The sequence below is a fragment of the Carya illinoinensis genome, chromosome 15 (assembly GCF_018687715.1).
Source record: "Carya illinoinensis cultivar Pawnee chromosome 15, C.illinoinensisPawnee_v1, whole genome shotgun sequence".
Classification (NCBI taxonomy): Eukaryota; Viridiplantae; Streptophyta; class Magnoliopsida; order Fagales; family Juglandaceae; genus Carya; species Carya illinoinensis.
Window position 1 is genome coordinate 40,445,891 of NC_056766.1, and position 72,089 is coordinate 40,517,979.

At 33.1% G+C, this 72,089-nt stretch overlaps 3 protein-coding genes and 1 long non-coding RNA gene across 28 annotated transcripts; 1 reads left to right on the forward strand and 3 right to left on the reverse strand.

Annotated features, from left to right (window-relative positions):
- Window positions 1-11,982: 11,982 nt before the first annotated feature.
- On the reverse strand, window positions 11,983-17,627 carry LOC122296457 (TMV resistance protein N-like). Of its 3 annotated transcripts, XR_006238549.1 has the most exons (3): window positions 16,971-17,621; window positions 14,208-14,361; window positions 13,685-13,887 (listed from the first exon to the last, which is right to left on the reverse strand). XR_006238549.1 is itself a non-coding variant. In XM_043106199.1 (2 exons), the coding sequence occupies exons 1-2, from the start codon at window positions 17,489-17,491 to the stop codon at window positions 12,261-12,263; spliced, it is 525 nt and encodes a 174-aa protein (XP_042962133.1). In that variant the 5' UTR covers window positions 17,492-17,627; the 3' UTR covers window positions 11,983-12,260. The 3 variants fall into 3 exon arrangements, 2 of the variants coding, with proteins under 2 accessions (XP_042962133.1, XP_042962132.1); XM_043106199.1 differs by lacking the exons at window positions 13,685-13,887; window positions 14,208-14,361 and adding an exon at window positions 11,983-12,264 and having other exon boundaries at window positions 16,971-17,627; XM_043106198.1 differs by lacking the exon at window positions 13,685-13,887 and having other exon boundaries at window positions 13,915-14,361; window positions 16,971-17,620.
- Window positions 17,628-30,240: 12,613 nt separating this feature from the next.
- Window positions 30,241-33,049, reverse strand: LOC122296461. 3 transcript variants are annotated; one of them, XR_006238564.1, is made up of 4 exons: window positions 32,678-33,049; window positions 32,014-32,057; window positions 30,581-30,692; window positions 30,241-30,458 (listed from the first exon to the last, which is right to left on the reverse strand). It is a non-coding gene; the product is annotated as an uncharacterized LOC122296461 (long non-coding RNA). The 3 variants fall into 3 exon arrangements; XR_006238562.1 differs by having other exon boundaries at window positions 32,693-33,040; XR_006238563.1 differs by having other exon boundaries at window positions 32,014-33,040.
- Window positions 33,050-45,641: 12,592 nt separating this feature from the next.
- On the forward strand, window positions 45,642-46,935 carry LOC122296930. The gene is made up of 2 exons (XM_043106723.1): window positions 45,642-46,132; window positions 46,380-46,935. Exons 1-2 carry the CDS (start codon window positions 45,642-45,644, stop codon window positions 46,933-46,935), a joined length of 1,047 nt encoding a protein of 348 aa, XP_042962657.1.
- Window positions 46,936-51,048: 4,113 nt separating this feature from the next.
- LOC122296453 (disease resistance protein RPV1-like) lies at window positions 51,049-67,711 on the reverse strand. Of its 21 annotated transcripts, none has more exons than XR_006238533.1 (15): window positions 67,137-67,709; window positions 65,340-66,444; window positions 64,433-64,726; window positions 63,214-64,323; window positions 62,504-63,118; window positions 62,245-62,310; window positions 61,622-61,843; window positions 61,343-61,519; window positions 60,114-60,217; window positions 59,444-59,666; window positions 59,097-59,311; window positions 53,954-54,541; window positions 51,907-51,997; window positions 51,362-51,447; window positions 51,049-51,194 (listed from the first exon to the last, which is right to left on the reverse strand). XR_006238533.1 is itself a non-coding variant. In XM_043106181.1 (6 exons), exons 1-5 carry the CDS (start codon window positions 67,664-67,666, stop codon window positions 62,549-62,551), a joined length of 3,609 nt encoding a protein of 1,202 aa, XP_042962115.1. In that variant the 5' UTR covers window positions 67,667-67,711; the 3' UTR covers window positions 51,855-51,997; window positions 62,504-62,548. The 21 variants fall into 21 exon arrangements, 1 of the variants encoding a protein (XP_042962115.1); XR_006238540.1 differs by having other exon boundaries at window positions 51,903-51,997; XR_006238537.1 differs by adding an exon at window positions 53,396-53,573 and having other exon boundaries at window positions 51,086-51,447.
- Between the last annotated feature and the right edge of the window lie 4,378 nt (window positions 67,712-72,089).

The following is a 72,089-nucleotide window of genomic DNA, read 5'->3' on the forward strand; positions in this document are numbered from 1 at the left end:
AAATTTAAAATTAAAATTATTTCTAATTCAAAATTTAAAGTTTGAGGGATGGTATATATTAATTTTAATAACTTATTTGTAAAGGAATGAGACCGGAGAAGGCGTGCAGTATTTTGTCTTTGGTGTGGAAAATTCTTCCGCCATTCTTTTTTTATTTTTTTAAAATCTATTTGATGCTGTAAACGACATTATAAATCAAATCCAGAGAAATATTATTATTTATTCTGATTTTGGTCTTTTCTAATAGTATTTATTGCTAATTAAATTAATAATCACTTAAAAGAGTTGGACAATATCTCTGAGCTATCGTTGCATTATTATGTGCAATATTCGTCCCACAATACATCTCCAATAATATAATTTCCATCATTATTGATTAACTGTCTAGATTGATTAACTTTTCTCATTGTTGATGTATTTTTGGGAAGCCCATCCCCTGGCCTCTCTGTTGATTAACTTTTCTCTCCTCTAAGTTCTTTTCCAGTTATCATATTTTCATTTCAGCCCCTCTCTCTCATTCATGCACTTTTCCTCTGTGTTTGATGCCAAAGAAGCTCTGGGTTTCATGGGTGCATCTACCGATTATCCAGCTCATCAAAGGTCCCTCTTTGGATCTTTTTATTGCACTTTCAGAATAAAGTATCATAATACTTAACATTTCATGGCATTACTGTAAAAATAAAAAAATAAAAATCCTGCACCTTCGAGTGTAGCTACATTCTATAACTAGTGTTTTTTTCTTATTAGGATGAGAGGGTGGGTATAAAGTAGAAGGATTGTTTTGTGTATTGTCTTTCCTATTTTCATAATATATTATAAGAATATTTCCATAATTATAATTTTTTTAATCAATTTATATTTTGGTTTAATTTATAAATTTGGGTTAATATGAAATACAACATAGTTATATGATATTGTATATGAGGAGATATTACAAATATCAAAAGACGAGAATACCATTAGTAATTAGAAAATATTTGAAATGAATAAAAAATATTAAAAAGTATAATATTTAAATAATATAAAGAAAAATTAGATAAGTTGATATATGATATATTGTAAAAATTAATATGTCAAATAAAAAATAAATAAATTTTGATGATATATTTTAAAATACAAGATAAAGAAAATATTGAAAACAAAAATTCTATGTACAGTCACTTTCGCGCACTCTTTTGTGTACTCCAGTGATATGATTGGTTGGATATTAAAAAAAAATTAATCCAACCAATCATATCAGTGGAGTGCGCAAAGAATACGCAAAAGTGACTATACGTAGTATTGCTCTATTGAAAATACTCTAATAACATCCTGTGACAGCTTTACGAAAAGTTTATGCGTTGGCCACAAAGTTCTTCGGTAGCTTCCCTTTAGTTTTAAATTTAATAATTATATCATAATATATTAATTATTTTTATATATCTTTATTACTAAAATATTCTTTTTTGGACAGAGATTTTGGTGAAAGAATATGATGGGCAACTTCCTAATCATATATATTTTTTTCAACGTGTATGGCACGTAATGCCAAAATTTAAAATTAAAATTAAAATTGTTCCTAATTCAAAATTTAAAGTTTGAGGAAATAACTTATTGATAAAGGAACTTCCAGGAAAAGCTTCCATGTAAAGAATGAGAATACCTTAGAGTCGGTTGGGCTTATAAGAGCTTAAAAACAGCCCACCAATCCTGTGATGCCACGTATGAGGCAAACCCATTTAACTGTGTGACCGAGATGCATACAATAAAAAAATGAAAGAGACTTTTCAATCTCTGTTACCCTCTTCGCCGCCCCCCCCCCCCCCCCCCCCCTCCCCCCCTTTCTCCTTCTATCTTCTGTGTGACCTAACCCCCAAAACAAAATAAATCAGAGCCCGCGAGCAGCCCACCCCCTTCTGTGACGGCCGCCCCATTACGCGACGGTGGTGGTGAAACGACCGCCACTCTCGGCCCGCAAGCTCTCATCTTATTTCACGACGGAATAGTAAGTAAAAAAAATTATTTTTCTCATTTTCTTCTTCCATTTTCGTTTTCGCTGCTGTGAACGGAAGACCCGATTCCGAAGCTGCGACGGGGATGGGGATGGGGTTTCGTTTTCGCTTACGGGAAGGGGTGGGGTTTCAGATTACGGGAAGGGGTTGGGGTGGGGAGGGGGGTTTCGTTCGGATGGTGGGTAGCTTACGGGAAACCAAAAACTATCGGGTTAATTGTTTTTTCAATATGATTATGGTATTATGGTTGCTGAGGTGTTGTTTTTTTAAAACCAGTAGCGGAATGCAATCGGCCAGTAGCGATGGGCTGAAATTGGGAGAAATCGGTGAAGGAGGAACTGGTTGACGGTGGTGGTGAACTGGTCGGCGGTGGATGCTGGTGGTGGTGAACTGGTCGGTGATGGTTTTGGTAGTACGGGGAGTGGTCTGGAGTCTGGACGCAAAGTGGTCTGGAGGTGAAATGCTTGAGCGAGGCAAAATCCGTGTGAGATTGAAAAGGAACAGAGAAAGCATTGTAATCCCATGCGCACAAGTGTAGGAATCGTTTAGTGAAAATACTGAGGTGGCAGCTTCTAAGTGGAGGGCTGCTTTTTAAAGAAAAGCGGATGGACCGCTTAGCAGCGTTTCTGGTAAAGAATACTACAAAGTAAAATGTTATGCAATGAAGCTTAACGATAACTATAACTCTAGTAGTACTATATTATAAACTTGTATACGTGATGGGAAAATAAAAAATAAAAATCTGAACCCTTTGAAGTTTTAATCAATGAGATTTTTACCTCAATTTACAATTTAATTTCTATATTATATTTAAGAAAGTGTTAATAAAATTAAATTTATAAATTAATGTAATTTATATGAAATGTTAGATTTATTTTATAATAAAAATAATTTTATATATCTTTCTCGCTAAAATATTGGTTTTGGGACAAAAGCTATCAAGCCGCCCAAGACTTATCCTTCTAGTTGATTGCTCGGTTAACAAATTTTATTTTTTATTTTTTACTTAATAATTAAGGAAATAAATTTAAGTGTATTAGTGTATTTTTTATTTTTTAAAAATATTTAAATATATTAAAAAAATATGAAAAGAAAAAAAAAAGTTTAAAAATGTGTTAGCGGTGCTACTCTGCCACCGCTCTTTTTTGGATGTTAAAATCTTTGCGGCCTACGTGTTGATAAATCATAAGAGGGGTATTGTCTGCATCCCAGTTTGTCCTCAAAAGTAGGTAGTAAGAGGACAAAAGGACTTTCGATTGGGTTTAATGGCATATAAAACCTACTAAAGTATAGTTTGATACAACCTATACATCTTCGCCAAGTTCTCTCCAATTACTCTCATAGAGTTCTCTCTAAAGAATGTCTTTGAGATATCATATTCCCCCCTTTTTTTCCTTCCTCTCCTCCCTTTCAGTCAATCATAGTTGGTAAATGATTGAGATTAACATGTCGCACATGAATCACTTAGGGGCCTGATTTGATTTTACCAACATTTTAAACAGTTTCATCTCATTTCAACATTTAAACCCCATTTAAATATAAATATTTTTCAATTTAAAATTTCAAATTTTATATGCCTCAATGATATATAGTGTGTGACAGCTTCTGTACAGAAAGCATATATATGCTTTACCCATGGTGGTGGTCCTCTTCTCGACGTCAATCGTCCATTATTATTATTTTTTTTAATCTATATAATAGTGTAAAGGACATGAAATCAAAGAAATATTGTTCTCGTGATAAAGTTTACAAACTAATGCGTTTTTTTATATCATATTGTAATGTTTAAAACCTAAGAAAAGAGATCTTAAATCATGACCTAAGACCGTTCTATTTGAGGAATAGCATATATCAATTTTTAATAACTTAGTGGTAAAAGAATAATGAGGAGAAAATAAATATATAATGCGTGACAGCTTCTTTACAGAAAGCGTATATATGCTTTGGCCACAATCTTCCTTTTTACCCACGGTAGTGGCCGTCCTCTTCTCGACGTCAATCATCCATTATTTTTATTTTTTGATCTATATAATAGTGTAAAGGACATGATATCAAAGTAATGTACTAATATTGCTCTCCTGATAAAGTTAATGCCTTTCCTCCTCCTCCTCCTTTTTTTTCAGTTCTCTTTTTCTTAAAATTCAAACACATCACATTAAGTCAAATCAATATACAAAAAATTTAATTTTTTATAAACTTAACCCTTTAGAAAAAATAAAAATAATACCTTGTATAAGTCCTAGAAAGTAAGAATATCATGATATCTCACTAAGTCGTAGAAAGTCTAGATTGCTTAGCTTTCACTTGATGTATTTTTCGGTCTCATCCATATGGTCACATGACCCTTTCCTCTATCATCTTGGTTGTGGTGCGTTTGAAATGACCATTCATGTCTTGTTTAATGATAAATACTGGAAATTAATAAAACAATTCATAATTTACGTGGCTATAAACTGACGCCTACATCCACGATCTTGGATGCAAAACCTACTAAAGTATAGTTTGATACAACCTCTACATTCTCACTAAATTCTCTCCAATTACATTCTCATGGAGTTCTCTCTAAAGAATGTCTTTGAGATCTCTTATTCCTTTTTTTTTTCCTCCTCTCCTCCCTAAGAAATATGAAAAAAAAAAAAAAAAGTTTATTTTATGAAGTAACTTGAAAAGTTGTGTACAACAAATATAAATGGTTATCAATAGCAATAATTAATAACCCTACCACAAGTACTTTATCTCGAGAAGATATTTCTGATCAATACGTGTTGTGTTAAACTCATCCTCTAAAGAGTGGAGATTGGATTTCTCCCTAGCTAGAGTTTGAAAACAACAATTAAGGAGTAAAAAACTTGGGTCTTTTTGAGTCATCGTGACTTATTGTTTGTAAACGATTGTGATTAACATGCTACACGCAAATCCCTTAGACTTGTAACTTAAAGTACCTGAACTTCGAGTATTTTGTATACAAAATGTCATGCAAACCCAAAGTAGGATGGCATATAGACCTCACACCACAATATTGAGTTTTACACTTCGGAACAAAACAGGAATTATTAGTGTGTCCCAAGTGAAGATTAAAACTAGCTTGTAGATTTTAGTGTTTGGGGTGTGATGTGAAAGTTAATATAAAAAGAAAAAAAAAAACCAAGCATTTTGGTTAGTGAATGAAGAAAAGTTGGTAGGTTGATCACCCATGTTATGGGTGATTTAATCATAAATAGGAGGATTAAAAAACAAAATTTCTCATCTTGAGTAGCCGCAGTCTGCAGAAATACTTCTACTTTTACTATAGATGAATCCCACTTAAACCCCCCTCCTCAATGGATAGGTCTTCCATATATAGAGAAATCTGAGTATTTGTTTTCACCTGGTAAAGCCAGTTTTGTACCCGACCCGACCCGTAAGACCTCGTTTTAATAGCTAATCTGGACCAATGTTTTGAAAATCGTTCCGTTCCGGCCGGAATGGCCGGAATTTTTCGTGCCGGAACAGTGACCGGAATGGGATAGGTATCTATTCCGTTCCGGGTCAAATTCTGGCCGTTCCGGTCAATTCCGGCCGGAATTCCGGTATTCCGGTAGGAAAAAAAAAAAAAACTCTCTTGTAAATAAGTTGAAAAATAATGAATAAAATTGTACTTTTAGAATTCAAATACCCCTTTCCGTGTACTAGAGGTATTGTTACTTTTAATAATTTGTCTATTCTTTAATTTTTTTCCTTTATTTTTGTGTCTTAACTCAAGTTTGTGATTGTTTTCAATATATATTCATTTTATAAATCTTTAATTCTTCTATATATATACACATATACATATCACACACTTACATATATATGTATTTATTTTATTAATTATTAGTTTATATATACATATAAATATTTATATATAATATATAATTAATCCCGAAACGGTACACCGAAACGTACCGGTACCAAAATATTCCGTTCCAGTGACTCAACCGGAATGGTCTCCGAAACGGATTTCAAAACTTTGATCCGGACGGACTCGACCCGAACAAAACCAAACCGGGTCGAACCCGTATGACCCGACTTTAAAAACTAGGGCGTTTTCCATCTGTTAGAAACGAAAACTTATTCACTCCAAAGGATGTCCGGCGAGAAAACCGGTAATGAGGAGCCGCGTGGATGATGCTAGTGGTCACCTACTCCTGCGAGCACAACCACCCGTGGCCGGCTTCTAGAAACCACCACTCGACGAACAAACCCGTAAAGCTCAAAATCGTCGTAGCGCCAAGCCCGTATCTCATCGTTCGAACCCGTTCTAAACCCTTTCATGATCATCTGGTCCTCGACATCGACCAGCCAAATTCCAAGAATATCAAACAATCTTTCCAGATAGACTCAGATGATCCACTCTCCCAATGCCAAGCAAGACCCAAAATCCTCAGACGCCTAAACTTTTCCAAACCCAAGTCCCGGTTCGAGGAGATCAACTACCCCCTCCCACCACGAGCCATCCTTGAATCCGACGAACTCCAACCATTAAACACCCACGAAAACTCATCGTCGATGGACGACGACGATGAATGGTATGGAAACGAGGAAGAAAATAGTGAAGATGAAGCACAAGGCAAGGACAGAAAGAAAAATAAAATAAAGTAAAAAAGAGGTGTAGGAACCTGGCCAAGGTGAAGAGATCTGAGACCCAAGGAACAAATACTGAGAATCAATCGAAAAGAAGGTGTAGGAATCGTGCCAGAAGCCATGTGGGTCATAGAGGACGAAGTCGTCGCAGGGGAAGATCTGGACGCAAGGTGGAGCAACAACAAAGGGCAGCAGCAACGGAAGGTCGACGGCTAATGATAACAACGAATGGCAACAGTGAACGTCAACGGCGATGGCTAACAGGGAGGAGAAATGGAGTCAGTGGATAGGGTTTGAGAAGAACTGGAGAGGTTCTAATGGGGTGTTTTTGGTGGATTGGTTTCGACGGATAATGTGGTCTTTATACCCGTATTAGAGTTTGACCCGGTGAAACCGATTTTATACAGGTTGATCATATCGGGTATTACGGACGGATTGGGCCCAATGCCTTTTATGCACAGCCCTAAGCTACGGGTGGTTGGTACAAATCAAGTATCGGGAGATCGGAGGGAAACCCCAAACATTTTGCCATTGGTTGTTTATTATCCTGGAATGGGTAGCTGCCCAAAGAGTGGATTCGCATTCGCCTGTCTAGTAACAGGATATGGTTATCTACAATGATGTAACCGCTATATTCGTAAATTACAGACTGATGTGACTTGATATAATATGTTAGATAGTAAAATTATTTTTATGATAAAGTAAATCTAACATGACATAAATATGAAATTATGTCAGTTTGAGAATTTATTTTTAAGAATTTCTTTATAATTATAACATTTTTAAAATAAATATAACTCCAGTATTACTATATTATAAACTTGCATATACAATGGAAAAATAAAAAATAAAAATCCAAACCCTTTAAAGTTATAATCCATGAAATATTTATCTCAATTCACAATCTAATTTATGTATCATATTTAGTTAATGAATTGTAATTCGTAATAGAAAGAGAAACATGGTATAGGAGTTGAGAAAACTGAAATGAAAGTGACAGTTCAAATAGGTTAGGGAATGGCATTGTCAATGGCAGAGGGGCTAGAAGGTGAAGTACTGGACAATCATGATGAGGACTATACAATAATAACGTGTGAAGTGGCTTTACAACTACACATGGAGATTTGATCCAATAAGTGCAATTTTTTTTTTTTATGTATTTTTAAAATATTTTTAAATATTTTAAAAAAATTACAACGTTTTTAAAAATTAAAATCAGTACCATAATCACTAAGTTAAAAAAAAAAATGCAAATACTTTTGTCGGGATCCCCAATTAGAATTCTCGTTTGTGACTTTAGCATTTCTGCAACATGTGACAACTTTACAAAAAGTTTATGTGTTGGCCACAAACTTCATCGGCAGGTTCCCTTTAGTTTTAAATATAATTATTATATTAATTATTTTTATATATCTTTATCACTAAAATATTCTTTTGGATGTTAGAATATGTTGGTCGAGGACTCAGAGCGAAGCCAAGGTGGGTGACAAGATTTGCAGTCGATGCTGTTGATTTTAAAAAAATAAAAATAAAAATAAAAATAAAAATAAAAATAAAAATAAAAAAAATAAAAAAAAAAAAAAAAAAAAAAAAAAAAAAAAAAAAAAGAGCGAGACTTCATGACTATTTAATATATATGCCTCTTTAAAGAAGGTTTTACAGTTGTTATCAACTTCCTTTCGCTCAATAGAAACCGGAGATAAAGAACCGAGAGTAAACTGGATTGTTGGTCCGATCAAATTCCATTAGTCAACACGGAAACCAGTTCTCGTGGTTGATGAGTCGAGAAAAATACCATAACTCCCTGTGAAAGAGCAATAAGAAATAAAAACACTTGTTGAACTTGTTTCTTTCTTTTTTCTTTAATTTATGTGGTTTTTATCAGCTGTAACGAGTCTCATGAAATTACTTTATAGAATGTTGTTGAGTCGTTGACGTTGCCGGTGTTTATTGAAGGGCATTAAAGCCCCCGGGAGTGGAATGTCCGTTACAAAGAGGACCTCAATTAATTATATTAGGATAAATTACACATGATCGATCGATCCTCCCTCTTTTATATATATATATATATACTAGGTGGGAGCAACGTGCAAAGTACGTTTGTCTAATTTTATGAAATGATTATTTGTAAAAAATAATATATATTTTATAAAAATTATTGATGTCACTTAATAATTTAAGGCATATTAGAGAAAATAAAAAAATTAGTTCAAAATATCATATAATCCAATATATATTTATAACATCTATAATTTTAGCAAAAATGTATACGAAAAATTTAATAAAAGTCTAACATAAACGGTAGTTCAAAATATGTATCGTTTGATATTTGTATTATTATTCATCAATTTATGTCATCCTGTAGACGATCAATAGAGACAACATTGAAATTCTTATTTTGTTGTTGGTTGAGTCGATCAGGAACAACATAAAGTTAAAATATAATCTTTTTATAAAATTTGTGGTATAATATTTTCTATATATAGCATATATATAAATCCTAAAATATATTTTGAAGTTGTTAGCCGAATTTACTCTTTCTTGATTAGCTCAAGGATCACGGCCTTTGTCACGTACCCATCATAGCAAGCCTCCGTGTGGAATATGACTTACCGAAGTTACGTCCTACTACCATGGGAAAAGAAAAAACACTTTGATTAAACACACTTGTATTATATATTATATGAGATTTTTAAATTTGAAATATTCAATAATCTGAGTTAATGAAATGTATAATACACATATATTATACTTAGGGATTTACGTCTTATGCACCTAATACACGTGTATATGTTAAGGAAAATGAGAAAAATATAATAACTAATCTTTAATTACTAATTATTATATAAAATATTAAGTATTATTATTATTGTGATTAATAAATCATATAACAACATTGAATGCTATCTCTCTCAATATTTATATCTTCATTTTATATGTCAAACCGTTAAAACAAACGGTATTAACTTTAACGGAAAAACAAGAAAAACCGTTAAAACAAGATTTTCCGTTTCATACACACTTTTTATATATAGAAGATATATATATATATATATATATATTTATATAACATGCAAGTTCACAGTTCCGATTAAAAGAGAAAATGGTTAGTCGTTAATTTTATATTTATTTTATTTCAAGTACTTTTTTATTTTATTTCTTTTCTCTTTTCCCTCACTTTCATTTTTCTCAAAAATAGAAAAATGGTTAAGGACCGTTTAGTTACACAGATGAAATGAGCTGTTTTAAATAGTAATGAATAAAATATTGTTATAATATAATTTTTTAATATTAATTTTGTATTAAGATTTGAAAAAGTTAAATTATTTATTATTTTATATGGATATTTGAAAAAGTTGTAATGATGAGTTGAGATGAGATGAGATTTTTGATATTGTGTAACCAATCTGGGCACAATCTTCATGTTATACAAAATTCCGATTTAAATAAAAAAAAGATATAGAATGTTGTATATATTATAGCAAGTAATTAGAATCCTAAATCTGCTTCATCAAATCTTATAGGGGAAATTTGAAACAATCCTATGGTTTTTGTTATTGGATCTTATTCCTATCTCTTACTTTTTTTTTTTAAGAAAAAATGGTTATTGCATCTCATAATTTCCATTTTTTTTTTTTTTTTGTTGAGTTAAGAGGCCCTAGAAATTCTTCATTTCAAAGCTTTGAGATCTATTTAGCCTTATATAGCAAATCTAAAATTTTTTTTTATAAAGAAAACTGTCATCATTCATTTATCAGAAAAACTTACATTTATGACCAGATTCATTCTGAGATATTCTCATATAAAACACGACATCATAAATCAAAATAATGTATTTGAAGCTCCATTAGTATATTATTTTCTTTTGTGATTGGTCTAATTTTCATTATTATTGATACTTTTTACAGAAAAATATTTAAGAGATATCACTCTCTGCCTAAATAGAGACTTAACCTCACCATTCATAGAAAGAGATGACTTAATCTCTAAAAACAAACATATGAGAGACGAACTCTCTTTTTATTTTTATTAACAAGAAGGAAATAAAAAAGAAAAGCAAAATATTATTTGAAAGCAAATCTAAATTATTGTTTGAAAGCAAAGTATAATCTTAAGAAATAATTCCACTTCCACTAACATAAGGTGCTTTACGTACAATAATAACGTGTGACAGCTTGACAAAAAGCTTATAGGTTGGCCACAAACTTCTTCGGCAGCTTCCTTTAGTTTTAAACTTAATAATTATATTATATTATATTATTTTTATATATCTTTCTCACTAAAATATATTTTTTTTTGGATTACAGAATCTGTCGGTCGAGAACTCAAAGCCAAGCCAAAATGGTGAAAAGATTTGTAGTAGATGCTGGTGATAAAAGGCGGTATCGTTTGCATTCTAGCTTGTCCTCAACAGTGTGAGATGGGCTTTTTTATTTTCTAATCCATCCACCAGTGGCAAGTAATGTAAATAATTACCTTGCGTAAGAATCGATTGGTGACCAGCTCCACGCACATAACATTTCTTCCCTCCCCATGATCCTAGAAAAATACAGCACTTCTAGCAACATGAAAAGGCTAGAAAGGGACAAGAAATCAGGTCCAATACATATCCTATTTGGTTAATATTTTCTAAGATACATGGAATGTCAATGGGTGCTAGCTTATTCATGAGTTACAATGAGATAATGTAATTAAAGTTCTAAACAAGCTGCTAATAGTGAAAGGATTTATTCCACAAACTTTTTTCATATCAGGTTTTGATTGATAAATATGCATGCAATACTTCAAAACATGCCCTGAGAACTCATGCCTTATGACCTCAAGCTATAATATGGCATAATCATGCTTCCTTAAAGGAAAATCAGCCTATCTTCATCGTTGGAAGTTCATTAGGAATACTAATCGGCCTTCTTCAAACTTTTATTTTTTTCATCCCTTTGTCGTTCAAGATCATCAACTCTTTAGTAGTGAGTCAAGGCTCTTAGGATCAATACAACCTGCTCAAAATGAGTAATGATCAGTGACCCTAAAAAGAGTGCTTTATCTCGAGAAAATATTTCTCAGTATATGTTCAGTTTAAACTTGTCTTGTAAAACTTTGAAGAGTGGAGATTGGATTTCCCCATAGGATTTGAAGACTAGTATTCTCAAGAGTAAAACACTTAGGTTTCAGTCATAGTTGGTAAATGATTGAGATTAACATGCGGCACATGAATCACTTTGGCCTAATTTGATTTCACAAACCTTTCAAACCGTCTCATCTCATCTTAACATCCAAATACCATTTAAACACAATTATTTTTTAATTTTTAATTTTTAAATTTTTAACTTTCTCATCTAATCATTACAACTTTTCCAAATTTCTAAACAAAACACAAAAAGACAAGTGATTAATAAAACTCTACTGGCTGCAATTCCTACCTGATAGATCTTCAGGGGCATAACCCATTTAACCATCTAGGCTCTTACATGTCTGTGTTTATGGTATTGACTAAATCTGGATCATCCCTCTGGTTATTGACAATAAATTCAATATTTGGAATGGAACAGTATTGTGACACAATTTTTGCACAACATACATCAACAAGACATAGGCCATCAAGGAGGGGGTGCTAGGGGAACAGAAGCATGTCTGCAGTTGGCATCCATCACATGTAGCAATGCATCCTCATCTGAAGAAAGTGTAACAAACTTATTGTTATTATAATTGAAGAAATGTTCTGCAAAAGAAAAATAGTTCATACTTTCTTATTTTATTTAGATTTTGCACCTACTGAAATAAAATCCTAGCTCCGCCACTGCCTCTGTCATGTATGGTTAGCCATCAAGTTAGGCGCGATTAGATACAATAGAATCCAAGAGCTCCAGCAAGATAACCACAAAATGGCAAGCCAATATTGGTGATACTAATATAGAAGTCTTTTAGTATGCATTAGTACATGACCTCATTAGTAACCAGTAAGTCTTTTAAGGAATTGGAATGTTTTCATGACAGGGATTATTATTTCCTCAAGAGTTCTTTCTAATTTTGAGACAGGTACAAAAATATGATAATAATCCCATCTAGAGCTTTAGGACCTTTGATCTGTATCATTTTGAGCCACACATGTTAAGAAAAAAAGCTCCACACAGATAACCTTTCTTCCCTCCTCTCCCTCCCCACCTCCCCACCCCCCCCCCCCCCCCCCCCCCCCCCCCCCCCGCGGGCCCTAGAAAAATATAGCAGTGCTAGCAACATGAACGTATACAGTTGGTGCAGATATCAAGTCCAAGCCAAAACGTGGAACAAACTTATGGAGCATCCAATTCCTTTGTCATTAAATGGTGGCAAAGCAATTCCCTTGTGTGTGAGTAAGATGAAAACACATTAGCCAAACCTATACAATGTGTTTAATTCTCTTAAGTCTTGAGCAATTCAGTTTGGAGCTTGGAAAGTTTATAAAATGACATTATCCAAAGCTTTCAGCCTTTTAATGGTGGCATTCTAATGCCTAGTATAACAATTCATCGAACATCCTTTCCAATACGGGAAATGGTCATCATAGTCTCATAGAAAGCTGAAAAGGTGAAAAAGGGATAAGAAATCAGGTCCAATACATATCCTATCTGGTTAACTCGAAAAGAATCCTAGAAAATTGTAATTCCTTTTATATTATGTTGTACAATTCTAACCTTATTAAACTTACCCTTCCTATGGTCATTAAGTCTGTAAAACATAGTTTTCAAGGCACTTAAATCTCCCTTTATAGATCTGGTCTTGGTCTAAAAGCATATTCTTTGAGGCCTTTGAACCTGTTTCAATATTCCTGGTGTATATTTATATACTGAAATTCTAGTAAAGGGCTCAGGGAGATTACTTCACTGCAAATTCCACAAGCATCCCTTTCCTTCATACGATATTTGAAATGAACATGATGCTTAGTTAGTAAACCCTCATCCCTTGTTGTTATGATGATTCGACTACCAGAACCAAACCAATCGCATTTTCCACATAATTTTTTTAATTGGTCCAAACAATCAACATCATCAAGAACCAAAAGAATTCTTTTGTGGCAAAGTCTCTCCATTATTAAATTGATTCCTCGATCGACATTACTAACTTTCAAACTTGAATCTTTAAGAATGTCAGAAAGAATTGTCTGTTGCAACTTTACGAGACCACCTTGATCTTATTTTGAAGATTCTCTAACATTTGCAAGAAAACAACTTCCTTCAAATTGATTAGTAATGCGGTTATACATCTCTTTTGCAATAGTTATTTTTCCAATTCCACCAACACCGAAAATCCCTATCATGTGTTTTGATTTTAAATATTCTCTAAATTGAAGATAATTTGTTTTCTTCTTTCATTGAATGCAGTTAACATAAATAGGTCATGGACAATGACCCGTTACACAACGTGGGGCAAACCCATTACTTACGGAATTAAACAAATAACCCAAACAGTTACAAGCACTAATAAAAACAACAACCCACTAAGGACCCACCTAGCCCACAACTTTTGACTAAGTAAAATACTAAATTTAAACAACTTAAATGAAACGACACAGCAGCAATATTTCAAGACAGCCTTCGTGCTTTTAGGAAACCAAAATCCCCAATCTCATAACATCATGCGTATGTCATTCTCCTCAATACATAATAGCATGTTAATATCTTCTACTCAGACTTTATTCCCATCGGAAACTCGGCAACATGCAAGTCAAAACGATTTGGTAAGGTTTGTTGAGACCTCTTGAACAATGTTCTGGATAAACTCATATTCGTCCCTACCAAAGCAAAAAGATTTAAAGAAGATTCATGAATTTGACTTAATCAACTTAAAAGACATGAGAACATGATTTAGGCACAATTTTATTCTCATGTTATAAATGACGTTATTGGCAGGGCACAAGTTATGCACTAAATGCAGGAAAATGAACCCTACCTTGAAATAGATATATGATATATACAATTTTAGGTTGTGCTAGTTTTGCATATTTTATTTGAAAAAAAAGTGAAGCCCACTATTAAAAAAATAATTTTTCTTTTTATATAAATCTCAAACTTATCTAAATTTTTTCAAAATGAGTGCACATGTTCTGAACTAACAACAGTTATAAAACATATGAATTTTTTTTGAAAGTGCAACAATTCGCATGGCTGTATAAGTACCATACCAAAACTATCATCATAAGTGCTGAATCTACTGATCGAAGAAGGTGCATATCAGATGGTCTTTATCAAATTGAAGACTTAAAAAAAGGTAAAAGACATGGAACTTTAAAAATAGTGGAGAAGCAAAGCCATGTACGTTGTCAATATTCTTTGTTCACTGTTCTCTTTAAAAATAGTAATGTTTTTCAGTACGTGACATTTATGTGTTAAAAAAAATGCAACCCATGTTCAATTTATACCGTAAGTTTGGTAATGTATTAATTTGCAACCTGACGTAAGGATAAATTTTACTTTGTACATTCTAATTTAATTTGACAATATATATCGAGAATGTGCTGCTAATCATAATGTATGCAATTACTTAGGGTAGAAATTATATATTAATTTATGGTAAAAATTGAAAAAAGACCGTAGTTCGATTGGGAAAATTGAAAAATACTATTGTATAAAAAACATTGATATTAACACAAATTTTTATGAACTGAGGACATCTGCATTTTGGTTATACGTAATGTAAAGCCAGATCCAAAATCTCAAGCCCAAACCACAACTAAGGCCCCAAAACCTTAGGACAAGGCCAGCCGATCCCTCTCTCCTTCCCCAGTCATCCGTCTTTCTCGTTCTCGTTGCTCTCTTTTCCCTCATCCACTGTCGCGTTCCTCCCCCTCTCGTGACCTCTGTGCACCGCTCTGCCTAGTGGCTACCGACCACACCCAAAACACACACGTAGCCGAGTGTCATCCCTTCTCTGCCACCCCTAGCTGCCGCCCACCCCCATCAATCACGAACGAGAACTATGTTGCTCGTGAAGTGGTTTCTAGTTCTATTACTAGCGTGAGCCACCTCCCCCTCCAACCACCTCTCTCTTCTCTCCCTCGACTTCTCGTTGTCTCTCTATCTCCCTCATCTCTCGGTCTAAACTCTCCCCCTCCAACCACCTCTCTCTGCTGCCACTATCCTCCATGCCTCGACACCGCATCTCCAGTAATCCTCTCTCTTCATCTCTCTCGATCGTCGCTCTCTCTGCCTCTCTCTCTGTAACACGAAACCCGGGTTCGAAAACCCTAGCTGCCGCCACCTCGCTGTGCCATGTCCGCCAGATGCTGGCGACGGTGAGCCCTTACTCTGTGTTTCCACACTCACTCTCTCGCTCTCTCTCATTCTCTCTTTCTGTCTCCGCCTCTCTGTCTCTCTCTGTGAAATTTTCCACCCGCCGACCACCCCACTACCTCTCACCAGCGTACTTATCCTCCTTCTGCCGTCTCTCACTTTCCCTCATTCCGCCTCTGTCTCCGTCACTCTCCATCCCTCTCACTCTCTGTCTCCGTCACACTCTCTCAGGCGGACGACTACCCACCTCCGCCATCCCTCCTCACACTCTATCTCACCCTCGCGGTTTCTCCACTCTCTCTCTCTCCCTCTCTAGCTCCGCAACACACATAATCTGTTTCTTTCTATCTGAGACCCACCACACCCATTCAAGAGACCACTGCGCCCTCAGCTGACGGGACGGGAATGACCACAGGAAGCAGCAGAGCTCGGGACGCCAGTGATCATCCAGAGATTCTTCCCTTCGTGTGTAAGTGGCTCTTGGACCAACGATGAAAATAATTTGTGATGTAAATTGTGAATTGTGATAAGTGAAATTCGAATAATTCATCACTTATCATCTCCAATTACCACGCATCACTCTTCTTTTAATTTTTTTTTTCAAACAAGCATGTGGGGAATGGATTACTAGGAAAACAACTCAATTAATCAAGAATAAAATAAATAAATAATAAAATAAATAAATAAAATATGTGAAGTGTGTGTTGTGGATGCACATGAAATTTTGTCTTGTGGCTGTGGTCGAGTGCCCTGAGAAGTATTTGGATGAATTGTGTAAATTATATGTGGGCGAGTGCCTCGTGGAGTGTTGGAAGAATTCTGTCCAATTGTTCATTTTGCTTCGTAAGTGTTGTGTTTTCTATAAATCTTGTTATTGTCATGTCTTATTGAGGAGATTTTTTTTCTCGTTCACACTGTTGTTCAGTTAGGAGTATTGGAATTTCTGATTATGGTACGGATTTACAACTTGTGATGTGTGCCGGAAAGTTCCCTCACTTCTACTGAATTACAACTTCTCAATATATATATATATTATTGTCAAAGGATGTAATCAGATCAAAACTAAAAAAATATATGAATAGATAAGAGGGAAAAAGGTAGTTGAAATTACTCGTTGATCTTCAAATGAAAACCGCATAGCCTGGCAGTTTGATTTAAGGCAGTCTTCCACCTCTGAACTTTAGCATCATCGAACTTTTCTTCATGTTTAGCGAACGCTGCTTCAAAACTTTCTTTTTGGTGTCGTACTGTCGATGGCTCGACTTTGTAATACACTGCTAGAACCTTCTGTTGTTTTGATTCTTTACACTCTAGGATCTTCAACAGCTCATCCAAACACCACGTCGATGATGCATAATTTTCAGAAAATATTACGATCGAAATCTTTGACTCTTCAATGACCTTTAGAAGTTCCGGTGAAATTTCTTCACCTTTTTTCAGCTCCTTGTCATCTTTGTAAGTGTTGATTCCCTTTCGAATCAAAGCATGATAAAGATGAACAGTAAAATTATTGCGAGTATCCTCTCCGCGAAAGCTTAAGAATACATCGTGATTTGATTGCGAGGTTAAAAAAAGAGAATTGGAGGAGGAAGGAGAGGAAAGGACTTCCGGGAATGCGATGGAAGAAGTCATTATGAATGTAAAGTAAAATTAATTGGAGATGGATCAGGGAAGGTGATGGAGGTCCTTATAAGTCTCGTTGCATGAGGAAGAACTTCCTGGCAACTTCCGCGTTGCATCATAAAAAGTTGTCGTCTTTCTGCCAAGCTTCTCACCCGTCGGTGGGAAAAATTATTATTTGTTATAAATTTCAATGGGAACATATAACCTCTTTTTTATTGTTATATTTCTCTTGGTGTTTAAAGTTGAAATTTGATCAGTATTTTATTTTATTTAAAAGCTTTTAAGAAAAAAATTTATAAATTATATTTTTACAATTTGGCATCATGTTAACATAAAAAAGCGAGCCCTCACTTTGCTTTTTTAAAAAGGTTTTACGCTTATTTGATAAAATGAAAAGTGCTTTTAAATCGTAGAAAATTTTAAAAAATTGAATTTTTTTCTTATTTTTTCCTCTCCCTCCCTCTTTTTATTTTTATTTTATTATTATTTGAGAAAACTACAAACCAAAAAAATTTCCTTCTTTTTATAGATCAAAATTAAATTCATTTACTGCAAAAAATTAAAAAATATATATAGTTAAGATATAAATCCCATAATAATAAAGTTTACTAACTAAAATATATGATTTTTTGTTGTAAATGAAATTATATAGTATCTTTTACTTTAGTTTTAATTTAATAAAATTCTAATTTATCACATCAAATCATATTAATTTATAAGTAGAGATTTTTTTTATAAACGAAATTCAAATAAATAAAAATTTTAAAATTTTAAAATAAAAAGTCCAAGAAAGAATATCATGATATCTTAGACATTAGAGGTCTCTCCCACCACACCAAATTTCCCTTATCTTTGTGTTGCAGGTTGGTAGGGACCATTTGCAGGCCAGGGTACAAAATACGTCCGTATCAGCGTGCATTAATATATATATATATATATATGTGAAAATTGAAACTTATAATTGAAGAGTATTTGTGTCTTTATATCTACAAACAAATTGAAACTAAAAATTACTACTTATTTAAAGTTTTTATCTATTCTTAGATTTAGATTTGAATTTTTCTTTTAAGTATTTTTTTAACATTTTTAATCATTAAAAATAAATTAAAAAATATATATATAATTTTATTAATAATCACTTTCAGTAAAGTGGTCTTCTCCTTTGTATGTGGGATAAATGATCACAACAGATGTGCAATTATAGAAATGGAGAGATTGGAACGTGGTAAATCTTCCCTTCAGGGAATCAATAAAGAGGAATCCAAAGTCTACAGTTGACACTACTAGACATTGATAGTAATTATTGTTCAGAAACGGCGTATAATGTGGGTTTGAGTCCCCACATGAGCTCCCATGCCCTTGCTTTACATAAACAAGTTCTCATTGTTTCTGTTCAATATTCGGATATCAAAAATTTGTAATAATTTTTTTTCGTATTTTTTATATATCTTATTAATACGATTGATTGAATTATTTTTTTAACATAAAATAATTGTTGTAAAATATATAAAAAGTATACAAAAATAATTATATGGAGCATGATTTAGATATAAATGATATCACGAGTTTCATTATGATTGTATATATCATCACCGAGCATCATAACATTATGTAAAAACTTGTCGGCAACTTCTTGGCAATTACGTGCATGTCGAATAGGACACACCGATTCGCATGACTAGGTGGGTTTTACCAATTTTCCCGATGTCAGATCTTCATCTCAATTTGTTTATGGGGATCAATTAATTCAAAGAGATGAATGGAAGTGGCCACTTGCCCACTAGTGTTAGTCTATTTAGCTAATATGACAAAAAATAAAAAAAATTATTGTTTATAAAAATAAGTCTAGATAAAGATATTATTATTGCCAATGTCTACGGATATTTGAGGAGAAAAAGTTTAAAATTTATTATGATATTTTTATTTACAGCGTCTCTTGACCCTCATCTCTCACTATATAAAAATAAAAAAAAAGTTACAAATGTGCTAAAGTTTCCTTGGCGCTCTTTATCGAGAGGTTGAACTTGAAATTGGGAAGTTTGAAGTAGAGATAAAATTTTGAATTTAATATGAGAGTTTAAAATATTATTTTTAATATTATTATTATTTTAAAATTTAAAAAAATTATATTACGATTTAGAAAAATTAAATTATTTATTATATTTTATGTAAAAATTTAAAAAATAAATTCAACATATCATTTGTAAATTTAAATTGATACCCACTTTTCTAGAAAATGAAAGACTGACTGCTTGACTCTCTTGGAAGTTGCCAAGAAAGAGCTTCATTTTTGCTGTATACGAGACTCGATGCCAAATATTTGGTCACGAAATATATATATATATATATATATATATATATTTATATTTTATCAAGCGAAGTTTTCCGACAGAATAGGCTTTTTCTTCTTGAGAAAATGGATCCATAATATCTTGATGTTATTGATATCATCATTAATTTCAGCACTGTGGTTTTATTCGACATGCACGTAATTGCCGATAAAATGAGTGATGCATGAATAATAAGTAAAAAAAATTAATTAGTTTAAAAAAGAATAAAATGAAAATATAATAATAAAAATTAGGATAACGTATCGTTTTAGATAAAAAAAAAATATTTCTCTTAGATTCATGAAGTACTTGATGAAGAAATTTGTGGCCGCGTTCCTTCTATGACCAACGCACTTAACGCTTTTTGTAAAGAATTAGCTGTCATGTGAGAAGAGGCCCACCACCAGAAGTTGCTGAAGAAGTTTGTGGCCAATCCATAAGAGCATCTCCATCCCATTTCTCATCTTCATCTCTATAATTTATCTCAAAATCACATTTTTTTAAAATTTTTCCTAAATTTTATTCATCTTTTAAAAACCTCCTACATCTCATTCTCCATCTCTATCTCTATTTTATTAAATAATATTTTTCTATTTTTTTTTATTACTTTTTTCTTTCACTTCTATTTACAAATTTAACTACTCAATATTTTTTCTTATTTTTTGAACTATTACTCTAGTGAATATTTTAAACAAAAATTTAAATTATTTTTTTGTGAATATAATAATATTTTTAAAATTAATTTTTTTATTTTTTCGTAATTAATTAAATTATTTTTAATATTATTATTTAAAACTATAATAAATATGAGTATAAAAGAAAGTGTAGATGATTGAAAAATTTTTTATTTTATATATTAGAATAAAATATTAATAAAAATAATTTAGGGAATGAATAGTGAGTTCTCAAATATGGGGACTTACTGTTTATTCCCTAAACTTTTTTTGGATCCGGATGTAGGGGGTATTTTAACCAAAATTCTAAAATAAATCCCAAATTATAAAAAATATAGAACTTTAAAGAACCGGATGGGGATGCTCTAAGGTTTTCCTCTTTGTAAAGCTGTCACGCGTTATTACTGTACACTCCTTGCTACAATGACTTTACGTTCTGTCATTGTCTTTCATTTCAGCTTTCTCAACTCTTATGAATATTATATTTTTATATACAGTAATTAAAAACTTTACGGATTATAATTTAAAGGATTTGGGTTTTTATTTTTTTATTTTATTATATAAATTAATATAATTTTATATGACATATTAATTTACTTTATCATAAAAATAATTTACTATATAAAATATTATATAAAATTAAGTATATTTATAAATTTATTTTTATGAAATCTTTTTATCTCAAAGTCATTTATCTATTTATTTATTCACAAATATGCTTTAAACGCTTTCATCTAACTGTTTGACAACTATTTAATTGGCTGATTCAACTTTGTTAAGCTTCATTACATAATATTTTAGTTTATATTTGTGAGGATAGGAAAGGAAATGATAGGAGACATGGAAACAACGGGAGCAGGCAAGTGACATGATGGGTAAAGGGAAGTCAGAATGGAAGTGGGAAAAGAAAAGAACCTGATGCACGCAAAGGGACTCAGGCACGCAAGGGAGACTGGTCACCTCATGGCAGGCTGGCATGCGCAGTGAAGAGCAAATAAAAGCAGGACCGAGGAAAGGGGGCTCCGGGAGAACTCAAAGCCAAGTGAAAGAGGGTGAAAAGATTTGCATTGGATTCTGTTGATAAAAGAAAGTATCGTTTGAATACCATCAACAGTCTGTATAAGAGGATAAAAGGACTTGACTTGGGTTTGGTGGGCATGTGACATGTCGTTCGGAAAGTACGGTTTTCACAATTTTTATTTTTTATTTTCCATCCATTAGTCTACTCTACTTCTTCATCTAAATTTGTTTCTACCGAACAAATCAAATATCTACTAAATATATTAGTTATATATATATATAAACAGCCTGATTGACAACAATATTCTGTGTCGGTTGGGAGGGATCTTTGGTCTGGTTCTCAATCTGACCTGATTGTATTAGAACAAATCATTTCAATTTATTTTATTTTTATTTATTGTTATTTATAAATTTTAACTTACAAATTTATTATTATTTATAAATCATTTCAGATTATCTCTAAATTCAAACGGAAATATCTCTTATCATATATCATACACATAATGAATAATGGCAACTACTTCAGATATTGGTTCTAGTTGGGAATTCATCAGTCTTTTGTTAAGAAAAGAGATCCTAAATCATGACCTAATAATCCATGAGACTGATCACATTCAGCCAAATATAAGTTTATAAAAAGGTCAAATTTTTATTAGTTTGAGTGAAAGTATATATCAATTTTAATATCAATGACGAGAAACTACTTATTAATTGGCAACTTCCTTGTGGCATCATGGAAACAGAACGTAAAGAAGGACAAAGAATTCGGTGAAACTATAATCCTTTACAAAAAGTTTAGGTGTTGGTAAACGACTGAAGTTTTGAATACCGTTTTAGTAGTTATTTTGGTTAAGATACTGAAATCAAATATTTTGATATTCATATTATTTTAGTGTTCTGTTTGAAAATAGTCTATATAGATAAATTATTTGTGAATAAATATATAGATAAATTTTTTAACTATAAAAAAGATTTTATAAAAGTAAATTTACAAACATACGTGATTTGATATAATATATTACGTAGAAAAGTTACTTTAATGGTAAAGTAAATATAATGTATTATATAAAATTAAATTAATTTGAAAATTTCTTTTATGAATCTCTTTATAATTATAAGATTTCTAAAATAAATATAACTCTAGAATTATAAAATTGCTATGCGAGGGAAAAATAAAAAAATAAAAATTCAAACCCTTTTAAAGTTATAATCCATAAAATAAGGTCTAGATTATGGGTGCTACCCACACCATACGGTGCGGGGTAGCCCCCCGCCCCCGCCCCCCGCCCCCGCATGGGGCGGATGGGGAAAATCCCCTCCGTCCCCCGCCCCCGGTGTGCGGGGGCGGGGTACCCCGTCCCACATGACGGGGTACGGGGTGGGGGGGCAATCCGTCCGTCCCCCCGGTCCAAAACCCCCACATACTCTCCCATAAATGGTGGAAGTGGAATGCCAGAGATGGGCAAGCAAAGGCAGAAACATAACGTATCAAATCAGAGAGAACAGGGTAGGGTACAAGGCCGGGGCACTCAAAGAAGGTCTGAAGAGAAGCTACGTCAAACACTGCGAGTATGTAGCCATTTTCGACGCTGATTTCCGTCTTGAGCCCGACTATCTCCGGCGAGCCATCCCTTTCCTCGTCCACAACCCCCAGATTGCGTTGGTTCAAGGTCGCTGGAGATTTGGTAAGTTTTACCACTTTGACTGAGATCATCATTATACTTTCGGGGCTAGAAGGCGGGACCGTGAACGGGCAACACCATGATCGGCGGCGAGCCTGGGAGTGCAGGCGGGTTGACTGGTCCATTTCGGGGCCAGAGTCGTAGAGAGGTAGCGTGTGTGTGAGAGTGAGTGAAGTGTTACAAATGTCGAAGCCAGTGTCGATGATTTTTCTTGGAAATCGTGAGAAATTTTGGAGCACCTCGAATCAGGTTTCTGGTTGAGGACCTGAGGTAATGGGGAGACAGAACGGGGCGGGGGAAAAACGGACCGGGGGGGTCCGTCCCCGTCCCCCGCCTCCGCTGGGGTTACACCATACGGGCCGGGGGGCCCCGCCCCGGCCCTGACGGTGCGGATGCCCGGCCCCGCCCTATGGGGGGGCGGGGCGAACGGGGCGGGGCAGCGGGTAACGGGGCCCCGCTGCCCACCCCTAGTCTAGATTGGTTAACTAAAATTAAAAATTTTATTTCATTTTATCATTATAATTTTTAAAAATTTATATATAAAATATAATAAATAATTTAATTTTTTTAAATTTTAATATAAATTTAATATTAAAAAATTATATTATAATAATATTATATTTATTATTATTTAAAATATTTCATTTTATTTATTACATAGGACCTTAGTTACTGTATTAGAAATATAGTGTACATAAGAGTTGAGAAAGTTAAAATGAAAGAACGTGACAATGTCAGATAAAGATGAAGTAGACTTGACGAGGAGTGCCCAATAATAACGTATAACAGCTTTATAGGAGATAGAAACATAATGTACATAGGAGTTGAGAAAGTTAAAATGAAAGAACGTGACAATGTCATGTCGGAGAGAGTCAGATAAAGATGAAGTAGATTTGACGAGGAATGCCCAATAATAACGTATTACAGCTTTACAAAAAGTACATGCATTGCCTACAAATTTCTTCAGCAACTTTTCTTTTGTTGGTGGACCTCTTCCCTTACCAAAAGCGTATACATTGCGGCATTGGCCACAAACTTCCTCAGCAAGTACTTCCTTGTGGTCGGCCACTTGTGGTCAATCATTCCTTCTTACTACTTTTTAACCCTTTAATATTGTAAATTAATTAGAACGTACATTTTGAATCTTGCTTTTGCTTTTTGACTTATTGACTATATTTTGCTAGAAATGATGTGACAATTTAATTTAGACCAAGGGTTGATTTTCATTGAGAATTAGGTTGCTTTTTAAATTATATTTTGAATTGTTAATTATTAATTCTATACGCAATTCTCACTAGTACTTAAAAAACATCATAGGTCAATTTGCGTTGCAGGTTGGTGAGAAAGGAAAGATCAGAATACTTAAGAAAAGATATTCACTAGTTTGATATTTCTCTTCATGTGTAAAGTTGGAAATTGAATCCTTTATTAAGAAAATAGATCACGTCTTAAATCATGACTTGATATATTTGACTATAAACACTACTTCAATTTTCCTGATAGTGAGATCTCATTGGGCCAAATACAAAGAATTTCGTTAAAGAAAATGATGAACAACTTCCTCAATTATTATACAAAGAATCTGTTACAGATAAGGCCTACTTTTATCTTTGGTGCGGAAAATTCTTCCGCCATTCTTTTCTTTTTTTGTTAAAAAAAAAAAAAAATCTATTTGATGTTGCAAACGGCAATATAAATGAAATCAAGGGAAATATTAGTATTTATTATTCTGATTTTTGTCTTTTTCTAGTTGTATTTATTGCTAATTAAATTAATAATCACTTAAAAGAGTTGGACAATATCTCCAAGCTGTGACTAGATTATTATGTGCAATATTCATCCCACAATACATCTCCAATAATATAATTTATCAAGGTCGTGACAACTGTCTAGATTGATTAACTTTCATCATTGTTGAAAAAATTAATTTCCCCCAAAGGCAACGATAATCAAGGAGTAAAAAGTTTAGGTCCTTGAGTCGTCATCATGAAGAAACGATTGTGATTAACACGCAATATACGAATCTCTTAGGGCTTATTTGGATAGTAAATTAAAATGAAATGAGTTGAGATATTTTATAGATAGTTGTAAAATATTTGAGTTGAAATAAAATAAGTTAGAAATATTTTACGGGATTTTGTAAAAAGAGAAAGATAAAAATTGAATAAAAATATTATAAAGTTAAAATATTATTAAAATAAAATTTTTTAATATCATTTTTTTGTGATTTAAAAAAGTTGAATTGTTTTTTTTTTTTTTTTTTTTTTTTTTTTGTCTTGAATACTACAAAGTTAAAATAGTAGTGATATTTACCACATTTCCAATACTACAAAGATGAGTATTGAAGCTGAATTTGAATATAGTTTTCTCCCCACCATATAGTCTCATACTAAAAGAGCAAGACCTCACCATATTAGATCTTCTCGAGCTCAATCATTAGTTATTACTTTTAACTATTTAATCCTGTAAATAAACTTATAGCTATATCACTACTAAAATAAATATAACTCTAGTAGTGCTGTATCATGACATAAATTGCATATGCGCATGGGAAAATATAAAATAAAAATCTAATTTATGTATTATATTTAGTTATTGTAATGTAATTCGTAATAGAGAGACATAAACATAGTGTCGGGTTGAGAAAGTTGAAAGGAAAGTGACAATCCTAATAGGTTATAAAATAGTAATGGTAGAGGAGCCTGAGGGCGAAATGAGGACCGCACAATAATAAAGTATGATAGCTTTACAAAAGGGAAACCTTTACCCATCCATGGTGGTGGGCCTCGTCTCACGTGACAGCTAATTCTTTACACAAACTTCTTCGGCAAGTACTTCCTTTTTACCCATTCATGGACAATGGTGGTGAATGTGGTGAATCATTCCTTATTGAATCTGAGAGAAATATTGTTATTCGTTTCACTTTTTTTTATCTTTTTTAATCATATATGTGTTAAATATTTTAATATCAATATTAATAATTGGATCTTTAATTTTTTATGATCTACAATAATAAAATAATAACAGTTAGAAAACGTACATCTCTCCATTATAGTTTGATAATGAATCTAACCTAATTATAAGAGAAGGATCACTCTAACAACTTCACTTCTAAGTGTCCCTCAATGGCTAGAGGCACAATAATATTGTATGTGAGAACCCTTTAACCCTTCAGTGTTATTTATAGATTTATGACCATCAAGAAATCTCAGACTTTATATCTGACTATAATTAGAGATATAGAATTTTAATCTTATCTCTTAATAGTTTTCTTATCCCACTATGACTCATCTATTAATTGATAAGTTTTGAACTATTCCAAACTCTGTTAAGATGGGTGTGTGGGACATAGAATTTAAATAAAACTCTTACATCTTCTTACTTGGCCAATACACCCATAAAATAATATTTTCCGTTTATTGGTTTATCACAGGAAATTAATCATACTGCGCAAATTCATTTCCTGAAAGTATCATAGCTCAAAACACATTACATGAGTTCTGTAATATCAATTTTAAATTAACTACCAATGCGAGCTATTGCAATAATTTATTATATAGTCAACAAATTCCCTTCTATGTATCACAACACCAGTAACCAATTTAACACAATCTTTAAGATTTGATATTCATCATTTTCACATATTATATATTATATTTTTTTTTTTATTTTTCTTATTTTATTCTTCTTAAACTAATTGATTTTTTTTTACTCATCATTTATACATCACTCATTTAGCAAGAGAAAAAAAAAATTATAGATAATATGTTATAAAAGAATGAAGAGAGAGAAATTTTTATGCTTCTAATTAAATGAATAATCACTCAAATGTCAACACGTACGACATGTATATTGATATAAAATGACAATATCAGAATTAAATTATTTTCTTATCGTTTTCGATGCTACCGCAAAATATCTATCATGTACATAAAGTAAAATAAATTTTTTATTTTAATTTTTTAATTGAATAAAAACTAAAATTAACATTTTTAGTTTAGGTAGAGATCTCGTAATAGTAAAGTTTAAAAATTAATTAATATGAATTTTTCTTATTATTCTTATTTTTTAAAATATATCATTAAAATTTATTTTCTTATTTTATATATTAATTTTTATAATAAACTATATATTAATTTATTTATTTATTTTTCGTGTCATTTAAATAATATTTTTTACTTTTTTTAAACATTTCTTTTTTACCAATAAATTTATAATATTCATATATATTTTTATATTTACAATATATTATTATATATAATATAATATAATTCAGTCCTATAAACACAAAATAATTATATTGTAAAATTTATAATATCCATGTTTGTATAATCACATATTACTCGATATGTGTACAGTGGATGAATCGGTTAGTTATTAATGCTTGCTAATTAAGAGGTTCTAATTATAACGAGACATGTGTAATTTGTTAGTAATAGAAAAAGAGTCGAATTTGTTAATTCCTTACAAGTAATCAATTACTGATTAGTGATTGGTACAAACAAGTGCATTCTAATGTCGAGTTTGTAAATATCCCCACAATTAAAGGGTCTTGCTCAAAATTAACACGAATGATAACATAAATTAATGTTCTTTTAAAATTACTTTTATTATAAAGTAGATTTAATATATCATATGAAGTCATGTCAATTTCTGAATTTATTTTTATAAGATTTGTTTGTGGTTTTAACACTTCTCAATTGTTTAATATTCTGCTTCCCAATAGTAAATCCATGATATTTACAGCTTCATCAAGCTTTGGGACAGACCTAACATTTAACTGTTTGAAAAAAACAAGAATTCCGACTTCCTTTTTTTCAAGAAATAAAGTCATGATGAGTTTCCTAGATACCAATCAAAAGGCCTTTCAAATTAGTTTATAAATTTTATTCATGGAGTCCCATATTTTCCAAAAAATAGAAAGTAGAAATTTTAACTAAGACCTATATTTGAGTGCTGTGAAAGTTGATGGTCATGGTTTTTCATTTGCTCTTGCTACAGCTTATTTGATTGCGTCAAAGCTCTTACATGCTTTCTGTACCATAGCTGAAAAGTTATTTTTTGCTTTTTAGTGTTGTCCAAAAATTTAGTTTTGTCAAAAAAAGATAGAAAGAAAGAAAGCGGGAGGGAGAGGAATCAATTTGATAAAAGAAAGATTTTGCCGCAAAAAGATTCTTTATTTCTTGATGATGTCTATCAGCTAGACCAAGTGGAAAATTATATGAAAGATGTGATTGGTTTGGTTTAGGAAGTTGAATCATCATAACAATAAGGGATAAACATCTATTAGCTATGCATGATATATATTTAACATATATCATGAAGGCATTGGATCACAATGAAGCTCTTCAACTCTTTAGCCAGAATGCATTCAAAAGTGACAAACCTAATGACAATTTTGTGGAACTCACAAAAGATGCACTAAGCTATGCAGAGGGTCTTCCACTCACTTTAATACTGGTCAGCTCGGATATATAATAGAGATATATCTTGTAGGGCTGTTCATCCGGGCCGGATTTCAGTTCCGGTTTTCGGTCCGGATAAAATCCGGGCCGATACTCGAATTTGAAAAACCGGATTAATCCGGTCCAGGTACCGGATTTTAAATCCGGAACCCGGGTTTAAAACCCGGTACCCGGTTTTATAAACTAAAAGAAAAAAACTTACTTCTTCTTCTTCTATTCTAGCGCCGCCCCCCCACCCCCCCGACCCCCCCGATTCAGATCTCTCTCTCTCTGCTCTGCGACTCAAAGTCTCAAACTCCAGTCTGCAGCTTTTGGCTTGGTTAAAGGTATGAAATTTACTACTTCAGTGTTGTGTGAAAGGAATTTATGGTGCAAGAACTTCTTCTCTTGATGGAGCTTCTTGTCCCACGCTTTTGATGGAGCTGTTTATGTGTCTGAGAATCTTCTTCTCTTTCTTTTTGCTGGCGTTGGTCTAGACTATTGTTTTAAGGCGAGGCTACTTAGTCCTTTTCCTAAGAAAATATCAGTTTCAAGTTCCGGAAATGCGACGCTCTTTGCAAATACCTGATCCATGTTTAACCCGAACCTTGAATCTGAAGTTCTCAAATCGCAAGGGCCAGTCTGTGATTTTGCCCATCACCCAACTGTTGGTGTGGTATACGCTACAGCTTGTTTAAAGGACGAGAATGATTCTTGGGTAGGAATCCACTCAATGATTCTTGAAAAAATTGCTTTTGCTGGTGTTGGTAGGAATCCACTTGGGTGCGAGAAATCTCGGGGACTCCAACGAGAGCTTGCATCTCCAGAGAGATACGCCGCGGCTTCATAATGCCTCGGGGCGCGCGCTTTTAGGGGCTTTGTTTGAAACGGTGGCGGAGTTCACCATGCGCGGGTGAGCTGAAACCTTGTGAGGATGGGCGAGGTTGACGGAGTAGGCCAACGAGTGTTTGACCGTCAGCGATGCAGTTTTGCCGGAGATAAAGGTCGAGAAGAGCCCAAGAAAGGTCGCCATATCGTTTACTCAGTGACCGGATAGAGTGTGACTCAGACACGGAGAGAGACAGAGACAGGATACTAGACAAGTCAGATTAAAAAAAAAAAAAGACACGGATTTAATCCGAAACCCGGAATCCGGGTTTTGAAAAACCCGGAATCCGGGTTTTGAAAAACCCTGATTCATCCGGGTTCCGGACCGTTTCTAATCCGGGATAACCCGGTCTGGGTTCCGGCCCGGATTTAAAATCCGAGTTCCGGTTTGGGTCTACCCGGATTTCCGGGTCGGAACCCGGATGAACAGCCCTAATATCTTATTGGGAAAGTGTATTGAAAAAATACAAAAGAATTTCGGGGGAAAATATTCAAGAAAAATTAAGAATAAGTTACGATAGATTAGAGCCAATTGAGAGAAATATTTTCTTTGATATTGCATGTTTTGAAATTAAGAATAAGTTACGATGGATTACGATGGATTAGAGCCAAATGAGAGAACTCAACACCTGCTATTCCATTGAAATTAACCACGAGTGCATCTTTTGAAATTAACCGCATGTTCATGAAATAAATGCCATCTGGTATGAAATAAATGACTAATGCAAATATAAGAACAGATTCCCATAACTTAAAATCATTCCAGTTATACAAATACATGAGTTTTCTAAATACATAACATGAATGAACATTATGAGATCCAATCAAAATTTTTGCAAAAAGAGTAACATCTTCAGTGAATCCTTTAACAATCCTATGGATGCAACTCTGCCATAAACACCATGCATCTCATCGTAGCCTATATTAACAACGCTATCCTGCCCATTCCAACAAAAAACCATTTTCAAAGTTAATGCTCATAATAAGTTTACCCAAATAGAATTAGCCAAATTGTAAAAGATAGATCTAATATGGCTAAGGCATCTCCATAAATACTCACCACTGCAGATAGAATAATGTAAAATTTGGAAAAGGGACGTGAGGAAAATCAGAACCAAAGGCATCTCCATATAAGTGGCTTGGACTGACAAGAACGCCATCATTACACCAATCTGCACATAACTAACATCCTTAATTGCTCTAGAAACAATTCCCATGATTAAATACTGCAAAGTACTCCAAAAAATGCAACACTCCAAAAGTTCAATCCCTTCAATTCCGAACAAGAGATAAGGAAGGAGGAAAATGCAACACTCAAAAAGTACAAAATGCAGACAGTACAACACTAAAAAAAGCAAAATTTGTCAAGACTGGCTCATAAGAGTAAAGGGAGGAAAATACACGAGATTTTAAAGAGGAATTATTAATTTAATTTATTTCTAATTGTCTACTATCCTCCTACCCGTAATGATGCTAGCAAGAAGAAAAGGAACGAAAAATCTTGAATCAACCAAATACAACTAATAATTATGTGATGGGACTTTCCTTTTAGGTAGGCAGTACAGTTATCATCTATACAATTATTTAGTTTTCTTATCTTTCTAATGTTTGAGAGCAGAGTAGATCGGGCAATCAAACTGGCCCAACCAACAACTAGAACTGTATGCATTTGATGGCCAGAAAGCAAATGGCCCCTTCTTGCCGATGAAGGCTTCAAGCAGCGATGATGTCGCTGCTCGTGATGTTCGTCCAAAGGTCAAATCAGATATGTAATTATTGGAACAATTGTTACAGACTCAAATTGTGGATATGCAAGCATGTTAGCTCATATGATGTTCTATATCTCCATAAATCTAGGAACTTTAGCTTGCAAAGCCAATGATGCTTAGCTGGTCTTTTCAAATGATCAAACAAGAGCAGTATTTTTACTATATATATATATAACTAAATTTGTATATTTTGTAGATGGTATTGGTTTTTAATCTCCAACCGTCTTGATATTTAGGTGCATAAAGGGTACGGGGAGGCAATGTAATCCAACGCCAATTTTGTAAGCATGCTCATCCATAAAAAGTTATTTAGAGATGACTAGATGCAACTCACATACAGACATACTTGCATATATATGGACGAAGTAAAACTTTATATTGCCTTGGTGACTTGAACTTTGAATACTCTACCAGGACAAAAAAGGATCAGATTACTATTACTAGAAACAAATACTACGTGCTGACCAAACAAAGATATAAGATCGGGAACAAACAAGTCAATGGTCATTCCAAAAAGGGCCCATTTTTGGTTTTTGAAAAAAAGAAGCCAAAACTTAACATTAATAGCAGAAACAACCCTAACTGAAGTACTCTACTTGCTTTTTGGGAACAAAAATGGTAGCAATTAGGACACTCAAAAAGGCAAGAAAAGTACTTCCAAATATCAAATCCAATCCAAATAAAACTGGTTATAGGCAATTAGGGCTCGAGACCTAGGACTTACCCCATGCAAGCAAGGAAGTGACTGATCTAAGCAGCGATCAAGCTCTTTATCATCACCATAATCACCAAAAATCAAAGCAAAACTCAGTAGTTAGACATGATTCCAAGAAAACCAACGGACGCAACCCTAGATTCTAAAATGGTAGTAAGAAAACAAAAATCGAATCTAAATCCAAAAGATTCGTGATTTTTCTTTCTACGGTATTTATTTATCGAGAATCAGAAAGCAAAATTCCCGCAAATATGAGACTGTCAGGGCATTGATTGGGTGATATAGTTTAATTTCTTGCATCCATAGGATTTAACTTGATGAAATCCTTGCCATGAAATGGTTGAAAACTGGATTCTCACTTGCCAATCATATCTTTGATGAAATATTACAAAGCATAGCGAAAAGGCAATTTTGACCGCATAATGCATAAAGAAGCTCTTTAACTACAGTCTACAGTAGGCAAAAATCCCATAAGCAAATCAAAGGAATCAACTTTGACAATGATTATTTTTCAAATCAATCGACATTTTATTATCTTTAAGTTTGAGATAATGGCTTTTCCTTTTTCCATAATTTGCAAAAGCTCTATGAACAACAACCAATCTACCTCCAAAGTCAAAAAGTTGCAACGAATGGGATGAATACACCAAGTATGGGCGATGCAGAAAATTACCTGATGGAAACTTACCTAATTCTTGCAAAGTTGTTTGTCTTGCAGAGGATAAGAGACGACGACGCAGGGTGCTGGGCCGAGGATGTTCAACGGCGACGTGGGACCCAGAGCAGAGGAGGCGTGACGGCGGGTGCTGGGCACAAATGGGCGATGCGGGGTGCTGGGCATTGGATGTGCAACGGCGACGGCCAGAGTAGAGGAGGGGCGACGGCGATGCCCAGACTTCTGAATCTTGACAGCTCTACAAGAAAACGTATGCTCAAAGAAACGCGGCCAAACTTCTTTGGTACCCAGCTTGGTGGGCCTCTTCTCGGAGGCAATCTAAGAGAAATATTGTTCTTCCGTTTTCTTTTTCAAAACTGCTACGTACAGTCGTCTTATTCAATCGCCGCGGAGTCGGCTGCTACGTCAGCTGCTATTTCAATTATAAAAAAAAAAAAAAAAAAAAAAAAAAAAACCAAAAACAAAAATAGACGTTCGCTTTGTGCGTGTAGTCCCGAAATATACAGATGCAAAGGTTCTATTCGTTGAGGTTCTCTTCGTCTTCGTGGGTGGAGCATCTCGTGCATAATCGATCGAGCGGTGGGTTCTCTTTATGGGTTGGAGGTTCTCGTCGTCTTCGATAAGCTTGTCTGCGTGCGTAACTGAGTTGCTCTTCGGTGTTTCTTTGTGGGTTCTCTTCAATTTGTTCATCGTGGGTTGGAGCTTCGTCGTTTTCGTGGAACTTGTCTACATGCGTAACCGACCTTCTCTTCGTGGGTTGGAGGTGTTCTCTTCATGGGTTCATCCACATATAGGCATATGGGCTTCATTTGAGCAGGGTTGAAAAATTTTGGAATGGATCTCTCTTGGTTGGCAAAGCCATAGTTTCAGGTTGCCTGAATGTAATTAAAAAATTTGAAATTTACCTTTGTATAACTTTTTGTTAACTAAATACCTAAGGGGAATACTGTGGTAGCCTTCCATGAAAGAAAAACTCTTCTTGCAGTCGGCTGGAGGAAGAATATATTTGTATAATCATACCTGGGTGAGTTCGAAGCTAGCTGGGGGAGTTTCCAAATAATATGAAATATTATGAAGTGTTGTTCTTGTGCTCTATAATTATACCTGAGTGAGTTTCCAAATAATCAAAGTTTTGGATATGTTTAGGTTGCTGTTAATATCGATTTGAGTTTTGTTAAAAAAATAATTGTATACCTACCTTTCTGTGTTTGCCTAAATGTAATTAAAAAATTTGAACAACTTGATTGTGCAGACTAAATAATTATCAAGTAGGAAGTAAAGATAGACTTTAAGATCAATTTTTGTTATTTTTGTTTTTGTTTTGCTTTTTAAATTCTAGAGCACAAGAGCAGCACTTTCTGACCAGCACAAGAACAACACTTTTCTTTGAAAAAAATTCTAGAGCACAAGAACAGCACAAATAAGAAATTCCTTTTCTTTGATCGTTGCATTTGTCTGTCTGTTTTCCCTTGAGATCAAAGTAATGCTTGTTCAGTCTATTCAGCAAATGAAATGAAGGAGAATATCAGAGGAGGAAGGAAACTCGGGAGAAGGAGGAGAGAAATGAAACTCAAGATGGAGGAGGAAGGGGAACGGCGAAGTGGAGGGGAGAAGGAGAAACGAACTGTAAGGGTAGCCTGTCTACGTGGAATCCAAAAACGCATGAAACGAACCGTTTCATTAACCACATAAGACACGGTTGCGCGGCGCTTCCTTCAGTCGACTGCAAGAAGAGTTTCTCTTTCTTTTTACCTTTTCTAATCATATATGTTTCTAATTAAATGAATAATAACTTAAATTTGCACTACATCAACTTGTACGACATGTACATATACTGATATATAACGACATGATCAGAATTAAATTATTTTATTATCGCTTTTCCATGCTACCGCAAAATATATACCATGTACATAAATTTTATTTTTTATTTTAATTTTTAAATTCAACAAAAAATAAAATTAACATGTTTAGTTTAGGTAGAGATCTCATAATAGTAAATTTTACAAATTAATTAATATAGTTTTTTTGTTGTATATTATAGTTTCTTCTACTTTATTTTCAGTTTAACAAATTTTAATGTATTACATCAAATCACATTATTTTATAAATTATGAAATTTCTCTTTTAAACTTAACAATTCAAAATATAAAAAAGAATATCATGGTATGTTATCGGGAAATTTTGAAATAGATTAGTAATAATTGTTTAGACAATTAAAACAATATTGATGAAATTAAATTATACATATACTTGTTTAGGAGTTTAGGAAGGTATGGAATAGAAAGGAATAAAGTAATTATATTATAGGTTATATATGAGAGGATGATTATAAATAGAATAGAGTAACTATTGTAGGCTTCGTTTGGATGTTGGAAGATTATGAGATCAACTCAATTCAGTCTAATTTTAAACTCAGTTTAATATCTAAACACTCAACTCTCAAATCATTAAACATAATTCAACTCAAAACTTCTTTACACATAAAATCTACAACCTTTTTCAACTTAATACCTCTTTACACAAGGGACCACAACCTTTTTCAACTTCTTATCAATATATTTAAACTCATCTTAACATTTAAATATATCTAAATTCATCTTAAGTGGTCCCATTTCTTTTACTTCTTTTTTTTAATCTTTTCTAATCATATATTGTTTTAATTAAATGAATAATCACTCATGAAATGGACTAATCAACTTGTATGGGATGTAATGGCAGAATTTAAATTTAAAATTAAAATTAAATTTAAAGTTTGAGGGATGGTATATATTAATTTTAATAACTTATTGGTAAAGGAACGAGATCGAGAAGCTCCTTGGCAACTTCATTTCTTCTTTTTACTTATTTGTTTATTAGAAATAATAGTTGCAATCGTTAATATGTAAGTGCTATATAATTATTTTTAAAAAGTTAATATATATTGGACCCACAAGAAAAAAAAGTTAATTTTTTTATAATAGATCTCACTCTTTTTTAAAATGACTGTATGATACTTGCACACTCCACGACTTCAGGTAGTATTACTTTTTATAAACTTTTTTTTAATAAACTGAATATTTCCATGTAAAGAATACTATAAACTAAAATATTATGCAATAAAGCTTCACCAAGTTGAATAAAGTTTCAACCAACCAAATAGTTGTCAAACAGTTAGATTAGTTTGCGTTTGAGTAGTTGGGTGATCTTATATATTCAGTAAATAGTACTAAAAAAAGTAATGATAAAATATTGAATAGTAGTAAAAAATATATGAAAAAATAACGATAGAATGTTGTTTTGTGGATTGTCTTTCCTGTTTTTATAATATATTTTGAGAATATTCTCATAACATAATCTTTTTTTAATCAATTTATATTTTGGTTTAATTTATAAATTTGGATTAATATAAAATAGGTCATAATTATATGATATTGTATATGAGTACAGTGAAGAGATGTTGCAAAATATCAAAAAATATGATGATATTGCTAGTTGTTAGAGGAAATATTTAAAATAACTAAAAATTATTAAAAAATATAATATTTAAATGATATAAAAATAAAAAATAAATTAATATATGCAGATATATTATAAATTAATACTAAACTATTGCTTTTTCTTTGTTGATGTTAGAATCTGTCCGGTCGAGAACTCAAAGCCAAGCCCAAGTGGGGAAAATATGTGCAGTCCGAGTCGATGATGTTGATTAAAAAAGGTTTTACAGTTGTCGTCAACTTCCTTTCTTCACAAGCTCAATCATTGGTTATTATTTTTAACTATTTAACGCTGTAAATTAGGACACTTTGAAATTTAAAAAAAATATTGTTCTTCTTTTTATTTTTTTATTTTATTTTTTTAATTTTTATTTTCTAATCATATATATTTTTTAATTAAATGAATAATCACTCGTGAAATAGACTACATCAACGTGTATGGCATGTAATGGCAAAATTTAAAATTAAATTAAAATTATTCCTAATTCAAAATTTAAAGTTTGAAGGATACTATATATTAATTTTAGTAACTTATTGATAAATGAACGAGGAGAAACTTCTCTTCGTGTGTAAAGTTAGAAATTGAGTCTTTGTTAAGAAAATAGATGACATCCTAAATCATGACCTAATAATTTTGTCTATAAACAGTACTTCAATTAGACAAAAAATTCGGTGAAAGAAAATAATGAGCAATTTCTTCAATTATTACACAAAGAATTTGTTATAATAATAAGGCTTGCAGCTACTACTTTTGCCTTTGTTGTAAACGACATTATAAATAGTTAAATGTGGACGGATGTATTTAACTTTTAATTAATCCATAGAAGATGCTCTTATGCTGATATGGCAGAGAAGGCTTCTGTTTCTTCCCTGCAATATTAGTCATATGAGAAAGCTATAAATATGAGAAAGGGTTGTATTGTAAAAGTCAAAAATAAAATAAAATGCATAGATTATGAGTTTCTTTTGACTTGCGTTCAAACAAAGCTGAAACATCTTATTTGTCTTAAAAATGTCCGTAGATTATGATGTCATATATTTTTATTTATAGATTAAAAAAAGAATCTATAATAAAAGTCCAGATTATATTTTAAATAAAAACAATTATAATTTTTAACACCTTTTATAATTACGATATTTTTAGAAGATTATGATAATAAATATAGAATTTATATGAAAATAAAATTTTATTTTTTTTAAAAAAATAACTTCACAATACTTACACATTTGATAATTGTATATAATATTATTCTATCTTTTATCTTTTATGCACTTCATTTGACAGTATTGGAGGAAGAGGAGTAGAATAATTTTCGAGTTTTGCTACGTACAAGCAAAGTCGTGTACTAAGCTGTATACTAATACTGATTCCTTCATATTTAAAATTTAAATTAGCACTGTTTTCAATAAAATTTATTTTTTGACCAATCATATTAGATTGGTGCACATATTATTACACAATTATACTTGCAACTAAATTTTTCCATAATTTTCACAAGTTTTAATAATTTTTTACTCAGTACTAAACATTTATAAAAGGAAAGTAAAATCAACTGTCGAAACATTTGGTGATTGTTTACTCAATACTTCATTTAGCACTTTTCTAAAGAACGTGGCCACATACATTTAGGGGTTATTTAAATAGTGAGATAAGATAAGATAATTTTAAATGAAAGGTAAAAGTTAAATAAAATATTATTAGAATATTAATTTTTAATACTATTATTGTTTTCAGATTGGAAAAAAGTTGAATTGTTTATTATATTTTGTATAAAAATTTAAAAAAATTATAATGATAAAATGAGAGGAATTGAGAGCGTTCTTAATCCAAATGGACCCTTAATAATGTAAATTATAATTTAAATAGGAATATCCCTTTTCTTTTTTTTTTTTTTTTAGTCAGGGTGTAGCTAAACTAGTTAGATATTTCTCTTTGCGTGTAAAGTTGGAAATTGAGTCTTTTGTTAAGAAAATAAATCACATCCTAAATCATAACCTAATAAATTTAAACAGTACTTCAATTTGTCCTTTTTTATTTATTTATTTATTTATATTTGCTGATGATGATCTTATTAAAAAGAATTCGGTGAAAAAAAATAATGTGCAACTTTCTCAATTATTATACAGGGAATTTGTTAAAATAATAAGGAGTGCAGCTACTTTTGCCTTTGGTGTGGAAAATTCTTCCGTCATTCTTTTTTTTATTTTTTATTTTAAATCTATTTAATGTTGTAGAGGACATTATAAATCTAATCAAGTGTAATATTATTATTTATTCTGATTTTTGTCTTTTCTAATCCTATTTATTACTAATTGGATAATATATCCGACCATCTGGATTATTATGTGCAATATTCGTTGCTACAATACATCTCAAATAATAGAATTTTCATGCAAGATCAAGATTGTACCAATTGTCTCGATTGATTAGGCTGGTTTAGATTTAGAGGGAGATGAGATAACTTTAAATGAAAGATAAAATTTAAATAAAATATTATTAAGATATTATTTTTTAATATTATTATTATTTTAAAATTAAAAAAATTAAATTATTTATTATATTTTATATAAAAATTAAAAAAATTATAATAATGAGATAAAATAAGATGAGATAAAATATTTTATAAATCTAAACCGGGCCTAACTTTCATCATTTCATCATTGTATATAATATTATATATAAATATTATATACAATGTAAAAAATTAAAATATATAAAACCGGTCCAGTCTGGTCCGATTTAAAAAAAAAATCGGAACGAAACCGATTTTAAAAAAAATAAAACCGGTACCAGACTGAACCAAACTCGAGATCAAACCAATTTCACCGGTTTAGTCCGGTCTGACCCGATTTGTCGGTTTTTTTTTTTTACACTCCTAATTCTATACCTCTCCCTTGCCCCCCTCAAAGTGACTGCTGGGCAGGGGTACACATAATGTAATTTAATTTTTATGTTAGTTACTAAGTTTAGGATGCAGCCAATGACAATATTACATGTGGGTAGCCCCACAGAAACGATAATCTTTTTTTTTTTTTTCCTTTCCTTTAATCTCTAAAAGTGGAAAGCTTTAAAAGTGACTTTATGCTGATAACGCAAAAATTATGTCTAAATACAGAATTCCGTGAAAGAAAATGACGAACGACTTCCTCAATTATTATACAAAGAATTTGTTATAATAATAAGCGTGCAGCTACTACTTTTGTCTTTATTGTAAACGACATTATAAATCAAATCAAGTAAAATATTATTCTTTATTCTGATTTTTTTCTTTTCCAATACCATTTATTGCTAATTAAATTAATAATTACTTAAAAGAGCTTGACAATATCTCCAAATGTCGTTGCACTGGATTATTATGTGCAATATTCATTCCAAAATACATCTTCAATAATATAATTTCCATCATTGTTGATTAACTGTCTAGATTGATTAACTTTCATCATTATTGATGTATTTTTAGGAAGCCCATCCCCTGTCCTCTCTGTTGCCACTTTTCCCTCTTCAAGTCTTCCCCTTATTAATTTTACATCTTGTATTTCAATTTTATGTATCATCATTCCTCTTTGTTTAATCAAGTATTGTCATTATCAAACCTTTTATTTCTTCCTTTCATTCTAGGATAGTGGACTTTAATTTTTATCTCCCTATATTGTGGACTTAACACTTTCACTAATTTTATCTCCAACAACCATCTTCAAGTAAAAATGGCGAAGACCAAGTCATGCATGTGTTTCTGAGCAAATGGTGGCGCGACGCGCAATCTTAAGAAACATGGAGCAACAAAGTTTTCTTATTTTTATTTTTTATTATTTTATGAAATGACTTGAAAAGCTTATAAGTTAGGAGTTGAGCAAGATGCAAGCCTCGCGTTTTGAATGAGAGAAAAGTGAGGAATCCTCTTTTTAACTCTGACTGTGTTCAACAAATATACATGCATGATTAATAGCAATAATCAATAACCCTAACTTTATCTTGAGAAAACATTTTTGATCAATATATGATAAGTTTAACTACTCATCTTTTAAAAAGTGGAGATTGGATTTTTCCCCCGAATTTGAAGGCGTCAATCAAAGAGTAAAAAACTTAGGTCGTTGAGTCATCATCATGACTTATCGTAAGCAAGCGATTGTGATTAACACGCGATACACTAATCTCTTAGGACTAATTTGAATAGTGAGTTGAAATGAGGCGAATTAAATTGATTATATTAGATTATGCATATGTAAATATTTTGATAGCTATAAATGATGCCAATACATCTTTGTAGATGTACTGTTTACTTTATAAATACTATTTTATTAATTTTTGTAATGGACACTAATTACAGATATGTAATTTTGCATTTGTATAATTTTTAAAATATATGATTTTATATTTATATATAAATAAACTAATGCTAACACTCTTACCAAAAAAAAATCATACGCATTAGTTAAAGAAGGTGGCCACAAACTTCCTCTGCAACTTTCTTTTTATTGAATAAAGAAAATAGAAAACTTCATTCCTACCCATTTCTCGAGGTCGTAAGCCAATCCATCATTATATTCATTATTTATCTATTGGAAGGCGTAATAGGCATTTATAGGTTGATTGTATAATGATATAAGATAAGATAATTTTAAATAAAAAATAAAAATAAAATAAAATATTATTAAAATCTTATTTTTAAATATTATTATTATTTTAAATTAAAAAATTAAATTAAAATTTAAAAAAATTGAATTGTTTATTATATTTTGTGTTAGAATTTAATAAAGTTGTAACAATGATATAATGAGATGGATTGAAAGTATTTCTCAATTCAAACCACCTCTTAATTTAAGAAAATATTATTTTTAATTTTGATCATTTCTAATCATATATATATATGTTCATAATTAAATCAATAATAACTTAAAATAGACTACATTAACATATATAACATGACATAACAAAATTAAAATTAAAAATTAAAATTATTCCTTGATTAAAATTAAATTATTTTCTTATTATTTTTTGTTACTATTGCAAAATACCATGTTAAACAAACTTTTTATTTAAAAAAAAAAAATTAGTTCACATATAGATCTCATTATAGTAAAGTTTACAAACTAACAAGATTTTTTTTTAACTCATTTTATTTTAATTTTACTTTACATAAATTATAACATATTATATCAAATCAGAACAATTTTTTGTTACTTTCCTACATAGAAAACTAATCCAAGTCAATGGTCAACATTATTAAAGAATTCCATTTGTGGAATAAAGATGTGAGAAAATACTTGGGTAACTTCCTAATATAGATGTGTGTGTATATATATATATCTGCAAGTTCACATCTCCTTTTGCCTTTTTAGAACTGCAAAATAAGCATTCAATGGAATTATGGGATTGAAAAAGAAAATGGATGGTTCAATTGCATGTTTATTCTATTTCGTGTACTTTCTTATTTTACTTCATTTCTCTTTTCTCTCACTTTCGTTTTTGTAAAATAAAAATAAAAATGGTTAATGCAGTCTTCCAGTGATACAAAATTTCGATTTAAATAAAAACAGATAAAGAACATTGTATATATTGTAGCAAGTAAGAATCCTAAATCTGCTTCTTCAAATCTTATTGGGGAAAGTTAAAACAATCCTATGGTTTTTGTTATTGGATCTTAAAAATGGTTCTTGCATCTTTCTATCTTTTTTCTTTTAGTGAGTTAAGAGCCTTCCAAATCCTTCATTTCAAAGCTTTGAAAACTATTTAGGCCCAATTTGGATTAGATGTTTTCATCTAATCTGGAGTTGTATTGTATAGTAGTTTTGACAATCCTAACACAATATTTTATCTCTTAAGTTTCGAAAACGTTCACTTAAATGAATAGTAAAAAATCAATATAAAACAATGAAAATTGTCATGAACAATGCACAATTCAGGCACTCTATAAATACCGTGGGACCTACACTTTTTCAAATATTAAAAAATAAAAATTATCTCATCTCATCTTACCATCTAAACAAACATTTTTTTTTACAAACTATTTCATCTTATCTTAACTCAAAAATTTCATTATTATTCAAAATATCTCATCTCATCTCATTTGAACTGCGTAACCAAATGAGACCTAGTCTCACGTAGAAAATCTAAATTATTGTTTGAAAGCATAATATCAGCTACAAATGGGATTAAAAAATAATTCCACTCACACTAACTTGAAGGCACTTTCTGTATTCATCAGCAAAGTACAATCATATACTAATATTGGGAGGGTTCTTTTTTAGCCCAAATCTAAATTTCCTAATTGCAAGCCCAATAAGTATTATGTATGATGACCCGAATTTTAAGCTTGTAACGTCTACTTTTGCTCCCTTCTCATTCTCAAAGACATTCTCATATCCACTTGATCTAACTGTATTTTAAAACGAGTCATTAATATCATAACTATCCTCAATTAATACCCATCAATAATACCATTCAAGAACAATCTCATACAAATTACCTTGTCTACATACATTATATATATGATTCACTTGATCACTCACTTCATGTTTTCCCTTCCGCATCAATATTCGTCTAAATCATGTACGTCCACTCGAGATTTATGGCCAGAGATCGATCCATAGACAAATTAAGCACCATTCACATTAAGTTTAACCACTATATATTAATCTATTCAAAATTTGGCAGATTTCATTTATTTTGACTTGCATTAAAAAAAATGTAGAACGTCTTTTTTGATTATTTCCTTGGATGTTATACTTGTAGGGTTGGGATATTGATTGATCCAATTAATGTTAATTATGTTTGTTTTCTTTTCTTAGATTCTAATTCTTCTTATATTGATCCCAAAAGAATGATGATCCAATTTTACGTAAAGCTAGCCTAGTTCAATGAATGCATACATCAGAGCAATTGGGACAAAGTTAAATAGCTAGAACCAAATTGCGCTCATCAACATGATACAAATCCCACCCAGTGCCCACCACCCATGCTGTGGGAGGTCGGTCGGTCTCATCTAGGGGTGTAGAACCGGATCCGGATCCGAACTTAGATTTTAAAAACTAGGCGGATAACTGCCCAGAAAAAATCCAGGCAATAACAGGATGTAAACCCGGATATCCAGGTTTATTACTTTAAAAAAAAAAAACTTTAAATGTTTTTATATTACTTTTTTTAATACCGAGATTTAAAAAAAAATATTTTAAACACTTTTTATTTTTAAAAAACATCTTTTTAACAATTTAAAAATGTTTTTTTATAGGCCTTTATGTTTTTTATTTTTTATACAAAATAAATACTAATAGATCAACACGCACAATGCATGCATACTATCATGAAATTCATGGCTTAGGCCATCTTGTAAATACACTTCCATTTGCTCTTTTTTGTTTTTTCAATGAGCCAATGTTTTTATTGATTTTGCGATTTGCAGACATCGGAGGAACTGCCGACTGATTTTGAGCCACCAAGAATGAAGGAGCCAAGGAAAAACTTAGTGAGTGGTGGAAGTGATGAGCAGCACCACTTCAAGATTGCATGCTTATTGGTATCCTTTTGCAAACTATGCCCATAAGACTCTTCAAGACTGCATGCTGTGTCTCTACATATTTAATCCTTCACAGTAAAACATAGCCAAATACTAATACAAAACTTGGTAAAAAGACAAAGACCATTGCATTTGACACTGCTTTGCAATTAACAACTAGTTACATTAATAAGAACAATCCAACCAAAGGCATCTTCCTGGTTATACCATAAAGAACAATATCCTGGTTACGTCATAATGAGCAAAAAATAGTTACAATTCACCAATTGTCTTGTCCACCATAAATGTTCCTAATCCTGATAAATCCATAGTGAGAGTGCCTTCTCTTCTCGAGTGAGTTAGAGTGAGGCTCCAGTGCCTTAGTTTCTTACACTAAGGCTTTTGGTCTCACTTTTGTGAGGTTTGTGTAAGGATCTTCAGTAGGAATAGATAGTGCGATGGAGGCAGAGGATTTGGTTAAGCGATGGGAAAGACTGCAACTAACAACAGAAGAAAGTGCTCCTTTCCAAGTGAAACCAGAAGGCTTAAAGAAGGAAGACAGGAAGGGAGAGCACTGCATTGTGGGCAGGGCAATGGCGGAGAGGATTGTTAACAGTGAGGCATTCAGAACCACCATGTCTCAGGTGTGGAGGTTAGAAGGTTGGGTGAGATTCATTGAGATAGGTGGCCAAAGCTTTCTCATATAGTTTCAAAAACTGGAAGACAAAGACAAGGTCCTCGGTGGCAGACCATGGTTCTTCGACGTAAGCTTGCTATCATTGCAGGAGGTAGATGACACAGTTTCCATCAACAGAATACAATTCCGATACGAGCCATTCTGGGTCCAATTACACAACCTTCCACTGGCCACCATGAATGAGGAAGTAGGAGCACAATTCGTAGCCTCTATAGGCCATGTCATCCGAGTCAAAATAGAACTAGATGGACGTGCATGGGGGAGGTGCTTAAGGGTGAGGGTGGTAGTGGACATTCACAAACCTCTGCTCAGGGGAAAGTGGATGCTATTTGAAGAGAAAGAACACTGGATCTCTTTTAAATACGAAAGACTCCAGAACTTCTGTTTTCATTGCGGAATCCTCTATCACAAAGGTAAAAACTACAACAAGTTACGCTATGAGACACAAGATGAAGACCAGGTGCCCCTACAGTTTGGTTCCTGGTTGCGAGCCCAACCAGCACACTCAAATATCTTCAACGTCCGTAAATATGGTGGTTCAAAAAGCGGTGGAAGTGGTGACGCTAACGGCGGAAAGAATGGTAGCAATAATCACCGGGAAGATCAGGGAGAAGATAGCGTCAGAGATGACAGAAAGCCCATGCCAAGAGGCCATGTTGGCCAAAAGGAGAAGTCAACTAAGCTGCAGGAAGAGATCTCAGTGGGAAAGGTGAAATGTGGACTCCAAGGAGGAAAATGTCATGTGTCAGTCGAGATGTCCCCAACCACTCAGAAGGTGACAGGTAACTGTTTAGAAGCTTTCACTAAAGTGCAAAACCAAAGTCTTACCCCTATGATTTACGAGGTTTCCTTATTGGAGAAGGACAAAGGAACCCAAACCCCTAAAAGCAACTCAAGTATGGAGGTTGAATTAGAAAAAGTAAACTTAGTTCAGGAAGTCTCTCTAATTGAACTAGATAAACCTCCAGAAACCCACATAAGGAAAATGGTGAGGGTATGGACAAAAGCAGGGTACTGAACACTAAGAAAGGAAAACCTACCACTACTTTGCATGAGGGACCTAGGACCAAGACATGGAAATGGCATGCTCGAGGAGTGGCACCCCATGGGGACCTCAATGGGGAGGTTACACTAGCTGACATAACTAATATCCCACATAAACCAAGTAACAAGAGGGGCAACAAAAGAGATGGTGAGGAAAATGGGGATGACATCTATAGAGGGAAAAGGCAAAGAGGTACCTATGGCAACGACTACCAATTGGCAGTGGCTGGCTTCCAGCCTTGCCAATACCAATGAGTAACCTTGTTTGGAACTACCGAGAGCTTGGGAACCCTTGGTTAGTTAGAATCCTTAGTAAACTAACTAAGGAAAAGTGCCCCTTCCTAGTTTTTCTAGTGGAGACTAAAGCTAGGAAACAAAAACTAGAGAATGTTAGGAGAGCTCTGAAGTTTGATGGATGCTTTGCAATCGATAGTATGGGATCTAGTGGTGGGATTGCCCTATTGTGGAAGGTGGATTGGAATGTTAGGATTATCAGCTATACTCGTTGTCATATCAGTGCATCAGTTAAGGAGGGGGTTAATGGACATAAATGGCAGTTCACAGGGTTTTATGGACACCCAAAAACAGCAAAAAGAAAGACCAGCTGGCAGTTACTAGAAATGTTAAAACCCCCATCACCCATGGCATGGATGTGTGCAGGAGACTTTAATGAAATCCTACACCAAGAGGAAAACAAGGGGCTGCCAGTAGACCCTACAAACAAATTGAGGACTTCAGGAAGGTAGTGGAGTTATGTGGCCTTCATGACCTCCATTCCCAGGCCAACAATTTACCTGGTCAAATAATAGAAAAGGTAGAGATTTTACCAAGGAAAGAATAGATAGAGCAATGGCCAATAAGGAATGGCACGAGCTCTTCAGTTATGCCACATGTACTGCTCTAGCAGCCATTCAGTTAGACCATTCTCCACTCTGTATCAACATACATAATTCAGTCAATGGGAACAGATAAAAAGCAAGGTGTTCTAGATACGAGGCTGCTTGGGACCTTAAAGAAGAATGCAAGAAAATAGTGGAATATTCATGGAAGGGAACTAGCATGGGAGTGGAAGGAGCCAAAACAATGAGACAGAGACTGATTGATTGCCAAAGGAGTCTTTCACAATGGAATCATAAAGAAAAAATGATTAAACATAAAGATATCAACCATTCAATGAGGAGGATCAGGCACCTTCAAGAGACAGGCATAGGGAACCATTTAACAGAAATGCAAAGCCTGCAAAAGGAGGTAGAACTCTCAATGGCTACAGAGGAGATTAAATGGCGCCAAAGAGCAAAGCAGCATTGGATGAAAGTGGGGGACAGAAATACAACCTGGTTTCACCTGCAAGCTAGTCATAGAAGGAAAACAAATACTATCAACAATTTAGAGGATCCACAAGGAAGGGTGCTGACAAAACAGGAAGACATTGGTGATGTTTTTACAGGTTACTTCTCATCTCTTTTCACTACCTCTTCCCCCTCTAATTTTGAAGATTGTCTAAATGCATTGGATTCTAAACTGACCATTGAGATGAAAACTTAGCTTCTTATCCCCTTCACTTGAGAAGAGATTCATGCAACAATGCTTCAAATGAACCCATTAGGCTCACCAGGACCTGATGGGTTTCTAGCTTCTTTCTACCAAAAACATTGGGAGGTAATAGGTGAGGAGGTATGCCAATATGCTCTCCATGTTCTCAACCAAGGTGGCTCCTTAACAGAGGTCAATGACACTTTAATATCTCTAATCCTCAAAGTCAAAAGCCCCAAAAAACTGTCTGAATTTAGACCCATCAGCTTGTGCAATGTGCTGTACAAAATAATCTAAAAAACCCTTGCAAATAGGCTTAAAACCATCCTCCCCAATCTCATTTCCATCAATCAAAGTGCCTTTGTCCTTGAAAGGCTAATAACAAACAATGTGTTGGTGGCTTATAAAGCCCTCCACTCCATGAGCACTAGAATGAAAGGTAAAAGAGGGTGCATGGCTCTTAAACTAGACATGAGCAAAACTTATGATATGATAGAATGGGGGTTTGTGGAAGCTGTCATATCCAAGATGGGGTTCCCTCTCCAATGGATCAACCTTATTCAAAGATGCCTCACCTCCATTTCTTATTCTATTCTTGTTAATGGGGAGCCACAACAGAAGTTCCTTCCCTCAAGGGGCCTTCGATAAGGTGACCCTTTATCCCCCTACATTTTCATCATGTGTGCTGAGGCCCTCACTTCCTTGCTTAATCGAGCTGAGCATAACAAGGTCATTACTCCTATCCAAATTGGTAGAGGCCCCATCATTGTAAATCACCTCTTCTTTACAGATGACAGCTTACTCTTTTGCCAAGCAAACCCAAAGGAACTCTTTAATTTGCTTGATATCCTAGTTGTCTATGAAAAGGCCTCGGGACAGGTCCTTAACAGAGACAAATCTTTAGTGTTTTTAAGCAAAAATACAAATAAGGATATTAAGCTCCAAATACAGCAGCTGGCAGGAGTCATGCACAAATCTGGTATTTTAATTATTCTTAATTCATTGGATAACTCAATTAGGAACTCAATTCCTACAATTCCCAATCGGAAGGTATAGATTTATAAAACAGACTTAAATAAAATGAAACCCTTTGAAAAAACATTCACCACTTTTAAAAAACGTGAATTACTATCCCTATTGATAAAATCCAATGACGACAATATACTCAGGAAGCGATATTGCAGCAAAAAACTAAATCAATATAGATAAATAATTGATCCAAACATAATCAAAAAACTAATCCATTCAATAGAAAAAGCATGACTGAATCCATAAACACAATAAATTCTATGATTATTCGGAGAAAAAAACATCAACGATGAATTGAGAATGATAAAACAAAAGAGTTTTAGCAATTGAAAATCAAATACATGAATTAAGAATAAATTAGAAATACCATCTAATGTGCAAGTTCATCCTTAACCCTACTTGAGAATTTAGTTACCCATAAATATAATGGACAACAAAAATCTCCAGAGAAAACTGAAGCGAACGGTGGCCATGGAAGTGATTTTCTCCTCTCTTCAGATCTGCCTCTTGTGCCTCTTCCTCCTCTCCATTTCGTGCTAATGATATGCTTATATAGGGTAAGAAAGAAACCCTAATGTCTTCTTGATTTCCGCATAAAAAAATCGCCTAAATTTTAGGACTTATCTTGGCAGCCACGTACAGCCTTTAGGAGTTCGAATTTGGAAATCCTTATTAGAGACAAAGTTATATCCCTTTAAGATAGATTTCCAATGCATCAAGAATCTCATCAATCCGATATATGAGTAAAAAGATACAATCAAAAGACTAAAGTATGTCCAGACTGTCTCCTAGCGAATTTCGGACTTGGACTTCTTGTGGTTTCATTTTGTGATTTTTTTCTTTTTCTTTTCTTCCAAATTGCTCTCAAACCCCATGAATGTCCTCCTTTGAATTTGACTGGGCTTGACTTGCTCTTTTATAAATTCTGAAATTAGACATAAAAAAACTGCTTAGGAGTATCCCAACGTAAATGGAAATTCAATTTAAGAATACATATTAATTCCTATGATTTCTATTCACATTTTAGTATTTTAGTCCAATAATAGGGTATATAGAGTGCACTTTCGCACACTCATCAAGTCAAATCAATAGGCTCTTTTGAGAGATATTTGGGGCTTCCTGCTTGTGTGGGTAGGAAAAGAATTGCTGCCTTCCATTCACTCATAGACAAGACCTGGGCCAGAATGGAGAATTGGAAGTCTAAGCATCTCTCTGGTGCTAGGAAAGAAGTACTTTTCAAGGCTGTTCTACAGGCCATTCCCACATACATTATGGGAATCTTCCAATTACCAGAATCAATCACGGGTAGATTGAATCAGCTACTTAGGAAGTTTTGGTGGGGCTATAATGAAGACACCTCCAAGATACAATGGATTAATTGGAAACAGCTCAGCAATAGCAAAGAACATGGAAGGTTGGGTTTTAGGGACTTCAGGAGCTTCAACATTGCATTACTGTCCAAACAGGGATGGAGAATTCAACAGAATCCAAGCTCTCTGGTGGCGAGGATATTCAAACAGAAGTACTTTGGTCAAGGGGGACTACTAGATGCAAAACTGGGCTCAAGACCCTCACTAGCTTGGGAGGTATTCATGCAAGTTTGGAGGTCCTTAAGGAAGGCATGATGTGGAGAATAGGATGGTCAAAGGTCAACATTTGGACTGATAAATGGATACCTTCTTTGCCCTACCATAAGATCCTATCCCCACGAGATGATGACTATAGGTGTGAACATGTTAGTGACCTCATTGACCATACCCTTAAAACATGGAAGGATTCTCTCCTGCATGAGTTGTTTTCTCCTCAAGAGAGGGAGGCAATTAAAGCAATACCCATCTGCCTAGTAGAAAGAGAAGATAGAATGATATGGGTGTACACAAACAATGGGCAATTCTCAGTTAAAAGTGGGTATCACCTTCACAGGACAATGGAAGTGGAATTTGAAGGGGAACCCTGATGCAGACCCCAAGATCAACAAGTTTAGAAGGCAGTATGGAAACTTAGTACAACTCCAGCAATTAAGATGTTCATCTGGAGGGCATGCAGTGAAGCTCTACCCACATTGGCTAATTTAAAAAGAAGGAAAGTGGTAGAGGATAGCTCATGCATTATTTGCAAGTACGCTCCTGAGACATCGGGTCATGCTTTATGGAGTTGTAAAGCAGCTCAGGATGTTTTGAATCAGAGTTGCAAGAAAGTCCAGAAGATGACATGCCAAAGCAACCTATTTTTTGACATATGGTCTCATTTAGTTAAGGCTCTAGACACCAAAGAACTTGTGGAAGTGGCTGCTGTATTTAGGGGAATTTGGAGCAGGAGACATCCTTCATGGTAAAGTCTTCAAGCACCCCACCAGAGTCTATCAACAGGCGTTTGCAGACCTCACCTTCTATAAAGATTGCAACCAAGTTATAAGAAAAGGCAGCATCAAGACTCAAACATAACCTAAAAAGTGGATAAAGCCAGATGAGAACCATTTTAAAGTAAATTGGGATGCAGTTGTTAAATCAGAGGAAGGAAAAATTGGTATAGGTGTCTTAATTCGAGACCATACAGGCCAAGTTGTTGGTGCCCTTCGAGCTCAAAGACCATTTCGAGAAAGACCTTTTGATGCAGAGGTGTATGGAGTGCTGATTGCAACTGTATTCATCAAGGAGTTAGGTATGAAACAAGTATGCCTGGAAGGAGACTCTAAACATGTGGTGGACTTGTTTCAAAACCAAGGTTTGGACTGGAGCATGGGAGGATGTCTCATCCGAGATGCAAGAACGATTCTGAACTCATGTACCAAATGGAACATTTCACATGTATTCCGAGATTCCAACAAAGCTACCCACCAATTGGCACAAGCTGCACTAGAGTGCATAGAGGATGTTTATGATATTGAACTTTGTCCATCATGTATCCTGTCTGTTGTAACTAAAGAAATGAAGTAATCGTGGTACTCTATGCTGGTCTGTAGTCATAGAGTCGTCTGTTACAAATATTTCTGTTTTAATGAGAAGTTGTCTCTTTATTCAAAAAAAAAAAAAAAAAAAAAAATCCTGAGAAATCAAGCCACAACTTGCTATACAGTTCAAAGAGTGAAAAACCAGAAACTCAAAAGCAAAATTTTCTCTTTCCGTCGCCATAATTGTCTGCCAAAAATCCGTATTTATAATTCATGAAAGTATGAAACCAATATCTTTACGATCACAAAACTTGAAAAAAACCAATATCTTGATCCCGAAAAACTGCAACCCCTACAACACCAAAAGAAATCTTTTTGGTTTATCCAGACTGCCGAAAAACAAATAAAGTAGCAAACAAAAAAGATACATTATAGTTATTAAAAGCAACAATTTTACTTTTCCCCAGCAATCCAAAGCCAAAATTAAAAGAAATGCTCGTCATGAAGGAAATTCCATACCCCACTAGATCTCAGAGAAGTGAACCGAAAGAAAAACCCCACAAACGATTAGAAGATCCAACAATCATGTCCTTCAATCTCTTCACCTGAAAGCCACGATAAATCTACATTTGTGTCATATGCACATGACTATTATATAAACTAAAATAAATTCTAAACTAGTTTAAAAAAAAAAAAAGAAGAAGTTCTAAAATAAAATAAAACATTAAGAACTAAAAAATCAATGAATCAAAGCAAGAAATAATTAACTTATTAATCTATACTCACAATAAAAAACTAAAATAAATTTTAAATATGTAAATTAATATAAACAATGAAAAAACTATTAACAGATAATTTTATTTTAACAAAATTGTGAATCGAGCTCTCAACTGATCGATTAAGATTATTTTAGATTATGAGAAAAATATGATTGAAAATTTAGCTAGGCATATTCATGAAAATGTATTCTAAAATATGAATGTAAATAAATATCAAATCCATATTTAAAATGAAACAAAGGAAAATTAAAAATTATACTGCTCTCAGAACGTAAAAATACCTACAATTCTGTTATCGTTGAAGTTTGTTATGGTTACAATTCTTTCCCTTCTTTGATTCCTTCCGCAACTTTGATTCATTTCCAAACTTCAATTCCTTCATTAAGATAAAGTTCAAATTTAAGTAAGAAAAATAAATATTTCAAAACTAATAAAAATATAAGAATTAACACTATAAAATTGCAACTAACATAGATGTTTTCTTGCTCCAAATTATCATGTCCTCCACCATACTTTCTACTACTCAACCAAATGAAGTTAGAGGTGAGGAGGCTTGAGTTAAGAGGAACTAAGAGGTAAAAGCATTAGAAATTAGAGTAAACAATGAGGGGTTCAAATATGAAAACTGCTGCTGCAGATAGGATGTTTCTGTTTTCTGTTTTGCTTCATTCTGAGCTCGAATATTTCATCCACTGGACTAGAATATATTGTATAGATGAGGGTCCTTGGAGTAAGAAGAGATTACATGTGAGAAGGAGAGGGAAAACAAAATGAGAAACTGTTACTGCTGCTGTCTCTTACAACTTTCTGCTGTTGTTGTGTGTGTTGCTGTTCCCCTCAGTTTCAGCTACTTAGAGCTGGTTTTGGTCTGAGATTTTAAGGTAATTTTGTAGTCCTAATGTCGCATATTGAGGCTGAGTTGAAGAGATGAAATAAAGGCAAACTAAGGTGCTGAAACTTAATAGGAATCAAATCAAGGGTTGAAGTTGCTGAATTTTTTCTGCACTGGAAGGACAGCCAAGAGCTTGTGTATTTTCTTGTTTTCAAACCTTCCCTCTTTCTAATACATTCCTAATTACACAAGCAAGGATTTAGAAGTGATCAAATGGAGATAAACAAGCTGGAGAGTCAACCAAACAGAAACTATTAGGAAGGAATCAATTGCATAAATTTAGAGGAGGAAACGCATTGCAGAAAAAGTTTGCAGCTATGTTACAGTTTTGGACAGAATTAAAAGAGGGATCTTATCTGCTGCTTTGGTGGCTTCTATGGTGGTTGAGCTACCTCTTGAGTTGGTCTAGAATGAGGCAAGTTCAATAGCTACAAGAGGCTTGAGTTGAGTAGTTGAGGAAGAGGTGATAATCTATGGTTGTTCACGTTGGTTTAAGCTTGAGAAGGTGGCTCACAAACAAACACTGATTTCTAATGGTTTGACGTATAAAATGGAGGGTTTAAACCTATTGAAAAGGGATTCAGGTAAAGGAAATGATAGAGCTAAATCTATAGTAGAAACTATAATAGAAACCGAATTGCCTAAACCAAAAACAGAGCAGAATTTTATTCTACCTCATCAAGTAGTAGGTTGAACTAATTTCTCTTGTTTCTACGTTCACAAATATTTTCTCAAACTCATAAGCCCCTTGACAAAGCATACTCGTGATTTCATAAGTTCAAACCATGATATTCCTCTACTTATACACTCAAAACACAACATTATCTAACCAAATGATTATAACAGTCCATACAAGAGTGAGGTAGAGAGTTAAACAGTTACCGAATATCGTGGCCAAGAGTTTAGCATTCGGTGTGGTTGAACATCTTCAATATGTGGCAGAGAGAGACCAATTAATGGCCATAAGTTGCTGACTTGTGGTTTGAACAAAATAGAGGAGGAATGGAAAAGCAAGTGGCATGAACAAAGGGCTATGTAGGTTGTCTTGGGGCTAAACTACCTTAAAGGAAAAACAAGAAAAAAAAAAAATTGCAGACTTTGTTCAACCAGATGGAGTATTGCTTTTTAATTATAAACAGTAAACTGAAGAATGACAAAGTTTTCCTCCAAACTGGCTTATAATTAGAAGGACTATTGGTATAATTGGACAATGTGATAGTGCTTCTTTGCATTGAAAATGATGTCAGTGAACACATTGAAAGTGATTACACAACAGAGACAGATATTATATGTATGTATGTATGTATGTATGTATGTATGTGTACATGCATGACAAAAATGCTATGTTTATAAAGAAACATATACAGAGGGCCTACCAATTCATGAACTAATATACATGCACATGTGAGCAAACATATTTTAGAAAGGAAATCAGTGTACCATGTAGATGAACGGCCAAGCTGGCCTTCTGCACATAGTCAAATGCCAAGAGCTTCTCTTCCTTCCTATATATAGTAGTAAGCCACCAGAGGAAGCAGATTCGGGTGTCTCAACCTCCCTAGCTTGCTCATATGCTCTTGAAATTCCTCTTTCCCCAAATTATTCATTTGTTTGAACCGCCTCACAACCATCACCTATCCATTATGCAAGGCAGCCTTGTAAGAAAACCCAAAGGATCCACTGCCCAATATCTCAGTTGAGGCTTTAAGCAATTCCTGCAGATCAAACCTCTCCCTATCTTCCCTGACAAAGGTCAGCTTCACATTCTCAACCTTCTTGGTATTTCCACTGCGGTTTGTTGAGTCTTGCCCTGATTCGTTTGATTCCTTTATGCCTGATTTCTTTTGCAAGTTTGATGGCTGTACTGGAGCCTTTGTCAATAAAGATGGTTGCCTCTTGTGGTTGATGAAGACCACTATACCTATGTCGACTGTTGCCATCGTTGCAAGTATATAACAATCACTAGGACACTTGGAATTGAGCCTTCGTCGCAATTAACCATACGCTTTCCACATAGCTCTAAATTTCCTGCCATTGATAGGACAAACCATCACTGCCTGAATGTTTTCAAACAGATTTACCTTTGAATACATGCACATGTGGGCTTTAGGCATTGTTTCATGTGGGTTTTCAGTTCTTTGGAGGCTTAAGTTGGCTAATCAATGGAAAGTGCCATAGATGCCAATGAAGCCTTGAGATGATCATATATATGTTCAGACATGAAAAATTTTGGGTACATAGATATAGATTTTACAATTAATCTTATAGGAAAATAGTACTCTCTATTTTAATTAACATAACAATATAGAATCCAATAGATCACTTATAGGCTTAATCAATATTTTAGTTCAAAACATAAGAATGCAGATTTGTAACTATTACTTTGTACCTTAGAGTTTGTTAGAAGCAACCATTTTCTGATAACTCTGTGAAGATAAATACAACAACTGAAGAAACACGTTTGGGTAAGTACATATACATGTACATGCACATGATACATTATATATATAGATATATATACACAGATGATCTCATAAAAAGTTGACTCGCCTGAGAAGGAGCTTGAATCCATTCCACTAAGGCTATTTGGAATTGGACCCTCCAATTCATTGCCCGATCCATTAAAATAATTCAATGACTTCTGTTGAAAATCTGGTATCTGACCATCAAAATGGTTATTCTCAAGCCTTAACTCCAAAAGCTTTGGAAAGAAAACCCTTGAGAATCACTTTAATTTTTGCTTTCCAACTAAGTGCATGAGAAGCGATCCCAGTTATGGTACAGAAAGTATGTAAGAGCTTTTGTAGCAAACAGATAAGCTGTAGCTAGCAAGAGCAAGATGAATAACCATGACCATCAACTTTTAAAGCACTCAAATATAGGTCTTGATTAAATTTTCTATTTCTTTTTTGGGAAAATATTGGACTTTATAAATAAAATTTATTCACTAATTTGGAAGGCCTTTTAACTGGTATTATTAAAAAAAAAAAAAAACTGGTATCTAGGCAACTCATCATGACTTTATTTCTTGAAACAAAAGGAAAAAAAGAAAGAAAGAAAAAGGAAGTCCGAATTCTTGTTAATTTAAACACTTAAATGTTAGGTCTGCCCCAAATTAGCTCGATGAAGCTGTACATATCATAGATTTACTATTTGGGAAGCAGCGTAGTATAGAATTGAGAAATGCTACATATGATAAGTTAGAATCTTAGATCTACTTTATAATAAAAGCAGATTACATCAAGTCACATCAGTTTGTAAGTTTACTTTTATGAGATCACTTTGTAGCTAAAACATTTCTCTAAAGATTTACAAGCATGACATTAGAATGCACTTGTTTGTACAAATCAACAATTAGCAATTAGTAATTTGACTCTCTCTCTCTCTGTTTTTTTTTTTTTGGCCATTCAGGCAAGAGCGGATTACAATATTATAAAGCTTAAATAAAAATCACCAATTACTAACTAATTACACATATCTTGTTATAATTATAACATATTTAGCAAGCATTAATAACTAAACAATTCATCCATTGTACACATTTTCTAACAGAACAAGAATAAGAAAAATAATTTTATAAAAAAAATTAATGAATATGTCAGATTTTCTAAAGGAAAAAGTGATTAATAAAACTCTATTGTCTGCATTTCCTACCTGACAGATCTTCAGGGGCAGAACCCATTTAACCATCTAGGCTCTTACATGTCTGTGTTTATGGTATTGACTAAGTGTAGATCATTTGTGTGGTTATTGACAAGAAAGTCAATCTTTTTGTAATGCAATAGTACTGTTTCATTACAAAAAGATTGAATTTCTGCACATCCTACATCAACAAGACAGGGAGGGGGTGCTGGGGGAACAGTGGCATGTCTACAGTTGGCATCCATTACATGTACCAATGCATCCTCATCTTAAGAAGTGTAAAGAACTTATTGTGATTATAATTGAAAAAATGTTCTACAAAAGAAAAGTAGCTCATACTTTTTTATTTTATTTAGATTTTGCACCAACTGAAATAAAATCCTAGCTCCGCCACTGCCTCTGCTAGCCATCAAGTTAGGCGCGATTAGACACAATAGAATCCAAGAGCTCCAGCAAGATAACCACAAAATGGCCAGCCAATTTTGGTGATACTAATATAGAAGTCTTTCATTATGCATTACTATTAGTACATGACCTGATTAGTAACCAGTAAGCAGGGACAGATTTGCTGGAGTTTAAGGAGTTGGAATGCGTTCATTCTTATTTTGAGACGGAAACAAAAATATGATAATAATCGCATCTAGAGCTTTAGGACCTTTGATTTGTATCATTTCTCAAACCAAAAACTTTCAGCAATTACCCTGTATTTTGACAATGCAGCCCAAGAAGATAAACAGATAAACAATTACAGTACGATGAAAAAAAAAATCAACAAAATTTTAGATTCCCTTAATTTGCACAGAAATTAAGTTCATCTCAATTCGTGCGTTTGCCACACATGTTAAGAAAAATACATCGGTGAATGCAACATCTAAATTTTGTGTAGCAATCAAGTCCAAGCCAAAACGTGGAACAAACTTATGGGGTATCCAATTCCTCTGTCATTAAATGGTGGCAAAGCAATTCCCTTGTGTGTGAATAAGATGGAAATACACTTGCCAAACCTATACAATCTGTTTAATTCTCTTAAGTCCTGAGCATTTCAGTTTGGAGCTTGGAAAGTTTATAAAATGACATTATCCAAAGCTTTCAGCCTTTTAATGGTGACATTCTAATGCCTAGTATAACAATTCATCCAGCATCCTTTCCAATACGGGAAGTGGCCATCATAGTCTAATAGAAAGCTGAAAAGAAGAAAAAGGGATAAGAAATCAAGTCCAATACATATCTTATTTGGTGAACTCGAAAATAATCCTAGAAAATTATAATTCCTTTTATGTTATGATGTACAATTATAAACTTATTCAAATTACCCTTCTTATGGTCATTAGGTCTGTAAAACATAGTTTTCAAGGCACTTAAATCTCCCTTTATAGATCAGGTCTTGGTCTTTAACATATTCTCTGAGGCCTTTGAACCTGTTTCAATATTCCTGGTGTATATATATGTACTGAAATTCCAGTAAAGTGGTCGAGGAGATTACTTTGCTGCAAATTCCACAAGCACCCTATGAATGCAACTTTTGAGCTATTGCAAAACAATTCGAGATAGGTTCATTCTGTGTTCACTTAAATTAAAAAATACGTTTAAAAGAGTACTAATTTCCCATAAATTTGTTTTCTAAGATACATGAAAATGGATGCTTATTCACAAGTCACCATGAGATAATGCAATTGAAATTCTAAGCATGCTAATAGTGAAAGAATTTATTCCACAAACTTTTTTCATATCTGGTTTTGATTGATAAATATGCATGCAATACTTCAAAACATACCCTGAGCACTCATGTCTCATGACGTCAATTAATATGACATAATCATGCTTCTTTAAAGGAAAATCAATCAATCTTCATTGTTGGAAGTATATTAGGCATACCAATCAGCCTTCTTCAAAGATTTATTTTTCATCCCTTTTACTGTTCTAGATCATCAACTCCATAATAGCTCGACCAAATATCACTTTAGAAGTGAATCAAGGCTCCATAATAGCTCCATAACAGACACAAAAACATGCTGAAATAACATGCTCAAAAGGAGTACGGTGCAATACAAACATAATGAAAAGTTAGCAGGTAGAAATAGAATGTGAATCAAGCCCTGTAGGATCAATCCGCTGCTGGTTATGGTACATTTTCCTTGAGGGCACTCTGTAGATCTTGGAGTTGAATGTCTATGTTCATGAGTCTAGATGCAATATCTTCGAGTTGTCTCAATGAAGCAACATGTGCATCCATCCTACAATCCATCTCTGACAATAGAGTTTCCATCCAGGAAGGTCGTGCCACCTATCTAGATGAGCTTTCACTAGCCTCATGTGAAGTTGGCTAAGACCAAATAGTCTGTTTCTGAGCAAATGGTGGCATGATGTGCAATCCTAAGAAAGATTGACAAATTAAATTTTTATCCTAAGTAACCTGAAACTTGGTCACAAACATATATGCATACGTGAATAGAGTAATCAATAACCCTAACAAGAGTGCTTTATTTCGAGAAAATATTTCTCAGTATATTTTGAGTTTAAACGTGTACCGTAAAACTGTGAAGAGTGGAGATTGGATTTCCCCCTAGGATTTGAGGACTATTCTCAAGAGAAAAACACTTGGTTTCTAAGTCATTGTTGGTAAACGACTAACATTAACACCCGACACATGAATCACTTAGACTCACGACTTAAACCTGAGCTATTAGTTTCTTGTATAGGAAATCTGCCAACACAAGTATGGTTGCACATAGTCTTAACGACCCCCATCTTGAGTTGTTAACTTTGGAACATAATAAGATTTGCAGGTTCCTCAGTGATGAAAACTAGCAAGTGTGTTTAGTGTTAGGAGTGAGATTTGAAAGTAAATCTAGAACAAAACAAGCATTTGGGTGATGAATGAAGAAAGGATGGTAGGTTGATCAATGTTGTGAGTGATTTGATTAGTTTAGTAGGGACTCACCGAGTTGAGTATCCTTTAAGTTCAAATTTTCAATATCCAAAAATAGGTCCAATGGCAGCATACACGGCAATTCCTATAATCTCACCCCAATATAGAAGCCCATCAATATCTATTTCACATGATCAAGTATTTGAAGCCTCCTTACAATGGATTAACCAGTCAGGAATCATACTTCCCGGAAATATAATGCCGCCAAAATAGTCATTAAGATGTCCCTGTTAAAAAAATATGTTTCAAACATGTCACATAAAAGGAAAGGAAAAAAGAAAAGGAAGAAACATCAGAGACAGAGAGAGAGAGAGAGAGAGAGAGAGAGAGGGGGGGGGGGGTGAGTGTGAAAGAGATACCTCATCGAATAAAGGATTTGCCACATGAATCTGTATATTCACAAATATTTTATAGCATCTAAACAATTCAATCCATCGAAGTGCCCTTAAGTTGCAAGTATTGAATTGAAACTTTCTTGATACTTCGGGAAACCTTTCCAATGAGATGCATCCATTAGCATACCCCTCTTCTATATTGGGTGGAAGCTCTAGAATTTCTTGAAGTTGCCTGCAATCCTCCAACCTAAGTTGTTTTAATCCATTAACTCTTTTGATGGATGTGGGAAGACTGACAATATCACTACTCGATAGATCTAATTCTTTCAAAGTAGAAAAGCAATTTTGTTCCCTAGCAAGAGCAAAGAATACCTTAGTGTGCTGGCAAAAGCAAAGAATGAAGTTCTACATAGTTCAACAATTGCAAAAAATTAGTATTTTGTCTTATCAGAACACACACACACATATGTATACATCGCTATTTCACTTTGTAAAAATTTATAACGAAGAAACTTAAACTTCATTCATCTATCTTTATTTACACTACTTCAGATCGACAGCTTAATACGGCTAATGTTTTTTTGTCCCTTTGTATTTCTAATTCCATTTTCTTCTAAAACAAAACCCCTAACAGGTTCACTAGAGAAAAAAAAGACGAATTAAAAAATAAAGCACATTTTATGGTGAATCTTACCGTATTTTCTTCAAGTACATAACGAATGTCTTCATGAAACCATAACCTACTACATCTGGCAGGCTCTCTTGGTGACTCTTGTCGAACAACTTCTTTACCCATATCTTGCAACAAGTCATGCATGGTCAATCAGTCATACTTGTAAATACTTATGAGGCATTTGTCGATAAGCTTTTCGATACCAGCATTTGGAAAGAAGCCACAACTATCCAATATTTTAGCGACATATCTTGCATCCTTCCTTCTAAAAAAACATGCAATATCAAGGAAAATATTTCTCTCATTTGGCTCTAATCCATCGTAACTTATTCTTAATTTTTCTTGAATATTTTCCTCCAGAATTCTTTTGTATTTTTTCAATACACTTTTCCAATAAGATATATATCTCTACAGTATAGATCCGAGCCCACCACTATTAAAGCGAGTGGAAGACCCTCAGCATAGCTTAGTGCATCTTTTGTGAGTTCCATAAAACTGTCATTGGTTTGTCACTTTTGAAGGCATTCTGGCTAAAGAGTTGAATAGCTTCATTGTCATCCAATTCCTTCATGTTATATGTCAAATATCTATCATGCATAGCTAGTAGATGTTTATCCTTTGTTGTTATGATGATTCGACTTCCTAAACCAAACCAATCACATCTTTCACATAATTTTTCCAATTGATCTGGCTGATCGACATCATCAAGAACTAAAAGAATCTTTTTGCGGCAAAGTCTTTCTTTTATCAAATTGATTCCTCTCCCTCCCTCTATTATTTTTTTTTTTTTTTTTTTTTTTGTTTTGACAAAACTGAAAACCAAAAAACAACTTTTCAGCTATGGTATAGAAAGCATGTAAGAGCTTTGACGCAATCAGATAAGCTGTAGCAACAGCAAATGAAAAACCATGACCAACAACTTACACAGCACGCAAATATAGGTCTTAGTTAAAATTTCTACTTTTTGTTTTTTGGAAAATATGGGAATTCATGAATAAAATTTATACACTAATTTGGAAGGCCTTTTAACTTATATCTAGGAAACTCATCATGACTTCATTTCCTTTTTTTTTTTTAAAAAAAAAGGTCTTGTTACTAACAAATTACACGTCTTGTTATAATTAGAACATATCTAGCAAGCACTAATAACTAACCGATTCATCCATTGTACACATATTCTAACAACAGAAGAATTAGAAAAATAAATTCATAATAAAAATAAAAATAAATAAATATGTAGGATTTCCTACCTGACAGATCTTCAGGGGCAGAACCCATTTAACAATATAGGTCATGCCTGTGGTTCTTGACAATAAATTCAATCTTTTGGAATGAAACGGGTACAAAAGTATGATAATAATCCAATCCAAAGCTTTAGGACCTTTGATTTGTGTCATTTCTCAAACCAGAAACTTTCAGCAATTACCCTGTATTTGACAAATATAGCCCAAGAAGATCGACAATTACAGTATGCGGAAAAAGGAAAAAAACAACACAAATGTTAAGAAAACCAGCTCCACGCACATTACCTTTCTTCCCTCCACACATAAATTTGGTCATTAATTTTAGCCTTTTAATGGTGACCTTATAATGCCTTAAATCTCCCTTTACAGATCTGGTCTTGGTCTAAAAACATATTCTTTGAGGCCTTTGAACCTGTTTCAATATTCCTGGTGTATATATTAATATATGTACTGAAATTCCAGTAAAATGGTCAAGGAGATTACTTTGCTGCAAATTCCACAAGCATCCTGTAAATGCAACGTTTTAGCCATTGCATAAAAACTAAAAAAAGACTACTAATTTTCCATAAAAATGTTTTCTAAGATATCAGCTGATTAAGATTATTCTAAATCATGATAAAAACATGATTGAACTCATGTCAAGAATTTTATCCCTCTCAATTGATATGAAACAAGAATAATAAATCATTGAAAGTATCGATAGTTGGTAAAAATCAATCTCATAAATAATATTAATAATCTTCAAGTTGGTTTCATTCTCAACCTTAGTTGAAAATTTAGCTAGGCTTGTTCATGAAATTAAATTCTAAAATATGAATGTAAATAAACATCAAAGCAGTATTTAAAACGAAACTAAAGAAGAATAAAAATTTCTCAAAATGTAAACATAGGCGCTGCAAGTCTGTTACCGTTGCAGTTCTTTCCCCCAACTTTGATTCCTTCCACAACTTCGATTCCTTTCTGAACTTCAATTCCTTCATTAATATAAACTTAAATTCAAGTAAGAAAAATAAATATTTCAAGACTAATAAAAATATAAGAATTAACATTTTTTTTTTATAAGTATTTAAAATAACCTCAGATATAAGAATTAACATGACTACATAATTGTGATAAGCTTTATTTAATTTAGTAAAATTCTGCACAAATTCGGCTATTATCACTTACCCAAGTCGAAGTTCTAAATCCAAATCTTCAATAATTAGATCATCATTAGCATCCTTTGAATTCCATAATTCTCGTGGTTGAAGATTGCCGCTTCTGTTGTGGGTTCCAATCGGGTTCCAAGTCATGCTCACCATCATCTGGGGATCTCTTTGAAAGTTGAATAGGATTAATGAAATTGTCATTCCCATATATTATATGGACTCCGACACTTTTTAAGATTGCTTCCTCTGAATCACTTTCAAATGTAAACCTCATATTATTGTTCCCCTCCCTGTAACTTCTTGACAGAATCTCATCAATAGAATTTCCAGCTATGTATTTTAGACATACACGATGTGGGTCCATTGAATCCCTTAACCGCGTATCATCATTTCCAATCCGCTGGCCGTTTATTGAGATAGTAAAACCATACAAACTCCATTCTGGAAGATGTCCCACAACAAAACACAAAACTAATGCCACGATTTGATGCCCAAAACACATGGACACATTATGATCAATTTCTACTTCAATAGAATTAGTATATGAAGTAGTCTCATTGCAATACTTGAACCACTTTGGAATCCTACTTCCTGGATATATAATTCTACTTGAATCTTTCTCCCGAAAGCGTTCCTATTAAACCAATTAGTATATGTTAGAAAATAAATACAATCTATCAAATTCGAAGTAGAAAAAAGTTAGAGATCAAATAGATGAGAAATGTATACCTGAACCCATAATGGATCTGGCGCATGATTCCCTACATCCACTTCCACTTTATTGCATTCCGATAAGTTAATCCTTGTAAGCCGTTTTAAGTCGGGTGCACCAAATGAAGATTCTGTTGATACATGAGGAAAGTGTTCCAATAACACGCATCCTCTAGCATCTAACTCTTCTATATTTGGTGGAAGGTGTAGAATTTCTTCAAGTTGCTCGCAGTATTTCAAATCAAGTTCAGACAATCCAACAAATCCTTCGATGCATGGAGGAAGGCTAACAATACCACTACCATAGAGCTTTAATTCCCTCAAACGGGATAAGCTATTATTTGATTCTGGTAAAAACCTCTTTAGGCTGGAACATCTTGTGGCATCTACCTTTTCTATATTTGGTGGAAGGCGTAGAATTTCTTCAAGTTGCTTGCAGTCTCTCAAATCAAGTTTAGACAATCCAACAAATCTTTCGATGCATGGAGGAAGGCTAACAATACCACTACGAGATAGATTTAAAGTCCTCAAACTGGATGAGAAATTAAATGACCTAAATAAATTATTTGATTCTGGAGGCGACAATTCCATACTTGATGAAATTTCATTTTCTTGTGTACATGGCACAAATTGTCCATTATGCCCCACCTCCTTTCCAAAATTTACAAAATTTGGACAATTAATGATGAAAACATCCCGTAGATGTTCTAACTCAAAAATATTTACTCGAAAATGCACAAGGCTGATGCACTCATTTATACATAACGTCTCGAGCCCAGTGAGGTATGTAATGGATGAAGGTAGCTCCTGTATTACGCAGCCTTTTAACTCGACCCATTTCAAATATTCCATTTCACACTCAATTTCTGGAAAATTTTCAAGACTAGTACAACCGTCAAGATGAAGGAGTTTTAGAGATCTCAACTTAAAGCTTCTTGGCAAATTCTTTAGGCTGGAACAATCGCTAAAATCCAATTCAAAAAGCTTATCCAAAAATCCAACAGAATCATGAACCTCAACTAAACTTGTACATCCATCAAAAACCAATTGCAATAGATTTGAGCAACTTGAAAGATCCGATATATTTGTCAAGTATTTACAGTAACTGAGATCTATACTTGTTAAGTTCTGTTTGAAAAGAAGAAAATAAAGGAAATGTATTAACAATTAAAGGACATTTGCAGCATACCTTAAAACTAAGACAGATCGACATGATATTGAAAATAAAAATACTTACCTTAGATTGCAATCTCGTGCCTAAATCTCTAATATTGCTTCCTCTGATATTGAATTCAACGAGTTTCTCTCCATGAAAAGAAGATGGCAAAAACTTCAAAGGGCATTCGACCCAATCAAGAACTCTTAACTCATTAGAGAGATAATTCAATCCACCACAAAAACTGACGTTATCGGAGCTGCTAACTATTAATATTCTGAGTTTTTCCATTTTTGCACACACCTCAGAATCCAAACGTATCCCGCGGTCCTTCCAAGGCATTTCTATCAATATGCCTTCAATTTCCTCTGTTCCCTAGTGTGAGAATGCACAAGTGTTAATCTATCAAAATCAAAGATAAATTCCCTATAATTCAACACTACTTGCGCAAGTGTTCATGAACTATATATAAGTTGAACAAGCTACGATTATATGTATTTTTCTTACAATACCTGTGTACATCACTATTTCATTTATTAAGAAGGAAATAATAAACATAGGCCTCACCTTTCTTCATATAGTGTTTCTGTTTTAGATTTCAAAAGGAATAGCCTTATTTTTATCATTCAGATTTCTAGAAATGAGTATGTACGTTCAAATGTCAAAGTCATATATACTTCTTCCTTTTAATATGTATTACTCAGTTTAAAATACTAAAAAAGTATCAGATAATCATAGCATTTTGCCTTTTTAGAAAAATGGAGAAAATGTGAATTGGCTTTGATGATTTTATTTGTACTTCTTTATTAAAATTATTTTATTTACAAAATTGAGAAAATATTTCATGTAGAGGGTACGTATGATGTGTCTATATAATAATTTATATGTATTTCTGGATCCATTTCTTTTAATTTAATAATAGCTTCAATTGAAAAAAAAAAAAAAAAGGAACTCGGAAGTAGAATTATATTTTTAGGTAAAATCTTACCTTATTTCTTTCAAGTACTTCACGAATATCGTCATGAAACCATAATCTACTCCGCTTGCCTGGTTCTTCAGGTGATTCTTGTCGGACAATTTCTTTACCCATATCTTCTAGTAAGTCATGCATCATCAATCGTTCATATTTATCAATAGTTATGAGACATTTATCCTTGAGCTTTTTGATACCGGCATAGGCACTGAAACCACAACCGTCCAATATTTTAGTGACATAACCTCTGTATTCTCCTTTGAAGAAACATGCAATGTCAAGAAAAATCTTTTTTGTATGATAATCTAATCCATCGTAACTTATTTTGAGTTTTTTGTGGATATTTTCTTCTAGAATTCTTTTGTACTTTTCCAATTCGCTTTTCCAAAAATCTATATCTTCTCCATATAGATTTGAGCCTATCACTTGTAAAGCGAGTGGAAGGCCGTCAGCACACTTTAGTGCAAGTTTTATGACATCCGCAAAAGCATCATTAGGTTTGTCACTTTTGAAAGCATGTTGGCTAAAGAGCTGAAGAGCTTCATGGTAATCCATTTCCTTCATACGATATTTGAAATGAACACTATGCTTACTTAGTAAACCCTCATCCCTTGTTGTTATGATGATTCGACTACCAGAACCAAACCAATTGCATCCTCCACATAATTTTTTTAATTGGTCCAAACAATCAGCATCATCAAGAACCAAAAGAATTCTTTTACGGCGAAGTTTCTCCAGTATCAAATTGATTCCTCGATCGACATTACTAACTTTCAAACTTGAATCTTTAAGAATGTCAGAAAGAATTGTTTGTTGCAACTTTACGAGACCACCTTGATCTTGTTTTGAAGATTCTCTAACATTTGCAAGAAAACAGCTGCCTTCAAATTGATCAGTAATGCGGTTATACATCTCTTTTGCAATAGTTGTTTTCCCAATTCCACCAACACCAAAAATCCCTATCATGCGTATGTCATTCTCCTCAATACATAATAGCTCACTAATATCTTCTACACGAGAGTTTATTCCCACTGGATACTCAGCAACATGCAAATATGTACGATTTAGTACTATTTTTGAGACCTCTTGAACAATTTCTTCGATAAATTTAGATTCGTTCCTGCCAATGCAAAAGGATTAAAAGAAAATTCATGAATTTGACTTCCTCATGTTAAAAGACATGGGAACATAATTTACGCATAATTTTATTCTCATGTAATAAATGATGTTATTGGCAAGGCACAAGTTAATTTTATTCTCATTAGAGTAATACTAGAATAATCTTAAGTTGTGCAAACTTCACGCACTCAATTTGAAAAAAATGTGAATTCCATCATTAATAAAATAATTCTTACATGAGGGGCCCAAATTAATCTACTTTTTTTAAAAAAGAATGCATGAAACTTACAGACTCTAGAAAATATATACACACATTTGTTCATTTGTGTTGGAAGAATTCTGTCCATTTGTTCATTTTGCTTCATAAGTGTTGTGAATGTGTGCTGGAAGTTTCCCTCCCTTTCTACTGAATTACAGCTTCTCACTATATATATATACACACACATCTTCAAAGGAAGTAATCCGATCAAAAGTAGATTATATTATATATCTCAAATTTCTTTGTTTTTCAAATTAAGAATATATGGAAACAAAACTTGTTGAAGCCTAGTCTCAACTCAAGGATTTAATTCTAACCTATGCCCACGTACGATATAATATACACACACACACACACACACACACACACATATATATATATATATCATCATATCAAATCTAGAAAAATATATGGATAAGAGTTGTTGGAATTACCCGTTGCTCTGTAAATGGAAACCGGATAGATTGGCAGCTTGTTTTAAGGCAGTCTTCCACCTCTGAATTTTAGCATCATCCTTTAACGCGTCTTTATGTTCAGCCAACGCTGTTTTTAATTCGAAACTATTTATTTGGTGTCGTACAGTTGATGGCTCGACTTTGTAAAATACCGGTAAGACCTCCTGTTGCTTTGATTCTTTACAGTCTATGATTTTCACCAACTCATCCAAACACCACGTAGATGATGCATAATTTTTAGAAAATACAACGATTGAAATCTTTGACTCTTCAATCGCTTTTAAAAGTGCAGGTGAAATTTCTTCACCGCTTCTAAGCATGTCATCTATGTAAGTGTTGAATCCCTTTTGCTGCAAAGCACTATAAAGATGACCAGTAAAACCAGAACGGGTATCCTGACCTCGAAAGCTCAAAAATACATCAAAACTCCATTGAGAGGGTAAAGAAGGGGAATTGAAGGAAAAAACAGAGGAGAGTTGTACTTCTGGCGATGAGTCGGAAGAAGTCATTTTGAATGTAAAGTATAACTAGTTGCAGATAGATCGTGAATGATGATGGAGCTCCTTTATAAAAGAAGCGGATACAGGGTTGTGTACTGGAGGAGGAACTTCTCGGCAACTTCCGCGTGTGTTGCATGTAATGGAAAGCATTAATTGATCAATGAATGTATCATCAACCGACACATGAATTAATAAAAGAAAATTAGAGAAAATAATAATAATAAAGGTACTTGGACACATGAATTAATAAAAGAAAATATGACGAGTAGCTTCTTGGCAACTTTCTTGTGTAGAAAACTAATTGAATCTAGCTTTCATGCATATATTATATAAATATATACATATATATATATATAATTTTATTTGTATTCATTTTTATATATTTCTTTATATACTTTACTAATGTGATTTGTTTTATTATTTTTTTAATAAAAAATAATTATTTGACTAATCACATCAATGGATTGTATAAAGAATATGTAAAAATAATTATATGTTGTAGACTTCATATATATATATATATATATATTATCTTTTAAACAGGCGGAGTATATTTCTAAAATGATAGCAAAGATTGATGCGATTGTTTCAATGTAACATGATGAACTAATTATTATATGTAGTTTAATAACGTCAATATATGGTCTAGTAGTCTATGTTATTTGTTTATTTCTCAAGAAATTAGATTCCATGAGATCAGGATCGTGTCCCCATACCGTACCTACTGTATAAAAAACTTTATTCTATCAATTTCTTATTCAAATATTCCAATATGCTAAGGATCATCATAGAAAGATAAATCGGAAACAAACAACACTTCAACAACTCCATGCTAACTTTGACCCAGGTGGGCCAATCATTCTTTTTTTTTATTATTTTTTTAAAATCTATTTGATGACGTTGTAAACGATATTATATATAAATCAAATCAAGTGAAATATTATTATTTATTTTAAATTTTGTCTTTTCTAATCGTATTTATTGGTAATTAAATTAATAATCACTTAGAAGAGTTGGACAATATCTCCAAGCTGTCGCTGCACTGGATTACTATTGCAACAAATAAGGAAATAAATTTAATAAAAATATATGAATTCCCAATTATGGTGAGGAAGTAATTTCTAGGCAACTTCAGCGTTGCATCACACGCACATAAAATTAATTAGAAGAAAAAAAAAAGATAATATATATATATAAATTATTTTTCAAACTTTCACTATCATATAATATAACTTATATATAAACTAATTAATTATTAAAGTTTAGTTATGTCAATGGTCTGGTAGTCTATGGTCTTTGTTTAGTTCTGATCATGAAAGATACCAGAGGAGGATCGGGTCCCCATACCCTACCTGCTGTATTCGAATATGCTAAGCAACATCATATATAGAAAGATAAATTGGAAAGAGACACTTAACAACTCCAGTGTAACGTCGCTTGACTCGCTTCTAGCAGCAATATTCATGCTATTTGTGAGGTACCGGTATTCCCGCATGCTTATGGGGTCAAATAAAATTGATTAATATATTCTAAAAATTAACAGGACGGCTCAATACAAATTGAGGTTTAATATAAAATTTAAATATTTAGAATTAGAAAAATTTTATTGTAAGCGATTATGCACACCAATACGTGCATCCATCTAACGTGTTTGGTCAAAAAGTCAGATTTTAATGAAAATAGTGCCAATTTAAATTTTAAATATTAAGGAATCTACGTTGATACGTAAATCGGTATGCGAATTCGCTTGAACGTAGCAAAACTCAAATCTTTAAATAAAACTTTTTTGAATTTATATTTAATACAACAACTTAAATGAGACCTCAATGCAAATTTTGTGTCTCAATTTAGCAAGATCTTAAAAAAATTATTTAAAATATAAATAATTCATTGTATTAAATATTAAATTTAGTATTATGGGGCCTTGCACACAATGAAAAATATAAAAATTATTTAAAGAAGAGTAGTGCTACATATACTTACAGTTTTACTTACACTTTTACTTACAAGATCATTTTATTAGTTTTCTTTTAAAATTCAAATTTTAAATTTAATAATTTTCAGCCTATCAATAGCTGATAAGTAGAGAAGTAAGTTTTTTGTAAGTTTTTCTTAAGTACATTTAGCATTTTTCAAAACCAATTTAAAAAAAAAAAAAAAAAAACCTCATTTTAATTTTTGGGAGCCCTACATAGAGTGGGGGCCTTAGGAGATAGCCTAAATGACCTTACCATTGAGTTAGCCATGAATTGGCTGAAATATTTGAAAATCAAATTCATCAATCTTTTCTATACCTTTGTCAAATATTCCAAACTGCATCACACTAAAATATAAATATATATATATATATATACATATATATATGTCATATGTATTCATAGAATATGAGTTATCTTTGAGATGCCTTTGTGGTGCAATACTGATAGACATGCTTGACTGAAAATTTCGTGCAAATTTGCGTGAAGGTTCGAGTCCTCTTTAAAGCATAGTATTGATAATACTACAACATGCCCGTTACCTATTTTGATTAAGGCTAAAGTCTAACTAAAACGGAACCTATTTTAAGCTGCCAAACAAATTCAATTATAATGAAAAACATGGATTATTGGCCGAACCTAGCGTACTAGATACGCTTATAGGCTGTCATGCAAGTCTCATTTACATACTATATGATTATAAATATTAATTTTTTTTTTTAATTTGATATCTTATTAATTTTATAATGCAGTTAGATCTGCTGTATTCGAATATGCTAAGAATCATCATATATAGAAAGATAAATCGGAAAGAGACACTTAACAACTCCAGTGCAACGTAGCTTCTGGCAGCAATCATGCTATATATATATGAGGTAGTCGGTATTCCCGCATGCTTATGGGTCAAATTAATTGATCAATATGTTCTAAGAACTAGCTGAAATATTTAAAAATTAAACAGGATCGTGTCCCCATACCGTACCTACTGTATAGAAAACTTTATTCTATCAATTTCTTATTCAAATATTCCAATATGCTAAGGATCATGATCATAGAAAGATAAATTGGAAACAAACACTTCAACAACTCCAGTGTAACGTCGCTTCTAGCAGCAACCATATTGCTATATATATATATATATATATATATATATATAATATATGAGGTAGTTGGTATTCCCGCATGCTTATGGGGTCAAATTAATTGATCAATATGTTCTAAGAATTTGTTATAATAATAAGGAGTACTGCAGCTAGTTTTGTCTTTGGTGTGTGAAAATTCTTCCGGCAACTTCCTGCTAATTACTTTTTCCCTGGTTGACCTATTCTCGATTGAGGCCAATCATTATTTTTTTTATTATTTTTTTAAAATCTATTTGATGTTGTAAACTATATTATAAATCCAATCAAGTGAAATATTATTATTTATTTTGATTTTTGTCTTTTCTAATCGTATTTATTGGTAATTAAATTAATAATCACTTAGAAGAGTTGGACAATATCTCCGAGCTGTCGCTGTACTGGATTATTATTGCAGCAATATTCGTCCCACAATACATCTCCAATAATAGAATTTATCAAGACCGTGGCAACTGGCTAGATTGATTAACTTTCATCATTGTTGATATATTTTTAGGAAGCCCATCCCCCTCTGTTGCCTTTTCGTTCTTCAAGTATTCCCCTTATTTTACGGCTTGTATTTCAATTTTATACAGGATCATCATTCCTCCTTGTTTGATCATTATCAAACCTTCTGTTTCTTCCTTCCATCCTCGCATGGTGAACTTTAATTTCTCATAAATTTTTGGTGCCTTAACACTTACACTAATTTATGAAACGATTTGAAAAGTTTTAAATTAAGAGCTGTGTGAGATGAAAGCATGGTGCACGGTTTTGAATGAGAGATAAAAGTGAGGAATTCTCTTTTCGACTCTAACTGTGTACAAGAAATATACATGCATGATCAATAGCAATATCAATAACCCTACCACGTATTTCATCTCGAGAAAACATTTCTGGTCAATATATGTTAAGTTAAACTCGTCCTATAAAAAAGTGGAGATTGGATTTCCCCCAAAGGCAACAATAATCAAGGAGTAAAAAATTTAGGCCCTTGAGTCGTCATCATGGCTTATCGTTTGTAAATGATTGTGATTAACATGCGACACATGAATCTCTTAGGGCTTATTTGGATAGTAAATTAAAATGAGATGAGTTGAGATATTTTATGAATAATTGTAAAACATTTGAGTTGAGATGAGATAATTCAGAAATATTATACAGAGTTTTGTAAAATGAGAAAGGGAAAGGCTAAATAAAAATATTATAAAGTTAAAATATTTTGGAATATAATTTTTTAATATAATCTTTTTCTGTGATTTGAAAAAGTTGATTTTTTTTTATTTGTGATTTGAGAAAGTTGAATTTTTTTTTTGTGTCTTTTTATAGAAGTTTGGG

What these genes read in the sequence shown, in the direction of transcription:
- LOC122296457 (XM_043106198.1), bottom strand. Translation starts at nt 17,491, where the DNA reads ATGACTTCTTCCATCGCATTCCCGGAAGTCCTTTCCTCTCCTTCCTCC. An exon ending in TTTCATTTGAAGATCAACGA is followed by an intron (nt 14,362 to 16,970) that starts GTAATTTCAACT and finishes TTGCTTTGGTAG; the next exon opens with GGACGAATATGAGTTTATCC.
- LOC122296930 (XM_043106723.1), top strand. Translation starts at nt 45,642, where the DNA reads ATGAGTAACCTTGTTTGGAACTACCGAGAGCTTGGGAACCCTTGGTTA. An exon ending in AAATTGAGGACTTCAGGAAG is followed by an intron (nt 46,133 to 46,379) that starts GTAGTGGAGTTA and finishes AAGGTGTTCTAG; the next exon opens with ATACGAGGCTGCTTGGGACC.
- LOC122296453 (XM_043106181.1), bottom strand. Translation starts at nt 67,666, where the DNA reads ATGACTTCTTCCGACTCATCGCCAGAAGTACAACTCTCCTCTGTTTTT. An exon ending in TTCCATTTACAGAGCAACGG is followed by an intron (nt 66,445 to 67,136) that starts GTAATTCCAACA and finishes TTGCATTGGCAG; the next exon opens with GAACGAATCTAAATTTATCG. An exon ending in AAGTACTTGAAAGAAATAAG is followed by an intron (nt 64,727 to 65,339) that starts GTAAGATTTTAC and finishes TTCTCACACTAG; the next exon opens with GGAACAGAGGAAATTGAAGG.